At 37.8% G+C, this 72089-nt stretch overlaps 3 protein-coding genes, 1 long non-coding RNA gene and 5 pseudogenes across 10 annotated transcripts; 3 read left to right on the forward strand and 6 right to left on the reverse strand.

Annotated features, from left to right (window-relative positions):
* The first annotated feature begins 9183 nt into the window (after positions 1 to 9183).
* Positions 9184 to 12259, forward strand: LOC125219892 (serine/threonine-protein kinase PBL34-like). Its single transcript, XM_048121985.2, has 6 exons — positions 9184 to 9923; positions 10334 to 10668; positions 10772 to 10907; positions 11095 to 11231; positions 11314 to 11437; positions 11549 to 12259. The coding sequence occupies exons 1-6, from the start codon at positions 9740 to 9742 to the stop codon at positions 12073 to 12075; spliced, it is 1443 nt and encodes a 480-aa protein (XP_047977942.1). The 5' UTR covers positions 9184 to 9739; the 3' UTR covers positions 12076 to 12259.
* Positions 12260 to 12459: 200 nt separating this feature from the next.
* On the reverse strand, positions 12460 to 14524 carry LOC125219894 (mitochondrial outer membrane protein porin of 36 kDa-like). Its single transcript, XM_048121986.2, has 6 exons — positions 14405 to 14524; positions 14245 to 14312; positions 13663 to 13773; positions 13414 to 13500; positions 13121 to 13329; positions 12460 to 12976 (listed from the first exon to the last, which is right to left on the reverse strand). The coding sequence occupies exons 1-6, from the start codon at positions 14457 to 14459 to the stop codon at positions 12670 to 12672; spliced, it is 837 nt and encodes a 278-aa protein (XP_047977943.1). The 5' UTR covers positions 14460 to 14524; the 3' UTR covers positions 12460 to 12669.
* A 391-nt stretch (positions 14525 to 14915) lies between these two features.
* LOC148934298 (putative disease resistance protein At1g50180) lies at positions 14916 to 15488 on the reverse strand (annotated as a pseudogene).
* A 1495-nt stretch (positions 15489 to 16983) lies between these two features.
* Positions 16984 to 17751, reverse strand: LOC148934299 (disease resistance protein RPP13-like; annotated as a pseudogene).
* A 14542-nt stretch (positions 17752 to 32293) lies between these two features.
* On the reverse strand, positions 32294 to 33709 carry LOC125218543 (scopoletin glucosyltransferase-like; annotated as a pseudogene).
* A 3392-nt stretch (positions 33710 to 37101) lies between these two features.
* Positions 37102 to 37811, reverse strand: LOC148934300 (binding partner of ACD11 1 pseudogene; annotated as a pseudogene). The gene is made up of 2 exons (XR_016134393.1): positions 37760 to 37811; positions 37102 to 37680 (listed from the first exon to the last, which is right to left on the reverse strand). The product of XR_016134393.1 is annotated as a binding partner of ACD11 1 pseudogene (transcript).
* A 14357-nt stretch (positions 37812 to 52168) lies between these two features.
* LOC125219512 (binding partner of ACD11 1-like) lies at positions 52169 to 54315 on the reverse strand. Of its 3 annotated transcripts, none has more exons than XM_048121509.2 (6): positions 54184 to 54315; positions 53997 to 54040; positions 53432 to 53563; positions 53099 to 53174; positions 52827 to 52940; positions 52169 to 52744 (listed from the first exon to the last, which is right to left on the reverse strand). In XM_048121509.2, exons 3-6 carry the CDS (start codon positions 53545 to 53547, stop codon positions 52307 to 52309), a joined length of 744 nt encoding a protein of 247 aa, XP_047977466.1. In that variant the 5' UTR covers positions 53548 to 53563; positions 53997 to 54040; positions 54184 to 54315; the 3' UTR covers positions 52169 to 52306. The 3 variants fall into 3 exon arrangements, with proteins under 3 accessions (XP_047977466.1, XP_047977465.1, XP_088914752.1); XM_048121508.2 differs by having other exon boundaries at positions 52169 to 52747; XM_089058626.1 differs by having other exon boundaries at positions 52169 to 52747; positions 53997 to 54095; positions 54184 to 54242.
* Positions 54316 to 58053: 3738 nt separating this feature from the next.
* Positions 58054 to 61702, forward strand: LOC125185343 (uncharacterized). Of its 2 annotated transcripts, XR_007170109.2 has the most exons (6): positions 58054 to 58418; positions 59717 to 59837; positions 60217 to 60296; positions 60617 to 60695; positions 60787 to 61161; positions 61534 to 61702. It is a non-coding gene; the product is annotated as an uncharacterized LOC125185343 (long non-coding RNA). The 2 variants fall into 2 exon arrangements; XR_016134895.1 differs by lacking the exon at positions 60217 to 60296.
* A 5185-nt stretch (positions 61703 to 66887) lies between these two features.
* Positions 66888 to 72074, forward strand: LOC125223027 (F-box/kelch-repeat protein SKIP11 pseudogene; annotated as a pseudogene). Of its 2 annotated transcripts, XR_007176656.2 has the most exons (3): positions 66888 to 67143; positions 67901 to 69425; positions 71213 to 72074. The product of XR_007176656.2 is annotated as an F-box/kelch-repeat protein SKIP11 pseudogene, transcript variant X1 (transcript). The 2 variants fall into 2 exon arrangements; XR_016136990.1 differs by lacking the exon at positions 71213 to 72074 and having other exon boundaries at positions 67901 to 69669.
* Positions 72075 to 72089: the final 15 nt, after the last annotated feature.

Below are 72089 nucleotides of genomic sequence, written 5' to 3' on the forward strand. Positions count from 1 at the left end.
TAAAGTGTTTAATTGGGGAAAGAGAAGGTGAGTGTAAGTATTAAAGTAGAGAGATAAAGAAATATGGATATTTTAATAGGAGTGAGAAAAAGTGGTTGTGTGTATTAATTGGAGAGAGAAAGTTACCAAAAAAGGAAATGTGTCATCTTAGTTGGGACAAACTAAAAAGGAAACGTGTCATATTAAGCGGGACGGAGGGAGTAGTTTATTACTTCATTCTGTTAGTTTATTACTTCATTCAGTCATGATGTTACTTCATTCCATTAGTTTATTACTTCATAATGCGTTATGACATAATTATCTTTCAGTTGGGTGTAGGGTTATTACTTCATTCCGTTAGTTTATCACTTCATTCAATCATGTTATTACTTCATTCTATTAGTTTAGTACTTCATTCCGTTAGTTTATTACTTCATTCAGTCATGCTATTACTTCATTCCGTTAGTTTATTACTTCATTCAGTTATGTTATTACTTCATTTCATTAGTTTACTACTTCATTTCATTAGTTTATTACTTCATTTTATTACTTCATAATGTGTTATGACATAATTATCTTTCAGTTGAAGTAAATTCAGTATATAATGAATGCGAAAAATTACTTCATAACATACATTCATTTAGTTCATTATGTAGTGAATATAGTTCATTATTTACTCCAGCATGTTTTTATCGAATAAAAAAAAATTCTAAAAAAAAAATTAAAAAAAAATTAAAAAAAAAATTTAAAAAAGAATTTTAAAAAAAAATTTAAAAAAAATTAAAAAAAATAAAAAAAAATAAAAATTTTTTATAAATTTTTAAAAAAAATTTAAAAAATAAATTAAAAAAGTTTATATTTAATAAAATATTAAATAAAATCTAAATTAATCATAACCATAAGATTAAGAAAAATTAGTGGCCCAAATTTGGTCTCTAGTTCGGTCTTTAAGAAGGGTTCGACATTGATCACAACATTATATATATATATATATATATATATATGGATGTGATCATATGATAACTTATATTTATGGTGATAACCTAATAACCCTCATTTTATGGACGAAAAATATCATTTTATGTAACAGAATATCATTTTATGGAATAAAAGTATCATTTTATGCATGCTGAAAAAATATCATTTTATCGTGTATAAATATCATTTTTAGTAAAAATGATACTTTTGACCCATAAAATGATAGGGTTATTAGGTTATCACATAAATATGAGTTATGATATGATCGCACCCCTATATATATATATAGGGATGTACTAAGATGACAACCCTCTTTATTGTAACACCATACCACCATTTTAGGCCATTGGATCTGAAAATCGTGTGCTTGTCATGCTGCCACGTGTAAAAACACGGAGGGGTAAAATAGGAAATTTCTAATTTTACGTTACCAGATTGCAGTGATGTTCATTGAATATTGCAGTCTTACCACAACAATATTGCAGTTTACCACGACTGCAATATCTAATACAGTAGACTGCAAACCCGTGTTTTTTCACGAAACTTAATCCTAGGCGTCCATAAATGAGATCTAACGGGCTATATTGGTGGTATGGTGTTATCCTATCTATAGTGGCACCATAGTGCACCCCTATATATATATATATATATATATATATATATATATATATATATATATATAGGGAGATGATCAAAATAAGAATGCATTTAAATCCAGAAATGCAGCCCAAATCTTGGCCCTAGAATTAGATGATCTAATGGTCAATAATTAACCCAAAACACGGAAGGTCATAATTAAGTAGTTTTAGGTCATATTATAAGATTTGGGTTTATGTCATGTTAAGATCAATTTAGGTCATGCTTTGTTAGCATGACCTAAAAATAAACTAACTATGACCTACAAATGCCCTACGTATGACCGAGTTCTGCGTTTTTGTATTTAAATCTGGTCTTTATAGATCAAAACCCTATATATATATATATATATATATATATATATAGGGGAGCACTAGGGTGTCCCCTTATTTAGCGTCACAACGTACATCCAATCTGGTGCTGCCATGTGGCACAAAACATGCAATATTTTAAACACAAAAATGCAATCTAGTTGTATATGCATTTTCGCAGATTGCATTTTAGTTGTATGTAAATTGCATTTTATAGTGTTGAGTTTTGCATTTTCACATAAATTGCATTTTTTATCGTAGAAGGACCCGTTTATACGTATGAAATATATTTCCACAATTATTATATAATGGTTTTCCATAATGTACGATTTTGGTTTTGTAATGTAGGAATACCTCCTGTAATGAGGTAATAGTTTTACGTGTAGTTATATTTGTGCCGGAAGTTTATACCTTCCCCCTAGGGTTTAGTAGTCCAAGGGACTAGGTTGTAGTACAAATTCAGTGACACAACTTTGATAAAGGCCGGGAGTTAGTTCCATTCCCGTAGGATTTTATTATCCGTAGGGCTAGGGTCTAGTTCCATATAATTCACAAATTGATTTTAATGTAAGAAAAATTGCTTTTAATGTACTTGTCAGTTTCAAAGTAAATTAGAATCGTATTACATCCCAAATGCCGGAAAGTAACACCTTTCCCCTAGGGTTTAGTAGTCCAAGGGGCTCGGTTGTAGTACTAGGTTCATTGACACAACTTTCACAAAAGGGCGTGAGTTAGTCCCATTCCCGTAGGGTTAAATTATCCATAAGGCTAGGCTCTAGTTCCCGCATTTTCCGTATTTGATTCTAACAAACGAAATATTGCGTTTAATGTATTTTGGTGTTGTCAAGTAATGTATACTTTTGGTACATATATTTTTTTGGTACATATGTTTTTTTTTGAACGCTCTGATTTAATGTCTTCATTATTCCATTTTTTATATACATTATTGTCTATTAGCTACTACATTATTCAACATAATGGTGACTTTATATCTGTTTTCTTTAAGAAGGAATATCAAACTATTACAGTCGCATTTGTTCACTACAAATTTAGATGTATTCATTATAGAATCAATTATGCCTCAACAATGTTTCTATTTCCCTCAATTCTGCCTCAGTAATGTATCTATTTCCCTCAAACAATGTAATTTTAATTTAAAATTAGAAATCGTTTATGTATGATTTTTTGTAGTTTTGTTACATTACTAATGGAACGAAGTTTATATTTTACCATTCCCTTATCATTTGATTAATGTACATATTTCCCTTCAAATAACGAAATATTAGGGAACACAAAAAGTGTACTGTATCTGGTTTAATATAGTAACACTATTACTCGTGAACGAAGTTTACATTAATCTATAATAGAGTCGTGTTTAACTTAGTTCTGAAAACAAAAAGTACCAAAAGTATTACCAGTACAAGTTTTCAAAAGCGACCACATCACTAATATAAAACAACAAACCAATCTTTGGTTCCCACAAATAAAGTCTAACATTCAGGGTACTCATTTCAAATTATAATTTTGAACATACTTTTCCAGAAGCATTCACTGCGTTCACTATTTTTCGGGGCTTGAGCATCTTCCTTGGCTTCACGAACTTTGTTTGAGCATCTACGTCAGCTTCACCAACTTTGTTGCACAACTCCTCAAGTACAAGTGTTGTCCTTCTTGCTTCACCTAGGTTTTACCACATCATCGTCCTACATGATTTCAAGCATTTCTTGTCGCAGCCGGTGTGCTAATGCAATGAGCATGTCATCGTCAAAGTCATCATCAAAATCAATTGTGGTCCTCTTTGTACCTATTTAAAAACGTATACATTGATTAGTTTAAATGATACATTAATAATAAACACATTATTATATTATTAAAAATATGAAACTATAATGTAACACATCAATGTGAATTAGTGTAAATATACGCAAGGCCTACTGTAACCACAGACGGCAAATAATATAACTTAACAAATGTATTACCGTAACATAGCATAGTTTAACACAATAAATAAGCTTATCAGTTTAAAATAATGTAAACATTTTCTTAAATAATGTATCAAATCCTAATGTAAGCAAATATTGTAATCTTAAGAAGCTATAATGTAACTCAACAAATGTATTAATGTAACAGAGCATACTACAACACATAATAATGTAGCACATTAGTAGATAATAATTTTAAAAATCTTCCTAAATAATGTATCTCAACCTAATGTACAAACATATATATTGATGTAGCAAATCAGTGGAATAATGTATACAGAAATCAGAAATCATATATAAATGCAAGATGTAACCAAATAATGTAGCATTTAGTAGATTAATGTACAAGCACAGCTAAAAAAACAAATAATGTAAGAGGCATAGTTAAATGATGTAGACGATATAGAGACATGTCAGAAGCCATGTTAATGTCGTGGAGAAAACAAGTTAATGTACCTCTTGAATGGTACAATGTAAAAATAGATCAGGTGTATAAACCAGTTAATCTACCTCTTTAAAACAAGTTAATGTACTACTTTAAACACCGCATTGTTTATGAACAAATAGATCAAATGCAAACTGTGTAGACAAGCAGATAATGCACTATATTAGTGAAATAATGTAAGCCGAAGAGTTAGATGATGTAGCAGTTGTGGAGATATGTTGTTGGAAACCATTGACGGTAAACAAAATGAACATTACGGGCTGGAAAAACTAGTGATTCAAACATATACAACCAAATAATCAACTATATTTCGAAAAACAAAAAAAAATGAAACCCAGAAAAAAAATTCAAATATTTACTAAAAAACACTGAAAATCACAGATTCAAATATCCCAAACAACATAAACTTCCATCACCACGGAAACCCTACGTCTGTGGTTGATTTCGCGAATTAATAACCGAAACTCTGCTCAATCGACTAACCTTGTTCGCGTTCGTCTTCAAATGGGCAAAACAGTAAACCGTTTGATTCAATCGACACACCAACTCGACCACATACACTTCGCGGCTTCGATTTGTAGCAACTCTTTCGGCGGCGTCTTCAATTGTTGAAGATTAGGGCTTTGACGAGATTTGGGTGGAAGAATGGGGATGGAAGGGTTTTTGATGAGAGAGAATTTGGGGAGACACAATTGTGATTTGATGGGGAGAGAGAGGGATACAAATCGACAGTTTTAATTAAATGGCAGAAATTATGGACATGCAGTTTAAAACCGATACTTGAGTTTGTGTCTTTCCCATTTTACCCATGTAATGTAGCAAAAATATGTATTAATGTAGGACGGATGTTTTAAATCATAACCATCCAAATCATTAATCCAAGGGCTGATATTAGTGTTAAGTTTAAGACTAAGGGGGTGTAAGGACCTTAATGCACCCTTATATATATATATATTGTGGTTAAAGAATATGCCGGATATTTCTGTGACGTGAAATTAAATGTGAAATTTTTATACGCTGAGTTGTGGCTCATATAAACCACTAATATTTTTCAGGCAAAGATATCGATGATGTTTTGGTTGATATGAGTTTTAGAAACTTCACGTGTTATCAGGGTTGGCGGCTGATGCATTTTATCAACCTTCTCGTCCTCATCATTTTGCATGTAGACCAATGTATAACATATAGAGTGGTGAGAGAGTTTCAATATTGTTCAAAATGTTTTGAAATATGAAATAGATAAATGTTGATTTCTGGGTTTATTTTATATGGGTGTTTTACGATTTCACATCTAGATTAATTGCTTAAAAAATTCATATTTATATAATTATATGAATATACGTCAAAGGGATTGGTTGGGGTGTGATAATTATAATCTTATTTCATGCCATTAAAATGAGATTATATTATTTAACATCACCTATAAAATTAAGAAGATAAAACTTAATTATGTAGTCTATTATAATTACTAAACAATAAAAAACAATTACTACTATAAAATAACGAAGATAATACTTAAATATATATAAAGATATAATCAATTAATGGACCCACATTTTATAATACAATGTGAGTGGAAAAAGGTGAATGGAATGTGGGGCCTATTACCATCTATGGAATATTCTAACCGGACTCCTAAAGTGGGACATCCAAAAGTAGTAGACCGGGACTCCTAAAATGGGATGGAAGGAGTAATAAACTAATTGAATGAAGTAATAGCATGAAGTAATAAGTTCATTACTATTGCTTGACGTTTAACACAATTAACATTGTATTTCAATAAAATATCATATTTACTTTATTACTAACGTTCATTTGGTTCATTACTACCGCTTTACGTTTAACACAAAAATTTGTTGTATCATTAATGTACTACTCCCTCCGTCCCACGTTACTTGAGTCACTTCTTTTTCGCACTCGTTTTGAAAAAATAATAATAAATAGTTAAAGTGGAGATAAAATTAAGTAAGAAAGAGAATAATACAATTAAGAGTCTTAAGTATATTATTCTCTTTCTTACTTTACTTTATCTCCACTTTAACTATTTATTATTATTTTTTCAAAATGAGTGCGAAAAAGAAGTGACTCAAGTAACGTGGGATGGTGTAAGTATTTCAATAACATGTCAAAATTACTTCATAACATACTTCATGTAGTTCATTATTTTGTGAATATAGTCATTATTTACTCAGACAAGTTTTTATTGAATAAAAAAAATTAAAAAATTAAAATAAAATAAAATTTATTGAATTAAATATATTAAATTAATTGTAAATTAATTCTAACCACAAGATTAATAAAATGGAGGGCCCTAATTTGATCTCTAGTTCGGTCCTCAAGACTGGATTTGTGAATAATGAGACTCTGATTATATATACTCATATATGGGAATTGTAAAAGTTTCCTTAAAACATCATATTATACCATTATAAGCATTTGATCATGTATGCTATATATTTCCATTTTGCAAAATAATACTAGTGGAGCATACCACGTCATATTGTCACGTGGTATATCTAGACTTCTCCGCATATGACCCTAGCTCAGTGTTCCATATTTTCGTACACTAGTTTTCCACTTGCGTATATGACCATACGCGGTCCATATAATATGGAGTATATATTAGCTATAGCCTATATGTAGTATGTTCAATATAAAATCAATAAGTTAGATAAAGTTGACTAATACACATTTAAGAATACACAGATCTATTTATTACTTAATTTTATGGAAGGATAGTTAAAAATTCTCAAAACATAATAAATAGGTCTGAAAAAGGTGAAAAAATGAGTTTATAGGTTTGGAGAATAAAATGTTTTGAGATATTTTTTTTTGGTAGAGGGAATGAGGTTATATTTAACTAATTGTCTCCGATATTCTCCGTATTCCTATTATATTCTTAAACTGATACTCACTTAACATGGAAACTAGTAGGAGTAATAAAAAACAGTAAATCTAGACCATCTATTTTATGATCCAAATATTTAGATTGGTTTTCAGTTCTAACTTCAAGAGAGTTCTTAGTAGAACCAAATGACTACGAGAAAAGACAAATGCTCTTTTAAACGCGAAAGAGGTAAATAGGCAAAATTAAAACCAAAGTGCAATGAAGAAATCCAAAAACATAAACATTTCATTCATACATTATAAAAAAGAAGGTGAAAAAGAGACAAAAATATTAACTATTAGTATTTCATTTGTTTAACATGAATAAAACAAGTTTTGCTCGTTTCTCTGGGCAGGCTCCGATTTGCTTTACTATTAATCTTAATTCTACATAAAGCAAGATGTTTCTGAACATGCATCCATATTTTCTAATTTTTAACTGTTCATCAAAATTAGTCTTTTAGACTAAAAATAGAATGTAACTTTTTTTTTTTTATCTCTCTCCTTCGTATCAAACTATATTTTCTTTTTCTTTTATTTTTTTCCTACTTATCTATTTTTTCTCTCTCACACTAATATAAATATATTACTTTCTCTCTCTATTTAACATACAAAACAACATCTCTTAAGAGCACTCCCAATGGCGACGGCGAAAATCCGGCGATTTTTCGCCGGATATCGCCGACTTATAGCCGGCCATTGGGAGGAGTTCGGCGATTTTTCGGCGAAATTCCTACCGATTTTACGCCAACTCCCGAAAATTCGCCGGATTATCGCCGGATTATCGCCGACCACTGTGGGCGATAATCCGGCGATAAAAATAGTTTTTTTTTTTTTTTTTTTTTTTTTTTTAATTTCCCCCCCTATAAATACACACCTTCTCTTCATTCTCTCCCCATCCTCATCCCTTTTCTCTCTTCATTCTCTCCTCATCCTCATCCCTTTTCTCTCTTCATTTATTTTCTCTCTCTCCATCTATATTTAATGAATTCTGAATCATCTTCTCATTCTCGGTCCGACGAGGAGATATCTCATTCTTCTTCCGAAGAGGAGGTATGCGTGCATCATCATGCATAACATGATCATCGAGGATGAACACGAAGGCGTCCCCAACGACACCAGTGTTGCATCATCGAGTCACGGTGTCTCAACCGAGTCCGAGTCCGCCCGCCGGGGTGTACCGTACAACGAACATGAACGGTTCAAGGCGTTCATGGACATACACCAAAAGGAGGCCCATCGAGCACTACAACACGATATGATCGAAGAATTGTGGGCAAATAGAAACCGCGCCCACCGCCCTTGAATTTTTTTACTTTGAATTTTTTTTTCCGTTCCTGTACTATTTTTTTTTTAATTTTCGTCGTTGTAATTTTTTACTCGTGTTTAATACAACGAACTTTATTACTATTATTTGTCTTGTCTTATAAATTAGCTAGCTTTATTATATACAAAAATAAAACAATTAAATTAGTAATGATGTAAAAATGAAATGTTGAGTTAGGGAGAAATAAGGGAGAAATAAGGGAGAAACTATTGGAGCAGTTGGCTAAAAGTTGGCTAAAAATTGGGGATAAATTTTGGTGCTGATGTGGCGCTGATGTGGCAGGAGTTAGGGAGAAATAAGGGAGTTTTTAGCCCGACCATTGGGAGTGTTCTAAAATCACGTGTCATTTCTCAAGTGTGCTATCTGTTATGGGACGGAAGAAGTATATTTTTTCAAATTTATATTAAGATTGTGTCATTCACAAATGAGATTTTTTTTTTTTTTAAATAATTATTTTTCGTTTTGTTTTCGTACATGAATAATTATTACACACATCACACAAATAGAAGACATTTTCCAATTGGAGAACTAAATTTCTTATTCATTCTGCTATTGAATATGAAACAGTCACCATAAATTTAGTGACAGCTGATATACTTTTACCTTTTTATTCTCAAGAGGAGACAATTCTGGGTAGTGGTGGCACTATTTATTTTTTAATTTTTTCTATTTTCCTTTTTCAAGTGATATGATAATCACTAATTATTTGACTATTTCCATTTGATTCCAGCTTTGCTTGTTGCACAGTGCAACTGCAACCTTTTTTTTCAAGCATGTGATCTGCAATCTCTGAGCTCTTCGTACCTCTTCTCTCAGTGAGATTTTCAGCCAATACTTTCAACCAGACTTTCACTTATTCGCCAAAATTTGGGTTTGAATTTGATAGGAAAAGATAGTTTCTTGGAGGTGTGAGAAATATTCTGGTAATATTTTGTGGTGTTTGGCCCTAGCTGATTTTGTCCCCTGAATACTAATTCTTTTTGGGGGATTTTAATAAGAGGAAAACTCGACTATTGGAGATTTGGGTTTCTTGAAGAGAGATTAAAAAAGTGATCTTTGACTTATTTTCTGAGATGGGTATGGTTTGTTTGAGGTGATTCTGTGGGATTTGGATGATTATTTGAGTGGTGTTCAAAGAGGAGGTGGGAAGTTGGGAAATCTTGGAAGCTTTTGATGATTTTTGCTTGGGTGGAAGATGGGGTTAGCTGATGATGGCTTAAAGGTTGAATCTTGGGGTGTTGATAAATCTAAGGGGAGGAAGAAGAGAGATGATGATGCTGCGGAGGAGACTGGTTGTTGGATTAAATTGAGGTTTATTGGTAGCTGTATTTCTTCAAGATCTAAAGTTGATAACTCTCTTAGTGGCATCACCCCTCATGGTAAAATTCCCCCATTTTGTGTTAATCTTATTATAACATGGTTCTAGTTTAATCCATTTTTATCTTCTTGTTTCATGTCTGTTTAGTTGATTTGGTGGTCCTGAGGGGATTGTGCTAAAAATATCCACAAGAATTGATCATTATCTGTTAGTTGGTAGTTTGATGTGAATCTTTGTGTGAAGGTAGGAGTAGGTATATGAGATTTTGTTAGCAACAATGTAGGTGCAGTGAGAAAGCATGATAAGAACATTGATGAATGGATGATTGGAGCAGAGAAAATATCTGTCTGAGCTTTAAAATGTTTCAATCTTCTTGTGTTAGCTTAATCAAGCTATTCATTTTAGGCTTATTATGATGGTGCTGTTTGTGTTTTACTTATCAAGCACTTCTTCATTTGCCAATTTGAGCAGAAAGTAAATCTACAAACGGGACAAGTAAAGATCAGCCGGTTGCCCCGGTAGTCCCATCCACCACAACTAGCAATGCTGAAAGCAATTCTTCCAGCAGCAAACTCGAAGAAGAACTCAAAGTTTCTTCTCGGCTGCGCAAGTTCACGTTTATAGACCTCAAGTTGGCAACTAGGAATTTCAGACCAGAATCTCTCCTTGGCGAGGGGGGTTTTGGTTGTGTATTCAAGGGGTGGATCGAAGAGAATGGCACAGCTCCTGTTAAACCTGGGACGGGACTCACAGTCGCCGTCAAAACCCTTAATCATGATGGACTTCAGGGTCATAAAGAATGGCTGGTTTGATGCTTTGCCAATTTCGCTCTTTGTTCTTCTTTCAGTACTAGTGTTGTTTGTTTGTTGTATACGTCCGATGATTCCGACTTGCTATTTTGTTTGGCAGGCTGAAGTGAACTTTTTAGGTGATCTCGTTCATCCTAATTTGGTTAAATTAATAGGCTACTGTATCGAAGATGACCAGAGGCTGCTCGTCTATGAGTTCATGCCCAGAGGAAGCTTGGAGAACCACCTTTTCAGAAGTATAACCCCGGTCTTCTTTTGGTTTCTTGTTCCTTACTTCGTTTACATCCAAGTTTTGTCGTTACTTCTGTAGTCTGTGTTTGCGCGTTTTATATACCTAATAGTAGTTTGTTATTTCTTGCTGGTAGGCGTCATTGTCGATTATTCTTCAATATATAACGCATATACGACTATTGTTGATTGTAGGGTCGTTGCCACTTCCGTGGTCGATCAGGATGAAAATAGCTCTAGGGGCTGCTAAAGGGCTCGCGTTTCTCCATGAGGAGGCAGAAAGACCAGTGATATATCGTGATTTCAAGACATCTAACATCTTGCTTGATGCTGTAAGTTTAACCTTTGGTCTCCACGTGTATCATTGCTAGATTTTGAGATTTTTCATTTGACGGCCCTATCGCATTCTTAAAGGAATACAACTCCAAACTCTCCGATTTCGGACTTGCTAAAGATGCCCCCGATGAAGGAAAAACTCACGTGTCTACACGAGTGATGGGAACATACGGTTATGCAGCCCCCGAATACGTCATGACTGGTAAATGTACCTTCATTTCTCATTGCCTTCTGATTCAAGCTATCTAGCGTAGATGGTTTATATTTGTCTGATCAATTCGATTATGATCATCTCGTCTCCGATTCCACGCAGGACATCTTACATCAAAAAGTGACGTATACAGCTTTGGCGTCGTCCTACTCGAAGTGGTCACGGGCCGGAGATCAATGGACAAGAACCGTCCGAACGGGGAGCACAACCTCGTGGAATGGGCCCGTCCCCATCTAGGCGACCGGAAACGCTTTTACCGTTTGATAGATCCTCGCCTCGAAGGCCATTTCTCCATCAAAGGCGCTCAAAAGGCTGCCCAGTTGGCGGCCCGTTGCCTTAGCCGTGACCCCAAAGCCCGGCCCTTGATGAGTGAGGTGGTCGAAGCCCTAAAGCCCCTCCCAAACCTCAAGGACATGGCGAGCTCGTCGTACTACTTCCAGACGATGCAGGCCGACCGGGTCAGCGCCAACGCCAATGGGAAGAACAACGGGCTGAGAACGCAGGGATCGTTCTCGAGAAACGGGCAGCTGCAGCAGCACCCGAGAAGCCTCTCGATACCAAACGGGTCCCATGCCTCACCTTACCACCAGTATGCTCATAACTCACCGAAACCAAACGGTAAACCATAGCTAGTTTGTGTTGTTGAAGGTGAAAAAAAAGGAATTCGTGTTGTGGTAAGGGTAAAAACGAGATATTTAGTGTTGTAGATAGTCTCTTGTAAGTGGGGGCTTCGATCATAATTTGCCCTAATCTTTCCAACGCTCCCACATGTTTCTGATTGATTTTCTAATTCATTTTTCCATTGAGTTGGGATGATTTCTTGTCAAAAATGACCACTTTTATATCGCATTGCAAGAATATCAACACTTTAATTAAATACCAAACCCAATAAAGTAGAAGGCAATAGGCAAATTGGAATCAAGAAACCGTGAAATATTAGTACTAGCTAAATAAACACCACATGGTTCGTAAATTTCATTTCAAATTGAAAAGTATTGCTATCATCACATCAATTAGCATAACTTAACCTTAAATATTGCTTTTGAAATAGTTATGAATGGATAAGATTGATGAAATTAAATAAGAAATGGTAATGTAGATTACAACTTCCAAAAAGAATTATTAACAATTTATCATAATCAATAGACGACCATCACTTTTATTGCTAGCTCTGTTTTAACTCCAAAAGATAAGCTGCCGCCAATAATTTACTTGTGAATTTTTCAGGGTCTGATGGCCACAGCCAGCCCAATCTTGGCACTCTTCTCTATAGCTCTGGTGTCGACCTCGCCGGAGATGGTAACGAGGGATTTCGGGCGCCACTCGTGCTGCAGAAGCGCGCTCGCCTTGCCGTAGTTATTCACTCGAGCCTTCACCCCAGTTGTAAGATCCATCATATGATGCGCCCCGAACGTAAGGGTGTTCTCATTACTCGAGAAACCGTGAGTGAACTCCGCTCCTGCTGTGGTGTTCGTCAGCGGGCTGACCATGTGGAAGTAGGACGCTGTGACGCTCTGGCCCTTGTCGTTCCTGTCCAAAAAGGGGTGAATCCCAACAAACATGGTAATCGAATAAACACTAAAACTCGTGCAAGGCAATTGGACAGACAGCCAAGCTCATATCCAATGCTATCTTTATATACACGAAAAATTGAGATGAGAACTGAAGACTCACACCATCAAGGATGCAATTAGGTCAGTAGCGATGAGACTGATTCCAGCGTTCAATTTGGTGAAATTCCCGGTAGCAGTGTCGAAAGAAATGTCAGTGCCAACTGTGGCCTGGTGATTTCCGGCCACACCAGAGAAGTTGACAGTCGGTTTAGCAGTAAACCCGAGGCTCGTGCTGATTCCAGCATACTCGTGTAGATATTGAAGCTCCACCTGTCATCACAAGTTACCAACGACCCGGAATATAGTCCTGCAGTTCACTCTCAAACAACACAACAAAATTGAAGCAGCACAGACCTTGCCGGACTTTTGATCTGGAGCGACAAAGCTAAAGATCGCCTTCACCCCTGGAGCAGGCTCGTCTACAGTGACAGTTGTGAACACCTGCAACATTAATAACGACAGATAAATGATCTGCATAATCAAGGTTGTTTTAACCTGCAGTAGGACAGTTGATCATCTGTTTCTAGGCCTTCTTTTACACACCAATGCTATGATTAGCTATAACCATTCATCACCAAGAAAAAAAAAATCAAAACAACTAACATTGGAGCTGGTATCCACTTTCACATCGGTCGTGATGTTCTTGTTCCTTAGAACGGTGCTAATATCAGCTACAAACAAATCACCCTTCTGAATCCCAGACGAGGTAATGGCCTGTACGGAAAATACAAGTGCAACAATCAGATCCATGCGCGAATAACCAAACGACGCAATTTTGTGCAAGTGGCACAACAAAGAAACAAGTGAAACAAGAGTCTCATATCATCCTATCCAGAAAACTTAATTGCATATCAGAAGATAAAAATTGTCTCAATCTATAAAAAAACAAAAACAAGAGAAACATTGAAGTGCGGATTAAACAAAACAAGTACTACATCATACACAGTTGCAAGTGCAAACACTATATCATTGAATTATTTACACATCACATAAACATAAAACAAAGCCAATTGCATAGATAACAATCCACCGTTAACATGTTTAGTCTGGATAAAAAAAGCAATTAGGGGAAAATTTAAGCACAAACACAAAAAGATTCTAAATTCCAACAGCTAAAAAGAGTTTCATTATTCGATTGCATGCAATTCAATCGAGATACAATTTTTTGATTTATAAGAATCTAACCACTCCATTTGAAGTCAAAGTACTGAGAGTGAACTTCCGATCGCCCTGGTAATCCCTGTAAAGAAGATCTGAAAAAATCGACGAAAATTGGGTAAATTACATGGCATAGAGAGAGCAAAAGGTTGAAAAATGCAAAAGGAAATAAATAAAAAGAACTCGCCTCTGGCTTTCTTGCCAATGTCGGAGTAGAGGCCAGGACCCTTCACGTAAACCATTTTCTTCTTGTTTTGTTGGGAAAGAGAAAGATGAGTGTTTTTGATGGAGAGCTACTTTGCAAATTTCTGATCCTAATTTGTTGCGTCAAATTATGCTGTTTAGAGCTAAAATTATATTGATTGATTTTTTGATAAAAACCAATTTTCCAATTGGGAAGCTTCAATTTTTTGGTCATAGTCTACTACTAATTTTTTTTGTATAATTCAATTTTGATTTGATCTAATTAATCGTATAAAATATATTGTAGGGGTAATAAATACATCACTTATACAAAATGTTACACCTTTGTTTCATATTTATACAAATTGTAAGAGTAAATACATCACTTATACACAATGTTACACCTTTGTTTTATATTAATACAAAAAGTTTGAAGTTTACATGACTCATACAAAAGGTTTCATTCGTGTTTCATTTTAATACAATCCATCATGTGTTTAAATATTGTTAACTTTTTACCTATGCAACGTACAAATCATAAAATTTTTAACTTGACCATCGATGGTGAGATCCTGAATTTGAAGAATGAAGCATGTTTCGATTAATCAACTCATTCAAATAACCTCTTCCAATATGCTCAATACATCTACTACATTTCTCTTTGATCAACTTTGTGCATGCTATATGCTTATTAACTTATTTGAAGGGATAATAAAGTCTTCCTTGAAAAAGGCTAGACATAAAAAAGCATGATTTCAGTTGAGGACATAAATTTTGATAACTCAACCCCAAAATATTTGGTATGTTTTTGACGGGATATTGGAATCTATTTGATCGAGAACTACTTGCCATTCTTTTGCCATTCTTGAGGAACAAACCACAAGCAAGCCTCCTATCACACTAATTGCTAATGGCAAACCATCAAATTTTCCCAAGATTTGTCGGTCTATACTCTCTAATTCTTCTGGACATGTGCCATTGGTGTTGTTTATAAATGCCTTCTTCAAGAACAATTTCCAACTTTTCTCGAGGTCTAGAAGTTTCATCTCAAGCACATATTCATCATGCTCTGTATTAATCTTGTTGCGGGTTGTATAATTAATTTACATATTTTATCTGTAAGGACATAAACAATGTTTTAGAAGCACTGTAATTCTGGATACATCTAGAATTACGTGGAAAGCCGTATTCGATGATAGTCTATATCGTCATTTGAGCAATTAGTGATCATTGTATTGAAAAAAAAATTAATTTTCTATAATTGTCACTAAAATATACTCCATATATCGTATCAACCAATTAACATATCAAACAATTACTACAATATTTAAATCTAAATATTACTACCTCCGTCCTTAAAAATTTATCACATTTTACTTTTTTCTTTTTACTATTTTTGTAGTGTACCCCACATTACACTAACTCATTCTCACTCATAATTTGTAGAGTATAAAACTAATACCCCCTACGTCCCACAATAAAAGTCACATTTAATGTAGATACGAGTTTTAAGAAATTTAAAGAATAGTGGATTGAAAAAGTTAGTCGAATAATTAAGTCCATTTTTTTTTATATTGGTTTTATAATAAAATGTAAGTGAAGTGAGTTTAGTGGAATGTGGAGACCTACTTACCATTATGGTAAAAATGAAATGTGACTCTTGTTGTAGAACGAACCTAAATGGCAAAATGTGACTCTTATTGTGGGACGGATGAAGTATTTAAACGTAGAACTCACATTCCACTAACTTTTCAACCCACTTTCCATTATAGTATTTCTTAAAACTCGTGTCCGGTCAAAATGTGAGAAAATTTAAGGGACGGGGGGTGTACTACATTTATTAATACATCAACACATAGAGTTTGTTTATAGTTATAATATATTATACTCCATCCGTCCCATAAAACTATGATAATTTGGGATGGCATGGAAATTAATACACGATTGATAAAGTAAGAGTGATATGAATGGTAGCTAAAAGTAGTGGTAGTCGATGGTGAGACTCATATTAATATTAATGTTTAATTGTGGACGGTATGAAAATTCTCATATTTTTATGGGACGAATGGAAAAAAAAAATGCTCATATTTTTATTGGATAGAAAAGAGTAACATGATTAAAAATATATATATATAGTTTTTGGTATTTTCGATTTTTATATTTCTGAATCGTACCAAATAAAAAATTCAAAATTTGCTTCAAATTTAAACCGAACCAAATTTTAAATTTCAGTTTGGTTTTGGATCGGAATCGAGTTTTTGATTAAAATACTGATCCAATAGGTCTTTGTGTCATGATCAAACAATTGAGTTTTTCCAATTAAAAATAGCATGATATTTTCACAAGTTTTCATATGCAAACCGGACCAAACCAAATATCGATTCACTACTGAATCGATCGAACAGATCGGTCGAGCCCAATTTTAATGCATTCAGTCTTCTGGTACAAACTAGGGCGGCTGGGGTCTGAACAGCCACCGAAGAAGGTACCGGAGCCTGGCCGGTGAAGGTCACCGGCGGTTACAGCATGTTGAGAGAGATAGAGAGATAACAGAGAAGGATAGATTTCATTTCATTAAGCATAAAATGTCAATTGTGATTACAGACCCTATTTATTGGGGATAAGCTGCCAGCTCAGCTAACTAATCAGCTAACTAATTGACAGCTCAATTAACTCATTATTCACTAATCTTCTTAACCACTTAACCTCTCTTCTTCTTCACTCCTTTTCCCGTATCATCTTCACGAGAGAAAACTTCATAAAATGATTGGACTTTCTTAATGAATATAAATAATCCCAATGTTGTTGCTTCCACACGTCGTCTATAACTATGAAATAATTTGTTCCCTCAAGTTGTTTGTGAAGCATTTCTTGAAGGTTTTGTAGGAGATACATCTTGTGCTTCATCGACTTCTCCAATATCTGGATTTCATCAAGCAGTTCCTTTTTCTCCTCCCCCGATCTACACAGCTGGAAAATTAGCTGCTTGATCGTCTCTTGTGGCGTAAATTCACTCGACACCACAACCCAACCACGCCGATTGAACGGACCAGCAACGATGTTAGAGTGGTTGAATATCTCACGAGCAAGTGTCGATTTCCCAATGCCACCCATGCCTTGTATCTTCTTCTTATCCAGAATCGAATCTCGCAGCACCTTCTACAAAGCATCTTCGATGCCGACCAGGTTTTCGTCTTTTTCCCAAGGACACAACCGCCGCCGCAATTCAACTTGCGACATCTCAGCCTCTTCCACAATCTGTATCCCATACCTATTGCGGCTTTTGTCAATCGCGTCAAGCCTAGAGCGGATCGACTCGATCTCATCCCCAATTTTGCCGAGATAGTACATGCGCTTTGGGAAGCTAGAGCATAGCATCTCTCCATTTGGCAATGAGTCTATTTTTTCCATTTTAATCGGTCCGTGAATAGATACTCCCTCAGTCCAACCATAAGCGAGTCACTCTCCATTTTGGAATGTCACCATAAGTGAGTACTCCCTCCGTCCCAAGGAAGATGACCCCTTTCTTGGGCGGCACGAGATTTTATGCAAATTTATTTTGTGTGTTGAGAGGAGAGAGTAAAGTAAGAGAGAATGAATAAAGTAGAGATAAATGTGTTTCCATTTTAAGTAATGGGTCATCTTAGTTGAGACAAACTAAAAAGGAAAGTGAGTCATCTTCAATGGGACGGAGGGAGTACTATTTACCTATTTAGCAAAAACTAATTTTTCTTTATCTTACTACCTTCGTCCACCAAAATTTGTCCCATTTTTCCATTTCCGTCCGTTCCCCAAAATTTGTCCCATTTCACTTTTAACATTTTTCCACTAACTCATTCCTACTCACATTTTATTATAAAACTAATATATAAAAGTAGGATCCACAGTCCACTAACTTTTTCAACTTACTTTCCATTACATTTCTTAAAACCCGTGTCGGGTCAAAGTGAGACAAATTTTGGTGGACGGAGGTAGTACCTTATTTTCCCACATACTTTACTCTCTCCACTTTAATTTTTTAAATATAAATTCCTTTTTTTTTTGTTTGACCACATGTGTACTGAACCTGCCTTTGACGGAATTCGACTAATCCTACTCGATCGGGCTTGCGGATTAAGGTCGAAAGTCTCTCAGCGGGTGGCCAGATTTTCCTTTAATCACATATTCAAAAGAAGTGTCTCATTTATGACAAAATAGAGAGAGTATTATAGTATTTCATACTTCTATATAGATAAATAGACTACATATTTCACAAATTGATTTATTTCTCATTTCATTATAAATTTAATATTATATATATATGACTTATATTTTACCAACTTTTTAAATTAATAATTTTTGTAAGTATGTGTCAAAAAGGAATTCGTAATCATGAACAGAAGCATATAATTTATCTAGGGCTAGTCCATAATTTGTTGTTTAATAATTTTTTTAGTTAAGATGATATATTTCTTAGTCAACACGTGATTTTAACGGATGGAGGGATTTCCAATTTCGATAAATCCCGATAGAGGCCTGGTCCCTTCACGTAAACCATTTTCTTCTTGTTTGTTCGAAAAGAGAGAGAAATGAGTGTTTTTGAGGGAGAGCTGCTTTCCAATTTCTGATCCAAAGACTCGCCGAGTTCAAGACTAGCGAATCCAAAGACTCGCCGGAATACGCATGGACTCCAGAGGATTGGCAATGACTCCCTGTGTTTCCAACTCTTGCAAACCCAACGACTCACTCAAAAGCAAGGGACTCTGTCGGGATTTTGAAAGGATATTTGTGAATACTCCATCCATCCATGATTAATTGCCAAGAACTGACTCGGCTCGTGCTTTAAGAAATGTAACAGAAAATATGAAAAATGCTAGTGAAATGTGGATTCTAGTTTTATGTACAACAATATTAGTTTTCTAATAAAATGTACTCCCTCCATCCAGGCTAAGATGACACATTTCTTGGCCGGCATAGGATTTTAGGAGTTATTGGTTAAAATGTTTAATTGGAAAGAGAAAAGGTAGGTGTAGATATTAAAATAGAGAGAGTAAGAAATATGAATATTTTAATAAGAGTGAGAAAAAGTGGTTGAGTGTATTAACTGGAGAGAGAAAGTTTCTAAAAAACGAAATGTGTCATCTTAGTTGGGACAAACTAAAAAGGAAAACGTGACATCTTAAACGGGACGGAGGGAGTAGTTATTTAGCGAAATAATTTGAAAATATTTAGGTGACTAATAATCCCAAATGAAACCTTCTAGTCAAAATTTCACTAATCCACTGTTGACAGTCAGTTTTTAAAACTGATGGAACTGTAAGAGTGTCCACAGTGGAGCCGCCCCGGCGGCCCATTACTGGACGAGGGGAGCCGGGGCAGGGGAGGGGGTGCGGCTGCATGCGCGATGTGGAAGGGACGATGGAGGAGGTTCTGCGGCGACCTCCGGCGAGTAAATATTTTTTTATTTTTTATCTCTTTATTATTTTCTATAAATAAACTCATTCCTCATTATTTTTTTTCATTCCATTCCAATCTCCAATCTAAAATTTCACCAAATCCACTCTCTTAAAATGGCTGACGACGACTATCGACACGTGTTGGATGAGGCATTAGACGCGGTGGTTAAAGAGGTGGAACGGGAAGTCTAGGAGGATGCGGAGCATGTGGCGGCGGCGGCGGTCCGTGGTCCGATCCATCGTCGGCGGTATATCCAGCGTGACCATGCCGGGGCTAACCAGCGGCTAATACTTTGACGAAAACCCACGTTATCCGCCAGAGCTTTTCCGTTGGCGTCTCAGAATGTCTCAATGGCTCTCCCTCCATATATCGACGTATTTGGCGGGGCGGTATGGTGTTTCACCCTCCAACGTGATGCCAGCGGCCAGATTGGACCGGTTGCAATTAGGCAGCTTGCCTGTGCCGGACCGGTGAAGGGGTTGGCAGCGGAATCGTACATCAAATAAATGAGATAAAAATTGCGATCTATTTAACAGATTATTTAGACAAAATCTATTCGTGTAATTTTCACATGTGTCATGCTCATAACTTGAATTAAACATGCTTTAAGTATAATTGAAACCTAAAACATACTTTTCTACGGAGTAGGAATAATACCTTGATGAGTCTCCAAAGAATCGACGATAGCGCGCTACTTCTCCTCGTGAAGATGTCAAGTACTAGACCATGGATGTTTTGGCTGGTTCCCGAATTGTATTCCGATATCAATGTGGGCTGATCTCACCGGAATACTAGGACTTCAATAAATAAGACAGAAAAATTCAATCTCACGGAGGAGAGCTGAAGAAAAAAATCGTCCTCTTCTATATGGAGAGAGGGACGAAAATTTTGTGTAGAAAATAAAGTATATTTTCTGTCTCATTTATTCTCCTATTTATATTAAGTTCATATTGAGCCCAAAAGGGATCTATGGAAGGTTTTAGATCTGACCTCCCCCAATTAGTTTTTTACTAATTAAATTGAACCTCAATTTAATATAACCTTAAATTGAAATATTACGAGCAGCCACTACAGAAGTAATATTGCACTGCCCATCCAAATCCTAAATTATAAGTTATCCGGATTTCTATGTTGTTGTTCATTTCTAGCGCTTAAGATATAAATATCCATTAATTATAATTAATGTCTGTTGTAGACTTAATTACATAACATCTTATTAATTCCAAGAATGGACTTAGCATGAAACGCTCATTTATTATTCATAGAGTATCAAACTCCAACTAGCTAGGTTCTGAATAATAAAACCTTGTTTCGTGCTCATCTTGAGAACATTATCAAATGAGACTCACCTCGCACACGATTCAACATAATATCAATCCTAGCACCACTAGATATTAATCACCACTGCGCAATATATCGGGATTATTGAGTTGTGAAAAACCCTCACCATTTGATAAATCAAAGTAGTGCATGATTAATATTGTATGCTCAATGCTAACGTAGATTGATTAAGAAGTAAACATTTATCAAGACCTCGTTGATAAGGACAATTTCATGCATCGGTTATGTAACACCGTCCTCACGGAGGGCGAAGGACAATTGTTATTTTAGTTTCTGTTTTCGTGGTTTTTGAGCCGAGACTTCATCGTTTGAAGCTCAGCGTCTTTTGATTCTGTGTTGAACATCTAAATATTGCTGTTATGAAGTTTGTGTTTCGTTTTAGTTCATTTTGATGTTGATTGGTGTTGTTTACTTGTTTTGGATGCTTTTCACATTTGACTTGTTGGATCAGAGTTGATTTGTGGTTTAATTGTTGATGATCGGAGTTGATTTGTTGAATCGGAGTAGAAGGAGATGGGTTTAATCGTTGTTGAGTTCGGATTGCTTAGACCCGGAGTGGATTAAGCGTTCGACGTACGATCTGAATAGGGTGGTGAATTTCTGCATGGTTATGGATATTTTATTACTGTTCTCTTTGTTTGCTTGGTCTAGTAGCTGTAGATCTGTTTAATTTCCAGTTAATTTCAATTTCCGACGTCCGATCTGGTGTGCTCTGTTTTAATCTGCTCTGTTACTCTGTTTATTTCATGTTTCATGCTTATTCCGTTGAAAGATATGAAGATCGTTGTTAGTTAGAGTCACAAGTTTCGCCACTGTAGCTTTTCAGCCGTACCTTTCTGTTTTAGGAAAATGGTCTCCATTGCATGTTTTTATTCTGTTTAGTTGTTTTAGGAAGTCTGTTTACCAGGTCTAGTAAGTTTAGTTGATAAGTTCTAAATTCTGCTTTATCTCTGTTTATTGATGAATGTGTGTGTTGTCTTTTCTGTTTCTTAGGTCTAGCTGTTAGAATAGGTAAATCTGTTGTTCCCAAGTCTAGTAGTTTTGTTTCTCAACTCATAGTTGCGCGGCAGCAACCAACCCTTTTCCAAGTCCTCTAGATTCCGACTCGCATCATGTCATTCTCTGTGGGATCGATCATTTGCTTACCTATACTAGCCATTAGTGTAACGGGTTGAGGTTTTTGAGAGTTGTCTGAGAGTGAGTCCAATGACCAGAGTCTTTCCGGTTTATGATCTCCTAGACCCTGTGATCTAGTGAATCCTCTTGACCTGAAGATTGTGAAATACTTGATATGTACTGTGCTCTAAGTATGACATCACTAATCTTTCCGTAGATAGCATAAAGACTTGTCTCGGTGTTAGATCCGTTCAGTGCTCTACCACACCAATGTCATTTTATTTCAGTAAGGCTTAGAAATATGCGGACTGACATTGCAACCTTTCACGATAGGTAGTCTAGGCCTGTCTAGGTTGTGAAATTCTCTTTTTCTTTGTTCAGAACTAACTGTGCTACCTTAAAGTGAACGACGTCCACAACCGGTCTACTAAAACAAAGACTTAGACTTTGTTAAGTTTCTTATACATTAAAATATACAATAAACATCCATTAAATGTAAAACATAACAACATTATAACAAAAATAATATGTTTTATTCATTGAAAAATAAAATAATAGTTTTTACAGTATTCAATCACTCGAAAGGTGATTTCTGGTATACAAACTCTAACAATCTCCCACTTATACTCAAAAAGCTTTCGAGTATACAAATAATTGTGTAGTACGTCTAATTTCTCCCACTTATACTAAAAGCGAGTTGATCTCTTGAGTGAGTCGAACTCCCATCCCTTCAACATGGCTCTCGAACGGTTTCACCGCTAGTGCCTTCGTAAAAGGATCTGCTAGGTTGTTCTCTGATGCAATCTTGACTACTTGTATGTCTCCTCTCTGCACAATATCTGTTATGATATGATACTTCTTCTCTATATGTTTGCTCGCTTTATGAGCTCGTGGTTCTTTCGAGTTTGCCATAGCACCAGAATTGTCACAATAAATGGTGATGCTCTTGGGCAAATTCCTAACCACACCTAAGTACAAAAGGAAATTTTTCAGCCATACAACTTCCTTTGCAGCCTCCGAAGCGGCACATATTCGGCTTCCATGGTAGATTCCGCAATGCATTTCTACTTTACACTCTTACATATTACTGCACCACCTCCTAAGGTGAACACATATCCAGAAGTAGATTTTCTTGAGTCCTGATCAGCTTGAAAGTCTGAGTCATTATATCCCAAATGACAGAGCTCGGCTGCATAGTAAACTAGAACGTAGTCCTTAGTCCTTTTTAGGTACTTGAGTATGTTCTTTACGACAGTCCAATGTCTTTGGCCCTGATTTAACTGATATCTTGCAACCATGCCAACAACAAAGCAAATATCAGGCATTATACAAAGCATATCATACATGAGACTACCAACTGCCGATGCATATGGTATCCTTCTCATCTCTTCTATCTCAGACGGTGTCTTGGGACACATCTCTTGAGATAGATGGACGCCATGTCTAAAAGGTAAGAAACCTTTCTTGTCATCTTGCATGCTAAAACGACTAAGTACAGTGTCGATGTAAGGTTCTTGAGATAAGCACAACGTTATCTTTTCACGGTTGCGAAGAACCTTGATGCCGAGAATGTGTCCCGCATCTCCCATATCTTTCATCTCGAACTGGTTTTGACAACCATATTCGTACTGATGACAACATCTTTTTATTGTTTCCAATTAGAAGAATATCATCTACATATAAAACTAAGAACACCACATTTCCCTTATCAATCTTCTTATACACGCAGCTTTCATTTGGGCATTTTTTCGAATCCAAACTTGTGAATAGTTTGATCAAAACACTGGTTCCATGATCTAGACGTTTTCTTGATACTATAAATGGCATTCTTAAGCTTCCAAACCATGTGTTCCTTGCCCTTCACGGCATATCCTTCGGGTTGTTCCATGTAGATGGTCTCCTCAAGACTACCGTTCAAGAACACAGTCTTAACGTCCATCTGCCACACATCTCAATCCATGTAGGCTGCAATAGACAGAAGTATACCAGATTCGATTTGATTATGGCTACCGGGGAGAAGGTCTCGTTGTAGTCGACACCTTCCTTTTGGGTATACCCCTTAGCCACTAGTCTTGCCTTAAGACTTTGACTCGTCCATCGGGTCCACGTTTACGTTTGTATATCCAATTGCTCCCAATGGAAGTACAACCTTCGGGTAGGACGGAAAAATCATAGATGTCTTTGTCTATCATCGATTGTAGTTCCGAATTCATTGCTTTCACCCATTCGCAATGATCGACATCTGCATGCGCATCTGCAAAATTTCAGGGATCCAATATACTACTGTCTGAAGAATGATCCATAGATTCTGTCAAACCAATGTATCTATCGGGTTCATGTGAAACCCTCCTACTGCAACGCGGCACTATAATATTTGGAGTAGAAGTTGAAATTATAAGAATTGTTTGTACACTTGATACTTGTTCTTGGTTAATGGAATTGTGACAGAATTTAGCTCGTCAAGAGCCACTTCACTGTGTGATCTATGATTTATTACAAAGTCCTCCTCTAGGAATGTCGCGTGAGTGCTCACAATAACTTTCTTATTTCGGAGACTATAGAATTCATAAGCTTTCGATCCTCTAGGGTAACCTATAAACAAACATACCTCCGTCCTAGATTCTAGCTTAGTTGGATCCTTTTCCAATACTTGAGCCGGACCATACCTTGAGATATTCTAGATTAGGCTTGCGCCCAGTCAACAACTCATAGGGAGTAGGTAGGTACAGATTTTGATGGTAAATTGTCTAATATATGGCTCGAAGAAAGCAAGGCATGTCCCCAAAACGAAATTGGTAACTATGCATAACTCATCATCGATCGAACCATGTTTAACAAGGTCCTATACCTTCTTTCAGCTTCGCCATTCTACTGGGCGTGCCCGGCGCAGTCAATTGTGATTCAATTTTCGCTATTGATAAGTATTCCAAAAACTCGGCACTTAGGTATTCGCCTCTGCGATCAGATTGTAGGTTTTTGATACTCTTGCCATGATACGTCTCTACATAAGCCTTAAACTCCTTGAACTTGTCAAAGGATTCAGACTTGTAGCGCATCAAATACACGTATCCAATTTTTGAAAAGTCATCAATAAAGGTGATGAAGTATCGAAAACCGCCTTTTGCCTCGGTTGACATTGGTCCACACACATCAGTATGAATGAGCTCAAGTACTCCCTTGGCCCCATTACCTTTTTCCCTAAAAGGTCTCTTAGTCATCTTGCCTTCTAAGCAGGATTCGCACGTTGGGAACGACACCTTCTCTAGACCTTTAATAAGGTCTTGGTCCACAAGAAAATGAATCCTTCTTTCTTTGGCATGACCAAGTCTAAGGTGCCTAGGTACGTTTCGTTCATTGAATTTGAAGGTTCTTTCCTTTTCCTTGAAATTTTTGATATTGTATTAAGTTTTGATTTACGTTCATTAAATTTTGTAGAAGTGATTGTGTACAGATTGTTTTCCATGATACCACGACAAATATAAGAACCATCTTTCTTAATAACGCAATTGTCATTAAAAGAAATCGAATATCCATCAAAAACCAATTTAGAAATTGAAATTTAATTTCTTCTAAAAGAAGCTATCAACAAAACATTCTTCAAAATAAAAAATCTACCACTACTAAAACGTAAATAAATGTCTCCCACTGCAACGGCTATCACTTTAGTAGCATCGCCCAGATGAACCTCAATCTCACCATCATAGAGCCGCCTTGTCACCTGCATTAAGTTAGGATCAAAACAAATATGATCAGTAGCTCCAGTGTCAATAACCCAAGTATGAGTAGATGTTGAAGCCAAACATGACTCAACCACTAAAGCTTGGTGCATACCTGTAGCCTTGCTCTTTTTAGAACAGTCTGGCTTCCAATGCCTTTTTTTGTCCACACTTGAAGCACTTTCCTTTTTGCTTCTTATTTTCCTTACTCTTCTTTCCTTTAGCACCCTTAGCAGCAACCTGGTTCGTCACTTTCTTCTTTTTTACGCCAGGCCTAGGGCCAGAGGAATGATGTGTCGAACTAACCATCGCTGCCTTAGCTTGGATCATTAGATCCTCGGCCGACTGAAGTTCAGTCAACAATTCGGCCAAGGTTTAGTTCCTCTTGTTCATCTCAAAGTTGAGTTTGAACTACTGAAAGCAAGGGGTAGACTCTTAAGGATGAGATAGTCACTTGGGACTCGGGATCAATCGTCCCTCCCAAAACCTCAATTTGATTGAGGTGGCTCATCATCTCGAGGACATGGTCCCGCACATATGTGCCTTCCTTCATAGTCTTCTCCATGATACTCCGAATGGCTTGAGACTTAGCTACTCGATTCTTAGTACCAAAAAGATTCGTGAGATTTTGCATGATTCCAGCAGCGGTCGCCATGGCAGCATGCTGATGTCTAAGAACTGTTGACATGAAGGCCAATATATAACACTTATTCATCTCATTTGTCTTATGCCACCGCATATGTGCATCTCCTAGTGCCTGTGAGGCATTAGCCGCTGGCACCGAAGGCTGTGGAGTAGTGAGCACAAACTTGTACTCATTTGCTGTGAGAACGATGTCCAAATTTTGTTTCCATTCTATGTAATTTTTTCCCTCGAGTTTGTTTTCTTTGAGTATTGCAGAAAGAGGATTAAGTGACATTCTGACAGATTAAAATTAACATTTTTACTAGTCACAACACCGACGAATAGTCCAGAGACCACATAATGGCATGGCCGCCTAATGTTGCCTAAGCAAGACCACCAGATTTAGCATTATTGAGTTTCAATTCTACAACACACTCCCATAACAATGCTCATGTACTGATAATAAAATCAAGTTATCTCATAAATTTTGTTTGAACATCTGAATTTTGCAGTTTCTTAGGATTATTGTCCCACATAATGGGTGACGATAATATTAGAAACCACTTTCTAGTTCATACTATTTACATTTGATAAGTCCGCCCTTATAAACTCGCTATTTCATAGGATTATTATCCCCACATAATGGGTTGCGATAATATTAGAAACCAGCTTCATAAATTGGCAGACCAATCGATGGAGACCATATACAAACAAAGTTTGTAATTATAGCTTAGATATTTTGGTTATGGTTTTTCATTAATTATCCTAAGCCTTAAGGCAGTAAAGACTTGATTAAATTCTGTTGGTATTTAATTCGCTAGATAGTTAAAACTTTTATAATCTTTAGTATCTTATTTAAGGAAATTATGTTAACATACTAAAATTCAATTCTTATTCATGTCTTCCATAAGATGTATCTAAAATAAATTGAATTATTTATATCTTGGAAAGACATGAAAAATTAAATTTAAATTAATTCCTTATTAGAGATTAGGAAGAGAATAATTATATTATTTAATGTATTCCTACATATCTATCCTAATTAGGATTCTAGATATACAATATTTAGGAAACTATTAAATTATTATTGTCAATTTCATCTAAGAATAAACAAAATATATTTATTTCCATAGATATAGTCAATAATTAAAATATTCCTCAAATATAAGGAAATCTTCCCATAAATATATTTTAATGATTTCTTTTAATTTCAAGAATTAAAAATCATTAAAATAATATTGTCATCGTTATCTCGTTGATTGAGGTTCGCACGAATCAACGACGATGAAAAATACACCGGCGAAGTGCTCGCCGGAACAGCGTAATGCCGTTCAGCTTCCGGCCATCAGACGCGTCATGCACGGCTGATCTTGGCTCCCTTTCGTGATAAAAAACCGTCACAATGCACCTTAAATCTCCACCGTCCAGCCGCACAACAGTCGTTGCGCCGTTCCGAGGCGGTCTGCTCCTCCGCCGTCAAACTGTTGTCGACTAGCAGCGACCACACGAGGTGGTGCTGCTCTCGGCCGATCGTCGCACAACATGGAACGTGATTAGGGTTAGGGTTCCGCCTAGGGTTAGGGTTTTCTGGTGGCTTCGCTAACTGCACCCTCCGTCAATCGCAGCTCCGGGAATCGCTTGAGGTGTCCCGGTCTCGACCGGTGGCATGCACGAGCCCTTGCTCGTTTGCGCATCGCCCCATGATCGCATACCTCTTACTCCCACTGTCGTGACATAGTTGTCGGTGTAGGATAGGGTTATGTGGTCTCTCCGGCGACGTGCGCAACCCCTTGCTCATTTGCGTGTCGCCGTTTGATCGCATCCCTTTACTCCCACTATTTCGACATCCCCATCTTGAATATACGTAGCGCGATCCGTCTCGGCGCAAGTGCTGACGGATCGCATGTCTCGAATATTCAAACAATTCAAGTTCTTTGATTCGATAGTTCCTGGGTTCATCATGCAAACAAAATAACAACTAAAAACATGAACATGCTTCGAAAATCAAATAATATATGCATACATGAATTTTGCGAAATTTAAATCCAATAATCAGAGCCGAAGACTAGTTGTGATACCAATTGAAGGGATTGGCAGCAGAAGCGTGCATCAAATAAATCAGATAAAAATTGCGATCTATTTAGCAGATTATTTAGACAAAATCTATTCGCGTAATTTTCACATGTATCATGCTCATAACTTGAAATAAACATGCTTAAAGTATAATCGAAACCTAAAACGTGCTTTTCTACGGAGTATGAATAATACCTTGATGATTTTCCAAAGAATCGACGATAGCTCGCTACTTCTCCTTGTGAAAATGTCGAGTACTAGACCACGGATCTTCTGGCTGGTTCCCGAACTATATTCCGATATCTGTGTGGGCTGATCTCACCAAGATACTAGGATTTGAATAAATAGGACAGAAAAATTCAATCCCACGGAGGAGAGCTGAAGAGAAAAACCGTACTCTTCTATATGGAGAGGGGACAAAAATTTTGTGTAGAAAATAAAGTATATTTTCTGTCTCATTTATTCTCCCATTTATATTAAGTTCATATTAGGCCCAGACAGGGATCTATGGAAGGGTTTGGGTATGGCCTCCCCCAATTAGCTTTGTACTAATTAAATTGAACCTCAATTTAATATAAGCTTAAATTGGAATATTACGAGCAGCCACTACATAAGTAATATTGCACTGCCCATCCAAATCCTAAATTATAAGTAATCTGGGTTTCTGTGTTGTTTTTCATTTCCCGCGCTTAAGATATAAATGTCCATCAATTAATTAATGTCTGCTATAGACTTAATTAAATAACATCTTATTAATTCCAAGAGTGGACATAGCATGAAACGCTTATTTATTATTCATAGAGTAATCAAACTCCAACTAGTTAGGTTCCGAATAATAAAACTTTGTTTTACGCTCCTCTTGAGGACATTATCAAATGCGACTCACCTAGCGCACGATTCAACATAATAGCAATTCTAGCACCGCTAGATTTTAATCACCACTACCCAAGCAAAAAAACCGCATCATTTGATAAGTCAAAGTAGTGCATAATCAATAACGTATACTCAATGCTGACATACATTTATTAAAAAGTAAACATTTATCAAGACTTCGTCTTTCAGTAAATAGCATAAAGACTTGTCTCGGTGTTAGATACGTTTAGTGCTCTACCACACCAATGTCATCTTATTTCAGTAAGTCTTAGAAATATGCGGACTGACATAGCAACCTTTCACGATAGGTAGTCTAGGCCTATCTGGGTTGTGAATTCTTTTCCATTGTTCAGAACTGACCGTGTCACCTTAAAGTGAACGACGCCCACAACCGGTCTACTAAAACAAAGACTTAGACTTTGTTAAGTTTCTTATACCTTTAACTATGCAATAAACATCCATTAAATGTAAAACATAACAATATTACGACAAAAATAATCTGTTTTATTCCTTGGGAAATAAAATAAGAATTTTTACAGTATTCAATCACTCGAAAGGTGATTTCTAGTATACAAATTCTAACAATCAGTTGTCATGTTCGACGAATACCTACATATGAGTGAGACTACTAGCCTGGAGGTTCCGAGAAAGTTTTGTAGGGGCATCAGGGCCATCTTCGGTGCAGAGTATCTACGAAAGCCAACCGCCGCCGACTGCCAGATACTGCTAGATATGCACGGGAGGGTACACGGTTTTCCAGGGATGATGGGTAGCATCAATTGCATGCACTGGGAATGGGGAAGTGCCCGTTGGTGTGGAAAGGGAAGTTCAGTATCGGCTTCAAAAGTAAACACCCGTCGATGATCCTGGAAGGCGTGGCTGACTACTGGTTGCGGATCTGGCATGTGTATTTCGGTGTTGCAGGGTCTAACAACGACGTCAACATTCTGCAGTCGTCGCCCCTCTTCAATGAGCAGTGCCCAGGCGAGGGCCCGGAAATCAGCTATGTGGCCAACGACGGGTAGTACAACATGGCCTACTATTTGGCAGATGGGATTTACCCGCGTTGGCCCGTATTTGTAAAGACGATCTGACATCCAGTTTAGGGGTGTAAATTCGGGTACCTGCGAGTACCCAAACCCAAAAATTCGGGTACCCGAACCCGAAATCTAAAAAATATCATACCCAATACCCGACCCGTATGTGAATTCGGGTACCCTAATACCCGATGCGGGTACCCGAACCCAACTAATCGGGTACCCATAAACCCGGAATTATTATATTTAATTATTCTTTTATATAAATTAAATTGTGATGAGAATAGAAATTATTAAAAGTAACGCAATACTTATACTATATATTGACTATAATTCTATATTATATAAAACAAACGTAGACATTAGACAAATAGACACTACTTAATTTTTTAAAATAATTTTTTTTTAGTATAATTTGAAACATAAAAGAAATTAAAATAATTTTTTAAGACGTTAAATGAACATGTAAATAAAATGGAGAAAGAATAACTAATTAACTATATATTTTCAAAAGATAACAAGTAAGAACATAAACAATGCAACATGAACCGAACACGAATGTAAAGAAGTATTAAATCTACATGTGATTAAATAAAAGTACCCCAGATTTACCCTACGGGCCATAGGCCCGATACTAAATAAAAATATTTATCACAAATACATAATTAACCGGGTATTAGTCGGGTACCCTAATACGGGTTTCGGGTACCCTAAACCCGAAAAATCCTAACATTAACTACCCAAACCCGTACCCGAACCCATAATTTCGGGTTTCGGGTACCCAAAACCCGTCGGGTATTGGGACTGGGTCGAGAATACCCTAAACCCGCGGATTAAATTTTCAGGCCTAATCCAGTTGGTCCGAAGAAAGCCTACTTCGCATAACGTCAAGAGGGTGCGAGGAAGGATGTTGAGCGACCTTTTGGTGTGCTCCAAGCGCGATGGGGCATTATACGGTGCCACAACATGAGTTTGGCACCAAGACGATGTCGCTGATATCATGTATGCATGTATCATATTGCATAACATGTTAATAGATGATGAAGGACCGGCTGCAGAACGTTGGGCATCGGACGATAGTGCTAGTTCAATTCTCTGTGTTGTCACCGTGTCCCTGCAAATGGGTGTATCGCGTAGTAATGAATACTTGCTCCAAGCTTTCACCGATATGCGCAGGAAAAATGAACATCTCCATCTCCAAGCCAATATGGTGGAAGAGCTCTGGGGCACGTAGAGGAGCGGGCACATCATGATATGAGCGTTGTCGGTGTTGTTTTAAGTATTTTTAGATAATTTTCGTTGTATAATTTTCCAATATTTATAATACAACGAAGATTTGGTTTCATAATTTTTTTTAATAAATGATTTTTTTTTAGTTATTTTTCGTCCGATAATTTTTATTCTAGTCCAATTAAAATATACCAACAATTAATAAAATAATGTGAATTGTGGTTGTGGCGTGGTTGTTATTGGTCTAGAAGTGTTTTTGTGGCTGTGGCGGGGCTGTTCCACGCCACTGTGGACACTCTAAAAAAAGGACCGATCTGATGACGATTCTATATATTTAGGAGTTGATTTTTAAAAAGTGAATGTTCAGTGAGACTATAGTCTTTAATATATAAAATGTAATATTTTTTTCTCAATAGAACAAAAGTTAAAACACAAAAGGAGTCCAAATTAATTTGTGTCTTGTTTGGTGGGAGCAACATAGTTGCACAATTCCTCGACGAGAGCATTCAAGCTATTGTAAGAAGATCCACCTTCGTCAACAGCCTTGGTCGCCATTACCTTATAACTCTGAGCTCTTCTTCTCATCTCAGCCGCTCCTCCGCCCGCCATAACCTCTTCCACCGCCCTTGCCACTGCATCCCGCTCCACTCCCTCGCTCTCCCTAAGCATCCACCTCTTATTCCCAACAGAAACCCCAGTCCCCAAAACCTCCGTCACCAGCTTCTCATTGTAAAACTGCTCCGCATTGACCGGCCACGTCACCATTGGCATGCCGGCGCAAATCCCTTCCAGAGTCGAGTTCCACCCACAGTGCGTCACAAAGGCCCCCACTGCCGCATGATTGAGAATCATGAGCTGAGGGGCCCACCCCCTTATGATCAGCCCTTTGCTCCCCACTCTCTCCTCAAACCCTAGAGGCACCAAATCCTCCTCATCTTTTCCATTTTTCCTCATAACCCAAATAAAATCTCGCCCGGACGCCTCCAGCCCCGCCGCGGTCTCGGTCAGCTACGCTCGGCTGAAGCTGGCGATGCTGCCTGCGCAAACGTAGACGATGGAGCTGGGCTTCTTCGAGTCGAGCCAAGCCATGCACTCGTGCTCGTCAATAGCTGATTCAGTTCCTCTCTTCTGATTCTTGCTGCTGGTGTTGCATAGAAGAAGTGGGCCTATTGCCCATGCCTTCCTCCCGATAACATTCTTGTAGTGATCGGAATAAGCATATTCAAGGTCCAGGAAGCTATTCACAACCTCTCCGTACGTCTTCTCCCAAGACTCATTCATTTTGTCAAACATTTCGGAGAAGCAATTCTTCCCATTTTCTCGCAAACGGAATGGAGAAATCTGCGATTTTAGGAACTCGATTCGGTGAGGAAGGCCGGGCACGAGAAACGCCTCGGTCGCATTGACGACGCTGTTGTACGGTCTGTGGAAATCGATCTGTTCCCACACGCAGCGAGAGAAGAAGCTGGTGCCGTAGAAGACGAGGCGCGGGATTTGGAATATGGCGGCGGAGTCGGCCGTCCAGGGGAGGAACATGTCGGAGATGAGGCAGTCGGGGCGGAGGTGGCGGAGGATCTCCTTGATGGGGGCCTGAAGCAGCTCGGTGGCGCGGAGGAAGGCGGGGATGCCGATGTCGGGAGTGATTTGGTCGAAGGAGGCGATGTGTGGAGGCAAAGAGGAGGCGGGTGGAGGGAATGGGGTGAGGGAGAGGCCGATGGGGTGGTGGATGGGGGCGGAGAAGTATGGGGTGGCGATTATGGTGGTCTTGAGGCCTCTGGAGTGGAAGAGCTTCGCCATTTCGAGCATGGGGATGGTGTGGCCGTGGGCCATGAATGGGATGAGGACGATGTGTAGCTCTTTCATTTTGCACTTACAATGAATTTGAGGCGATGTGTAACGACCCACCAATCTAGGGTATAATAAATGCAGCGATCGTTAACTAAACGGACTTAAATGCATCAAAGATCATAGGCTAGGGTTCCATTTGAAAAGGGATTTTTTACTAAAGCATTTAATGAACAATTTAATAGGAAAAGAATAATGCCTTAGCAAGAAATCCAACAAAAGGCTATCACCAATAATGCTCAAAAATAGCAACAGTTCCAAAATATTCTCAAGTGTTCCATATCCAAAATATACCCACGAAATAAAAGTATTCATCCCAACAAAAGATCATAAGTTTTCATAAAAATAGCGGAAGCGACCAAGAAAGAAGTGAGGCTATGTATGAGGACACAACGACACCTTAAGTACCAACAGATCATCTTATTATTCTCTACTCAACACCGCCGCCCGCTCGTTTCCACTCAACCTGCACATAAGGAAAACACATGCAGGGCTGAGTACGATAATCATACTCAATTGGCTCATTGCCGAAAACAGTTTTATCACAAATATAGTTATTATCATGCCATTTTCAAGTGTCCGTCGGGGTTTTAACTTTAGAAAGACCCGAGGCACCAAAATATCTTCTTTCTCAAATATCACGGTCGCGCAACCATTTTTCTCATAGACGTTTACCATATCCTCATTCTACATGACAAGGAATGCGGCCGCAATCCAGGTCACTAGACCGGCCAACCCGTACGCTGACTCTCGGTCTAACATTGGTGTACACTAACCTAAGTAGAGTTTGCGGCTCTACAAGGATCCGAATTCGATTATAACAATAGTGGCATAGCCACGAGGGATAGGCACGACAAAACAAATCAAGGCATGATAACACATCTTTCATTCTCATCAATATCAGTTTAGGACAATGCCCTTATTTTAAAAGAAAGCCCACCTCGTAGGTTTAGCTCGATAGAATTCTCTTCTCCTCGTTTATCACGCTGAGAGCGCGAAGTATCACCTTTAAATTAGGCGTATCACAAATCAGATTCAATCATTGATTTCAAATCATGCATGTCTCTCATATTTCCCTTTTTCCCATCGATTATTTTCAAAATCATCAATCATAATCAAGGTATGATTAGCATATCATTTTTATTCAAATAACAACTCCAAAATCACCATTAAATCGTGTCACGCATGAGTGTTCCACACACACAACATACGCACACGATCATCACACTTGTGCACGCCGACCGAGGCGTGCACACACACACACACACACACGGTCAAAAACACACACACAACCATGCATCCCAAATTTCATCACTTTATTTCCCCTTCACTCATCTAAATGCATGTGGACTCAAGAATACCGATTAATCGGTAGAAGAAGAGGAGATCAATAATTAAAGTACCTTTTCCAAAAGAACGAACGGTAGAAACAAGGAATTAGTCTTGATTCTTCAATAATCTCTTGAATTTCACTTGAATTCTTCTCAATTGATGAAGAAATCTTGAAGAAAACTTGAAGAAAACTTGGAGAATGTGGGAGAGAAGATTTCGAAATTTTTGGGAGTGGGAGGCGCCGGTTTTGTGATCTCTAGGGTTAGGGTTTCTCTCCTATTTATAGAGTCACAAATAATAATATCCCAATAATTAATTAAATAAAAGATTTGGGAGAGATATGGAGAGATTTGAGGAGTAGTTGGCGTTGAAGCCGTTGAGACTTAGGAGAAATTCGAAAATTTAGGCTTATTTATTTAGCCTATAATTTAATTCAAATATTTCACGGAGTAGAATAATATATCACGGAGCAAGAAAATAATAATATTCCTCCCCAATTAATAGCCAAAAGTGGCGTGTATTTTGATTCTCAAAAGGGATTTGAATTTCAAATCCTAATTTAATTAGGATATGCAATATCTTCTTAGATTTGGCAAGATATGGTAGGATATTTTGGTTTATTTATATTTATTCATGGAATAGAATAAATAAGGGATCAATAAAATAATAAATAATTCCTCCCTCCTTTCTAGATGAGATTTTCGAAAATCTCATGAATATCAAAGGTGACAAATTTCGAAAATTCCATGTAGGAATTATAGAGTATTTGGACTTTGGATTTAATTTGGATAATTATCCCAAGCAATAATTAAATCCAAGAATAATATTATATCTTCTCCAATAAAGATAGTGGCCGAAAATCCACATGATTTAAATAAATGCTCCTATTATTTTTCTCACTCATCCCTTAGAAAATAATTCACCCAAATTATATTTCTCCGCATCAAATATTCACATATTCAGATCAATCATCTCTTCACTTCCACTCCATTTTCTCAACGTATTGACCTTTCAACGGCCACGTCACATTTTTCCCATCTTTGACTATTCAATAGCCACGTCAACATTTCAACAAGTTGACTATTCAACTCAATCTCAAATCTCATACGCAATTAGGTCACAAAGACACTATGCAATTAATTACTCATCAAATAATCCACATATGATAGCATTTAAGACATTTAATGCAAAAATTTTATAACCCGAAAATTAGGGTTTGAAAAAGTGGGGCGTTACACGATGATACTCTAGCGAGGTTGGGTTATTTATGTGGTGAGAGGGAGACTCCTTCCTTCATTTTCCATTAGAAATTCACATTTAATTTGGCATGAAAGTGAATTAAAAAGGGATGGTTATTTTAAAACATAATTTCTCTATGCTATAATATCCTTATGTTATTTTTGCCAAAAACTATGGCAAAAATAACATAAGGAATTAAGGATATTACGTAACTATGGCAAAATAACATAAGGATATTATGGCTCAATAAGTCGCAATATAAAATGTAATTATGGAAAAATAACATAATATAATACGGCATAAAGATATTATGACGCAAAATCACCACCCTTTGATATATAAGGATTTCATTCGCTTTGATATGTAAGGATTTCATAATCTTTTATGGCGTTTATCCCCTATTATAAGAATCTTTTCTAATCAAACTATATAATATCCACAGATAGCAATATAAAAGAAGAAAATAATGTCAAATTTTAAAAGTATTAAAAATCCATGCGTAGAACATACTACAGTTTACTACTATTTCACATGATTTGAATTGTCTTTATTTATAATGGTTCAAAGCAAAGTGTTTTGAAAGTAGAATCCTTTAATTTGTAGTATTAAAAAAGATGCCCTTAATAATATAAGTGGCAAAAAGTTTTTGAGCCAATTTGAACAGAGTGATAAAATTGACCTAATTGTTATAAAAAGAATATTAACAACAAAACATATTTGTAAAGGAAACTTTAATTTTATATTGGAAACTAAAATTAAACACATATTCATATGAGAAATTGAGAATTCGTGCCAATGTTATGCACCATTTATCTGTAATATTATTAATTTGATGTTGGTAGTTGGAAATGTATATATATTCATATAATCATTTTGATGTAGTTCGTGAAAATATACTACTCCTATAAAATTGAAATGGAAGTACTAATAGAAATAGTGCTTGTAAAACAAGTTCTCTCACTGTTTATACAGAATCTTCACTGGCTATCTTTGCCAACACCGCGATTGCCAAGATCTCCAGCAACCTGAGAGGCTCTGTTCAGAGCACCGGACAACCAGAGAGCTCCCTTAGAGAAGTAACTCGAGCTAACCACCGCGTTTGCAGCTGAAGCTGCAGTCTTCTGCGTCACAGACACAGCTGATCTCGTTGTACCTGAAATGTGATACCTTTGATCCACAGATTTGGCTGTTTGAATCCCGTAAGTTATCTTATCAGTCAACCCGATTCCATTGCTAAGCCGTGAAACCTTCGCTATTGCAGCTGCCGGTACTTGATGGGATTCTGCATATGCTTTAGCTCTCACCACTGCGTCTTTTCCGAGTACAAATCCTTTGGCGGCCATTGCTTTTGCAGTGTCTTGGGCAGAATAGACGGCTTTTCCAGCAGATGGCGCAGCCTCGTGTCTCTCAGAACGCTGCTGAAATGAGGATACTCAATAGTTACAGATATAAGACGAACTAAGAAGAGACATGGTGAAGTGAAGGGAATGTGTTTACGCTAAGATTAACATCGTCTTCAATCTTCCATGAAGAGTGATTGTGAACATTATAATCGCACCATAAGGTGGAAAACAGTTGGAAGATAATGGGACAAGCAAGTATATTCTTGCGATAAGGATAGAGAAGAGTGAAGACGGCTTCATTGCCATGTAATAGAATGAAAGGTGCGAATTCCCCATTAATTTTCAAAAACGATCCCAAAAGGTCTTGGTACAATGAATGAAAAGAGCGATTCAATCGCGGAAGGAAAATAACAACAAAATAGAAGTTTCTGAACTCAAAACAAAACGTGGGGAAAAGGGAAAGCAAAACTCCTATTCAGGCACTAGACATCTCTGCCCTCGTCCTCTTCGGGTTCTCCCGACTCTCCGACACTCTCCGCGTTCGAACTCTCTCCTCTCTCGAACGATCCTAACTCCTCGTCCTTCCTCTCGTTGCTTAGGGGTGACGGAATCGAAGCAAGCATCTCTTCGGTCTCTCTTATAATTGCTCGAGGGGCTGATACGCGCATCCTAAGGGTTCTTTTACGGGGAACGCGAGAAACGTGTGGCTCCTTGTCATCGCGATACTTCATTCGACGTGCTGCTCCTGGCGAGTACCTTTGCGTTGGCGGATGAAGTGGAGGTCCATCAACGGCGGTAGACATGGCCGGAAGTAGAACTCCCATTAGGCCGACGAAATCTCCTCGAGGCGTGTATTTGGGAGGGCTAAACCAAATGTAGGATACCGAGGCTTGAGCGGTCCACTCGCTCCAAGGGGAAGGTAGTATATGGATAAGTCGCATGATTCCCTCGTGATGGGTAGTCCCGTACGCGTAGGCGTCAAGCCAATGACCATAGAAGTCGGTGACGAAGTTCAGAAGGAACTGCTCTCCGTCCCATTCCATCTCTCTAAAGCGTTCTACCGGGAAGTTCCTATTCTTAGCATAACGATGTCACATGAGGGCGTGATAGGGTTGGACCATCTACAAAAGGGGAAAAGGAACAAGTCAGCACCGTCTCAAAAGGTGGAAAAGAAAGGAAAGTGTGTGATCTCAAACGGTGCTGCGAAAGTGTATAAAAGTCCAAAGGGTGATGGTTCAAAGCGTAGCGTCGCGTCAAAGTTCTCGTCCCTAAAACAACTACTCGTGCGTTTTCTGTTCGCGTTTCGTCGGATCTTCACATACACTAACGGCCTTATACTAGTCCTTCTACGTTCCTAGTGTAGGTACAAGCGTTGTGATCGTATAGCTAAGTCATGCTAGTTTCCAAAAGTCCAAGTCTAAGCATCGCAACGTTTCAACATGCTTTCACGTAATCACATTCGTATTTCAAAATTCTTACAAGTTCTCACACAACACTTTCAATAATTCATCATTCAAGAAGCATCGCTTCGCATTCATAATATTTCTAGCACATAAGGCATGCTTTTCACAAGTTCTCATATTTCACCAATCGTCGTTCAAGAAGCATCGCTTCTCATTCACAATATTTCCAAAAGCATCAAGTTTCACGCACAAGTCACAAAATATCGAGTACCTCTTTCTTTGCGGTTGAACGAGACGAGTTGCGGTGTTGAGCCCTTCGCATTTAGTTCATTTACAAAAAGATTTCAAAGACAACCTAAAGTTCGAAAAGAAGAAAGACTCTTGGGTACAGAGCGGAAAGAACTGAGGCTCTGATACCAACTGTAACAGCCCGCCCTCCTAGGGTGCAATAAACGCGGCGGCTGCTACCCAAAAACCGACTCAAAAGAAGTAAACATAGGCTAGGGTTTCATTTAAAGAGTACTGACCAAAGAAATGAAGGAATATCAGAGTATTTAATGCAACAACTTAACCTAGAAACTTAAATAGGTAAACAAAAGGGAGTTTTATAAATGACGATCAAAACTTAAGAGAATGGCATAGGTTTCAAGATAACGTCACGAGAAAAGTGTAAGGCCTCAAAAACGAAGAAGAGTGCCAATCAACCAAATCAATATCAGAGTATTAAAACTTAGCGGAAAACGACCAAGAGAAAAAGCATAGCTATGTATGGAGACACAACTACACTTAGAGTTCAACATGTCCATTAATTAATTTAGCTGCTCAACACCCGCCACCGTTCGTCATCATTCAACCTGCACATAGGAAAAACACATGCAGGGCTGAGTATTTTGAAATACTCAGTGAGCTCGTTGCCAAAACATTTTATTCAAAAGTTATGCCACCCTTATCAAGTGAACTCGAGTTTTAAGCAGTTAAGAGAAATATCACGAGTATCACAAAATATTTTCATAGACTGGCCAGTCAAAATAACTCCCCATTTTCTCATCAAATTCCACAATCACATATCACAATCTTTCCATGGTGCGACGAAAGCGTGGCCACGCTTTTCGCCCACGAGACCGGCCGACTAGCTAGGACGGCTCCCGATCCCCTCGTGTACACATCCTGGTAGGGTTTGCGGCCCATACTCAGACCCGAATTCGTATATCATATCCATAGCCCTATAGCCCAATGGAGCGAACTCACAAACTAGGCATCAGGCACACAATCTCACAATAAAACAAACATAGGCATGGCATAACAGTTAAACCACCCTTATAGCTCCGATAATTATCTTTGACAAAAATAAAAGAGAGTTTTTGAGAGTAAAGCCCACCTCGACTGCTTAGATTTCAAGTAGTTTCGCTTTTCCGTTATCTGGCTTCGCAACCGAGGTTTCACCTTTAAATTCACATAGGCACATATTCACAAATTAGGTTCAATTATAACTCTTAACTTATGCATGTCTCGTTACTTCCCTCTTTCCCATCGATTCACCTAAATCTTCATAACTTATAAATTTCAAGTCACACTCATCATAAATTACTAATTTCAAGTCACGCTTAGCATACATATATTTCTTAGCATCTCAACCCTAGATCTATCATCATATATCATACAAAAGTATTTAGCCATCAAGCACACACTACACAACACACACTTCAACATACACTCACACGCATAACACACACACACGGCACACACACCTCGCACACTCTCGGCACACACACACACACACACACACATGTGTTCCCATATCCCTTCTTATCCCTTTTTCACTCGATTAATATGCATGAAGGTTCAAGAACACCGATTAAATCGGTTGGAAGAAAAGAAAAGAAGGGTAGAAGAAGAACAACATAACTCTTAAGCAAAAATACCTTTTTAGAGAAAATCAATCGGTAGAAACAAAGTAGGGACTTGGTTCTTCAATATCCTCGGATTAAACTTCGATTTCTTCTCAAAAGATGAAGGATTTGTGGAGTAAAGTGGAAGAAAATTGAGAGAGCATATGGGGATGAGGGGGCCGAAAATTATGGGGGCTAGGGTTTGGGGTTTTGGTTCTTATTTATAGAGTCCAATGAGATCTTAAGGTAATAAGAATAGAATATTTGGTAAGATCTTTTGCCTTATAAATAAATAGAATAAAATAATATTGTGGAGTAGGGAAGAAGAATTAACAAAAATAGAGTATGGTAATATTCCTAATTTTCGAAAATATGGCTAGGGGATTATTCATGGTTTTGTTTTTGGTATTTTTCCATATAGAATAAAATATCATGGAGCAAAATAAAAATAAGGAAAATCCTCCATGAAACAAGGTAGGGGCCAATTTCTAGCCTTTTAAATAAGGCATGGATTTCTTGAATATTGACTAAAACAAAGTAAGGCAAGATCTCTTGAAGTATGGAAAGATTTGGTAGAATAATTAAATTCTAGGTATGGAAGGATTAACTAAAATAAAATAATTCTTTCCTTCCCATAATTAAGTGATTTTCGAAAATCACTAAGGTAACAAGGGGGCTCGATTTTTACATCTCTAAACAAGGAAATAATTGGCTCTTGGAATTTAATTTGGATAAATATCCCAAGGATTAAATAAATTCGGGAAGAATAGAAATTCTCTCTCCAAGGGGTCTAGGGTTCGAAAATCACAAGAATTAGGGTGATAAGTATTTATGGCAATTTTCTCTAATATTCTCACTCACCCATAAACAATTAAATTACCACATAAGTCACACAAATAAATAAATCACATGCCACATCATTAAGTCAAATAGTTTGACTTTTCAAGCTTTCACACAAACCCTAAACTTAATTCGACCATATCACCTCGTGAAATAACTGCATTCTCGATGCCACGTCATCAACAATAAATTCTAGGGCTCAAAAATTAGGGTTCTAAAATCCGGGATGTTACAATTTTTCTCACTCATCCCTTAGAAAATAATTCACCCAAATTATATTTCTCCGCATCAAATATTCACATATTCAGATCAATCATCTCCTCACTTCCACTCCATTTTCTCAACGTATTGACCTTTCAACGGCCACGTCACATTTTTCCCATCTTTGACTATTCAATAGCCACGTCAACATTTCAACAAGTTGACTATTCAACTCAATCTCAAATCTCATACGCAATTAGGTCACAAAGACACTATGCAATTAATTACTCATCAAATCATCCACATATGATAGCATTTAAGGCATTTAATGCAAAAATTTTATAACCCGAAAATTAGGGTTTGAAAAAGTGGGGCGTTACATTCCACCAACCTTAAAAGAAATTTCGTCCCGAAATTTGGTACCTCATGGAAAAAGTTCCGGGTACAGTTCCTTCATCTTGTCCTCAAGCTCCCACGTGGCTTCTTCATAATCGTGGTTCCTCCATAGCACTTTCACGCTAGCAATGGATTTATTTCTCAAATTCTGAACCTTCCAGTCCAAGATCATTTGGGGTCTCTCTTCATAGCTCAAGTCGGAATTCAACTCGACTTCTTCGTAGTGAATCACGTGCTTCGGATCGAACACATATTTTCGCAACTGCGATACGTGAAAGACGTTGTGCACGTTTGCAAGACTTGGCGGTAGCGCCAATCGATAGGCCACGGGTCCTATTCCTTCTAGAATTTCGTAAGGCCCGATAAAACGTGGTTTTAATTTTCCTTTAACACCAAAACGTGTTATCCCTTTCGACGGGGACACTTTGAGAAAGACTTTATCACCGGCTTGGAATTGTAAGTCGGTCCGTCGGACGTCAGCGTATGACTTTTGTCTGTCCTGAGCTTCCTTTATTCTAGCACGAATTTGTCGAACGACTTCTATCATTTCCTCGACTGCATCGGGTCCTAGCACCCGTCGCTCGCCAACTTCATCCCAGTAGAGCGGCGATCTACATTTTCTTCCGTATAAGGCTTCATAAGGCGCCATGTTGATTGTTGCTTGGAAGCTGTTATTGTATGCAAATTCAATCAACGATAGTACGGTCTCCCAACTTCCGCCTCGGTCGAGCACTACGGCTCTCAACATATCCTCGAGAGTTTGGATCGTCCTCTCGGATTGCCCATCAGATTGCGGGTGAAATGCCGTGCTGAAATTCAGTTGCGTTCCCAACTCGCGCTGTAGACTAATCCAAAATTTCGATGTGAACTTCGGGTCACGATCGGACGTAATTGTCACTGGGACTCCGTGCAATCGCACGATCTCCTTTATGTAGATCCGAGCTAGCTTGCTCGATCCATGGGTTACCGGAATCGGTATGAAATGCGCACTCTTGGTAAGTCGGTCTATAATCACCCAAATTGCGGTGTTCCCACTTAGGGTCTTTGGCAAGGCCGTCACAAAATCCATGGCGATGTGCTCCCATTTCCACTCGGGTATCTCCAGCGGTTGTAAATTTCCATGCGGTCGTTGATGTAATGCCTTCACCTGTTGGCAGGCTAAGCAACGTTCCACAAATGACACGATATCTTTCTTCATGCCATTCCACCAAAAGGACTTTTTCAAGTCTTGGTACATCTTCGTACTTCCAGGATGAGCAGTGTACGGAGTTTCATGAGCTTCACTCATGATCTCGCTCTTGAGCTCCTCGTTGTTTGGCACACACAACCTTCCTTCAAAGGTGAGGGCGTTGTCGGACTCCTCACTAAATTTTCCGGATTCTCCGGTTCTCACTTCAACTCGGATTTCCTCTAGTTCCTTATCCATCCGTTGCGCTGCAACGATTCTCGTTTTCAGATCTGATTTAACCACTAAAGTGGCAATTCGCTCTTCCACTGTTTCGGGTGCTCTTATCACTTCTAATCGCATTTTGCTAAATTCTCGTATCAAGCTTTCTTCTTCCGTTAGGAAAGTAGCCATTTGCGATTGATCTCTACGGCTCAAAGCATCTGCCACGACATTTGCTTTGCCGGGGTGGTAGTTGATACCACAATCATAATCTTTCACTAGTTCGAGCCATCTTCGCTATCGCATATTCAAGTCTCTCTGCTCGAAGAAATACTTTAAGCTCTTGTGGTCCGTAAAGATTTCACATCTCACTCCGTAGAGATGATGCCTCCAAATCTTTAGGGCATGTACCACTGCTGCTAACTCCAAATCGTGCGTTGGGTAATTCAACTCATGTGGTCTTAATTGTCGTGACGCGTAAGCGATCACTTTATTATTTTGCATCAACACGCATCCTAGTCCAACCTTCGAAGCATCGGTGTAGACTACGTAGTTCGTTCCAGACTCGGGCACAGCTAACACTGGCGCGGTTGTCAATTTCTCCTTCAAGAGTTGAAAGCTTGCTTCACACTCTGGGGTCCAATTCACCTTGACTCCTTTCTTGAGTTGTTGCGTCATTGGTCTCGCTATCTTGGAGAATCCTTCAATAAATCTTCGGTAGTATCCTGCCAATCCTAGGAAACTTCGAATTTCGTTTGGTGTTGAAGGCGACTTCCATCGCTGTACCGCCTCAACCTTGGCGGGATCCACTCGGATTCCTTCTGCCGACACAATGTGTCCTAGAAAATTCACTTCCTTTAGCCAAAATTCACACTTGCTGAATTTGGCGTACAACTTCTCGGTCCTCAACGTCTCCAACGTGATTCGTAGGTGCTTCTCATGCTCTTTCTCGTTCTTTGAGTAGACTAGCACGTCATCTATAAAGACTAAAACGAATTTATCCAAGTACGGATGGAATATTCGATTCATTAAGTCCATGAACACCGCTGGGGCATTCGTTAGTCCAAACGGCATCACCACAAACTCGTAGTGGCCATATCTTGTGCGAAACACAGTCTTGGGTATATCCTCCCTTCGAACTCGTAGTTGGTGATACCCGGACCTCAAGTCCATCTTTGAAAAGACTCCTGCTCCTCGCAGTTGATCAAACAAGTCATCTATCCTCGGCAGTGGATACTTGTTCTTAAGAGTCAACTTGTTTAGCTCCCTATAATCGATGCACATCCTCATCGATCCGTCCTTCTTTTTCACGAATAGTACTGGTGCGCCCCATGGCGAAACACTAGGTCTAATGAAACCTAAGTCCATAAGCTCCTGGAGTTGTATCTTTAACTCCTCCAACTCCTTTGGCGCCATTCTATATGGTGCCTTGGATACGGGTGCAGCTCCCGGTTCAAGGTCAATCGTGAACTCCAATTGTCGATCTGGCGGTGGTCCTGGTAACACTTCGGGAAAAACGTCGGGAAATTCTTTCACAACAGCAACATCTTCCATCCTCTCCTCGTTCTTCTCCTCTCCATGGAGGTAGACAAGATAGGCAATTCGCCCTTTTTTTATCATTGCAGTCGCCTGCAGCGCGGATATGATGGCGGTTCGCCGGTTCATCGCGATTCCGTGGTATATGGTGGGTTCGCTTCCCGGAGCTTGTAGAGATATTTGCCTCTCCTTACAACGAATCGTCGCAAAGTTCGTTGTCAACCAGTCCATTCCCAAGATTATATCGATATCCTCCATTTTTATGACTCGCAAGTCATGAGCAACTATCCTAAATTCTCCCATAACAATTTCTATGTTCGAGCACGTTCTAGATATTTCTATCATTCCTCCTACTGGTGAGGACACCATCATTCTACGTTCAGATTCGCTTGTAGGCAAGCTCAAAGTATGCACACATAGTTCAGATATAAACGAGTGCGACGCGCCCGTATCAAACAACACAACAACAGGGGTGTTGAGAATTTCGCCCATACCTGTCAAATTCCCTTTCTCGCGATCCTCTTGCTCTTTCTTCGGCTTCTTTTGTTCCAGCGCGAACGCTCTAGCTTGGGGAGGAAGTCTGGGGCGTTGAGGTTGTGGTTGTCGCGATGATGAGTCGCGATTCCCTCCAGATTCATTCTGCGGTGCCCTAGCTGGCTGACGGGATCCCTGATCGTTCTGCCTTGATCCCGATCCTCTTTTGTTATTTGGACACTCCCTAGAGAAGTGACCGTTTCCTCCGCAAGTGTAGCACTTGATCGCATTCTGGTATCGGCATTCTCCGAAATGATACTTAGAGCACACATTGCATTGTGGTGCCCTAGGTCGGTAGTCTCCTCTCTGGCTAGACGTATGCTGCCCTCCTCCGTGCTGGGATCGATGTTGACTCGACTGGTGTCGCTTTCCATCGTGCAAATTTCTATGCTCATCCCACTTCCGTTTCTCTCTAGAGTAGTGCGGTGGGGGTAACGATGAAGTAGCGATCTCCTTAGCTTTCTCCTTAGGCATTGCTGCCTCAATATCCAACGCGAGTGCTAAAGCTTTAGCGTATGTGAGTCTCCCTCGACTGGCCAACGACATCTTTATCTCGGACCTTAGTCCCTCGCGGAACTTGTCCGACAGCTTCTCGTCCGTGTCGACTTGATCAGGGGCGTATCGGGTCATGCTGTTGAGCGCTCGATCATACTCTGTCACCGTCATGCGTCCTTGAGTCAGATTGTTGAACTCGGATGCCTTCGCTTTCCGGTAGCTTTTCGGCACATACTTGTTGTATAGTTCGGTCTTGAAATCGTCCCACGTCATTGCTTCCACTTGACCTTGTGTCAAGGTCTTTATTCTTGTATCCCACCAAAAGTCGGCTGCCTCGGTTAGCTGATGAGTAACGCAACTCATCCGTTCCCTATCATTGCATCCCAAGATTGCGAAGATACGTTCTATCGCACGGATCCAAGATTCAGCTTTGGCCGGTTCTCCAAGTCCATCGAACACGGGCGGTTTCTGTTCCAAGAACAGCTTCACTACTTCCCTATTAACCGGGGGTGGGGGAGGCGGTGGTGTCGGAATCGACTGCGTCACACTCTCCTCACTTGAAGGTGGAGGTGTCGGTTGACGGTTATGGCGTCTTGGCGGCATTCTGATTTATCAACACAAGAATTATTCCCATGATTCTAGCAATAGTCACGTGGTATAGTTGAAATAACAAGGTTCATGGGTCAATTTGTTTTTAGAGTATATGGCCAAGCACAAGATATCAAAAGTTCGTCACATAGACGGATTGCAAAGAATAGCATCAATCAACATTGTTACCAACAATCGGCTGCGTCAAGGTTATCAAAGATCAATGTTTCCATATCATCAAGGCAATAGCACTAAAGAAGCAGTTGTACAATTTCAAGTGGCGGGTACAGGGCGTCATGAGGTATTCAAAAATATGGTATTACGGTAAGAGGCATGATGTGATGTCATAGTGATAGATAATTTGTAACATGTACGAAAGACAATCCATTGAATCCAAAAATAATATCTCCCCATGGCAATAAAAAAAAAACGTTGCCTCAAAGAGGTCTTAGTATCAAGTGCAGAAAACGAAAGAGTAGCAAAAACATAAGGTAGAAAACCAAGCCAATCAATCCAAAACATGGGGGAAGCCAAAACAAATATTCCACGACTATCACTCCTAGTCGATGTCGTTCATATCCTCCTCGGGGTCATCATCCTCATCCATCTCCAAAGCGGGTCCTTCCTCGTCCGGTCCCTCATTCTCGCCATATTCACCAACATCCGGGGGCGGCGGTGTTATCGCACGCATATCCTCCACGTTTCCATGGATAACCAAAGGGTTAGCCGCGTTAGCCTTAAGCCTTGGCCTATTAGGGACACGATCAACATGCGGCTCCTTATCGCGACAATACCTCCATCGGCGAGCTTGGCCTGGCGGATACTTGTGCGCTGGGGGACTAAGCGGCGGTCCATCCCTCGCAGCTGCCATGGCTGGGAGTAGCACTCCAATCAAGCCGATTATATCGCCTCGAGGCTTGTACTCCGGCGGACTGAACCACGTATATGGCAATGCAGCTTGGGCAGTCCATTCGCTCCAAGGACTCGGCAGAGTGTGGATCAATCTCGAGATCCCCGCGTGATGGGTAACTCCTCCATACGCGTATGCATCCATCCAACGATCGTAGAATTCGGTGACGTAGGTTAAGAGAAAGGACTTTCCATCCCACTCAAACTCTTGGTAGGTTTCGACAGGGAAAACCTTGTTCTTTGCGTAACGATCGCGCATCGGTGCGTAATAATGATTAAGCATCTACAAAAGAAATCTCAGCATCAGAACAAGGATCGAAGAAATTATCAATAGTATATAAGATTTCAACTGATGCTGAGAGTACGATAGATATATATATATATATGTATGCGTCGAACGACGGAGGTGTGAAGATAATATCATATCAAGAAATAACGGAATTCTCTTTCCGTGCCAAAAGGTGTGTATATATATATTTTTTCGCGTTTCAACGCTTCGCAATTCGTTCTCATAAGTCGATCGCCTCGTATTCGGCGTCTGGTGCCTCCAAGTTCGATATTATCACAAAATTTTCATTCACGACACGACTTACAACTATGTATAACAGCGTGCTCAAGTTCATTCTCATAGATGTCGTTCATCACATATCACGCAAATCACAATCACATAGAATTTCATAGAGTTTTATTGTTCAACTCGTAACAGTATCAACATATAATCACTTGCATAACAACATTTATTTCGCATAATCACATTTTGCAAATTTCACATGCAAGCATAATCATCACATTTTTTTCCAAATATGTATCAACAATCTCCCATTCGCTTCAACTTCCCATAATTCATAATTCAAATCAATATTCAAGAGATACTTGTTACCTCATTCATCGTGGTTGAGCGGAGACGAGTTGCGGTGTTGAGTCTTCGACGATTATCCATTAATCATTTTATACAACTTTCAAATTTTTAATTCAACAAGACTCTTGGGTCCAGAGCGAAAAGAACCTCGCTCTGATACCAACTGTAACGACCCGCCCATCTAGGGTATAATAAATGCGGCGATCGTTAACTAAACGGACTTAAATGCATCAAAGATCATAGGCTAGGGTTCCATTTGAAAAGGGATTTTTACTAAAGCATTTAATGAACAATTTAATAGGAAAAGAATAATGCCTTAGCAAGAAATCCAACAAAAGGCTATCACCAATAATGCTCAAAAATAGCAACAGTTCCAAAATATTCTCAAGTGTTCCATATCCAAAATATACCCACGAAATAAAAGTATTCATCCAAACAAAAGATCATAAGTTTTCATAAAAATAGCGGAAGCGACCAAGAAAGAAGTGAGGCTATGTATGAGGACACAACGACACCTTAAGTACCAACAGATCATCTTATTATTCTCTACTCAACACCGCCGCCCGCTCGTTTCCACTCAACCTGCACATAAGGAAAACACATGCAGGGCTGAGTACGATAATCATACTCAATGGGCTCATTGCCGAAAACAGTTTTATCACAAATATAGTTATTATCATGCCATTTTCAAGTGTCCGTCGGGGTTTTAACTTTAGAAAGACCCGAGGCACCAAAATATCTTCTTTCTCAAATATCACGGTCGCGCAACCATTTTTCTCATAGACGTTTACCATATCCTCATTCTACATGACAAGGAATGCGGCCGCAATCCAGGTCACTAGACCGGCCAACCCGTACGCTGACTCTCGGTCTAACATTGGTGTACACTAACCCAAGTAGAGTTTGCGGCTCTACAAGGATCCGAATTCGATTATAACAATAGTGGCATAGCCACGAGGGATAGGCACGACAAAACAAATCAAGGCATGATAACACATCTTTCATTCTCATCAATATCAGTTTAGGACAATGTCCTTATTTTAAAAGAAAGCCCACCTCGTAGGTTTAGCTCGATAGAATTCTCTTCTCCTCGTTTATCACGCTGAGAGCGCGAAGTATCACCTTTAAATTAGGCGTATCACAAATCAGATTCAATCATTGATTTCAAATCATGCATGTCTCTCATATTTCCCTTTTTCCCATCGATTATTTTCAAAATCATCAATCATAATCAAGGTATGATTAGCATATCATTTTTATTCAAATAACAACTCCAAAATCACCATTAAATCGTGTCACGCATGAGTGTTCCACACACACAACATACGCACACGATCATCACACTTGTGCACGCCGACCGAGGCGTGCACACACACACACACACACACGGTCAAAAACACACACACAACCATGCATCCCAAATTTCATCACTTTATTTCCCCTTCACTCATCTAAATGCATGTGGACTCAAGAATACCGATTAATCGGTAGAAGAAGAGGAGATCAATAATTAAAGTACCTTTTCCAAAAGAACGAACGGTAGAAACAAGGAATTAGTCTTGATTCTTCAATAATCTCTTGAATTTCACTTGAATTCTTCTCAATTGATGAAGAAATCTTGAAGAAAACTTGAAGAAAACTTGGAGAATGTGGGAGAGAAGATTTCGAAATTTTTGGGAGTGGGAGGCGCCGGTTTTGTGATCTCTAGGGTTAGGGTTTCTCTCCTATTTATAGAGTCACAAATAATAATATCCCAATAATTAATTAAATAAAAGATTTGGGAGAGATATGGAGAGATTTGAGGAGTAGTTGGCGTTGAAGCCGTTGAGACTTAGGAGAAATTCGAAAATTTAGGCTTATTTATTTAGCCTATAATTTAATTCAAATATTTCACGGAGTAGAATAATATATCACGGAGCAAGAAAATAATAATATTCCTCCCCAATTAATAGCCAAAAGTGGCGTGTATTTTGATTCTCAAAAGGGATTTGAATTTCAAATCCTAATTTAATTAGGATATGCAATATCTTCTTAGATTTGGCAAGATATGGTAGGATATTTTGGTTTATTTATATTTATTCATGGAATAGAATAAATAAGGGATCAATAAAATAATAAATAATTCCTCCCTCCTTTCTAGATGAGATTTTCGAAAATCTCATGAATATCAAAGGTGACAAATTTCGAAAATTCCATGTAGGAATTATAGAGTATTTGGACTTTGGATTTAATTTGGATAATTATCCCAAGCAATAATTAAATCCAAGAATAATATTATATCTTCTCCAATAAAGATAGTGGCCGAAAATCCACATGATTTAAATAAATGCTCCTATTATTTTTCTCACTCATCCCTTAGAAAATAATTCACCCAAATTATATTTCTCCGCATCAAATATTCACATATTCAGATCAATCATCTCTTCACTTCCACTCCATTTTCTCAACGTATTGACCTTTCAACGGCCACGTCACATTTTTCCCATCTTTGACTATTCAATAGCCACGTCAACATTTCAACAAGTTGACTATTCAACTCAATCTCAAATCTCATACGCAATTAGGTCACAAAGACACTATGCAATTAATTACTCATCAAATAATCCACATATGATAGCATTTAAGACATTTAATGCAAAAATTTTATAACCCGAAAATTAGGGTTTGAAAAAGTGGGGCGTTACACGATGATACTCTAGCGAGGTTGGGTTATTTATGTGGTGAGAGGGAGACTCCTTCCTTCATTTTCCATTAGAAATTCACATTTAATTTGGCATGAAAGTGAATTAAAAAGGGATGGTTATTTTAAAACATAATTTCTCTATGCTATAATATCCTTATGTTATTTTTGCCAAAAACTATGGCAAAAATAACATAAGGAATTAAGGATATTACGTAACTATGGCAAAATAACATAAGGATATTATGGCTCAATAAGTCGCAATATAAAATGTAATTATGGAAAAATAACATAATATAATACGGCATAAAGATATTATGACGCAAAATCACCACCCTTTGATATATAAGGATTTCATTCGCTTTGATATGTAAGGATTTCATAATCTTTTATGGCGTTTATCCCCTATTATAAGAATCTTTTCTAATCAAACTATATAATATCCACAGATAGCAATATAAAAGAAGAAAATAATGTCAAATTTTAAAAGTATTAAAAATCCATGCGTAGAACATACTACAGTTTACTACTATTTCACATGATTTGAATTGTCTTTATTTATAATGGTTCAAAGCAAAGTGTTTTGAAAGTAGAATCCTTTAATTTGTAGTATTAAAAAAGATGCCCTTAATAATATAAGTGGCAAAAAGTTTTTGAGCCAATTTGAACAGAGTGATAAAATTGACCTAATTGTTATAAAAAGAATATTAACAACAAAACATATTTGTAAAGGAAACTTTAATTTTATATTGGAAACTAAAATTAAACACATATTCATATGAGAAATTGAGAATTCGTGCCAATGTTATGCACCATTTATCTGTAATATTATTAATTTGATGTTGGTAGTTGGAAATGTATATATATTCATATAATCATTTTGATGTAGTTCGTGAAAATATACTACTCCTATAAAATTGAAATGGAAGTACTAATAGAAATAGTGCTTGTAAAACAAGTTCTCTCACTGTTTATACAGAATCTTCACTGGCTATCTTTGCCAACACCGCGATTGCCAAGATCTCCAGCAACCTGAGAGGCTCTGTTCAGAGCACCGGACAACCAGAGAGCTCCCTTAGAGAAGTAACTCGAGCTAACCACCGCGTTTGCAGCTGAAGCTGCAGTCTTCTGCGTCACAGACACAGCTGATCTCGTTGTACCTGAAATGTGATACCTTTGATCCACAGATTTGGCTGTTTGAATCCCGTAAGTTATCTTATCAGTCAACCCGATTCCATTGCTAAGCCGTGAAACCTTCGCTATTGCAGCTGCCGGTACTTGATGGGATTCTGCATATGCTTTAGCTCTCACCACTGCGTCTTTTCCGAGTACAAATCCTTTGGCGGCCATTGCTTTTGCAGTGTCTTGGGCAGAATAGACGGCTTTTCCAGCAGATGGCGCAGCCTCGTGTCTCTCAGAACGCTGCTGAAATGAGGATACTCAATAGTTACAGATATAAGACGAACTAAGAAGAGACATGGTGAAGTGAAGGGAATGTGTTTACGCTAAGATTAACATCGTCTTCAATCTTCCATGAAGAGTGATTGTGAACATTATAATCGACGCCACAATGTCCCCATTGTACTATGCGTACAGGTTGATCCAAGATTGTGTCTCCCTAACAAAAATAGAAACTTTTGAACTTCATTATTACACGAAATAAATTTTCATCAGTTTTTAAGACGAGATAACAGGCCTTAGATCTCAACACTCAATGCCTTATCCGACTTTTTTATTAACTAGGTGTAAAATAAAGTTTTCATAAACTCAACTCACACTGAGAAGAACAGCAGTTTCCACAGCATGCGGATTTTTGAAAGTCACATAGGTGACACATTCAGAGTCACCGGTTCTGTGAAAGAAAAAGAAAATATGAAACTGTATCAACAAAAAACACAAAATGATCATTACAGCAAGCTCTAGTAGTAACAACTCCATAGAATTCTGGTAATTTACCTCATAATAGCTTTCACCCTCTTAGTTAAATTTTTTTTTTCTCGAATATACGTACTAAGTCATGTTTTAAGATGCGAGATTCTGACTTTTTTATAAAAGATGAGATATCTGAAAACTGATCAAATCTAATCAGTACCACTACATGGAGAGTACCTGACAAATTCAACATGTTGAATTGCGCCACAGAAGGTGAGAAAATCACGAACATCTTTCTCCGTTGCATTAGGAGATAGGTTTGTGATTTCTACTGCATAACCTCTCGTCTTCATTTCTGAACCGAGTAATCTTCAAACAGACAAACAGGTTGATCATTCAACTAATACACTTGAAGAAACATACTACCAGAAATTAATTGCACAAAAGAACTAAAGAGGGATTTAACAACATGAAAGAACTTCGACTTTCGGTTGAGATCTGCTTGATTTATAACTATGCATCAAAGGTGTGTATAGACTTGCTAGAAAATTTGAAGAAAATATTCTCCCTTAATATAAACAACAGCTAAAAAATATTTGTGGCTAACTAAATTCATGCGCAAAATCAGCCATAATCAATGTTACAATCAAAGATAAATAGTAAGACGACAGAAACTGAGTAAAATACTAGCAAAAATTCAGTAAACGTTGCGCTTAAATTCTGAAGAGAATACACAATAATCAGCCAAAACGAGAAATTTTCAACAATTGAACTAATATTACGTTAACAGCTGAGGCATTACCGTAAAATTGATTACGAGCGCCTCACGAGCAAGCAGCTGGAACCCTAAGAAGAAGAAGAAGAAACAATTGAAGTAATAGGTAAGAAATAGGGCTGATTCCTGAGCAAAAAGATGAAGAAGAGAGCAATCATTTAGCAAAATTCGATGAAAGATTTAGCTCAAGACCGAAACATTTTTCGGGGCGTACCTAATTTTAGTTAGAAATGGGAAACCAGAGATAGAAATTGGGTTTGATTGAAGAAGAAGCTTCGCGTTGAAGAACACCGTTAAAGTTTTAAGAGTTTTAATTTCGTAATAATTTATACAGAGCTATTGACCGCCATGATTGCACTTAATTTGGATTTCGTCCTTGAAAATCTTCGAATTTTCACTCTGATCCCGTCCCATTTTCAATGTCCCATTTTATTATTCCACTATAGTACTCCTTACGTCCTGGATAATTTATCTCACTTTGATCGGGCACAGATTTTAAGAAATATAATGAAAAGTGAGTAGAAAAAGTTAGGTTCCAACTTTTATATACTCCCTCCGTCCCAAGGAAGATGACCCCTTCCTTGGGCGGCACGGGATTTTATGCAGTTATATTTTGTGTGGTAAGAGGAGAGAGTAAAGTAGGAGAAAGGGAATAAAGTAGAGATAAAGGTGTTTCCATTTTAAATAATGGGTCATCTTGATTGGGACAAACCAAAAAGGAAAGTGGGTCATCTTCAATGGGACGGGGGGGTATTAGTTTTATAATGAAATATAAGAAGGAATGAGTTAGTGGAATATGAGATCCACTACCAAAAATGGTAAAAAGTGAAATGAGAAAAATTATGTGGGACGGATAGAAACAGAAAATGGGACAAATTATATGGGACGGAGGGAGTTATAATTTTCGTTTTCATACCCTATATAATTTCTTAAAAATAGATTCTTTTGGAACGATATGAATTTTAATAGTATAAAATTAATAAAGTGTGACATAAAATGACAAAAAAGGTACTCTATTCGTCCTTAATAAATAGATAAACTTGTAAATGATAATGGTTTTAATGTACAATTCAATAAGGAAAAATAAGAGAGAAAGAGGGAAAAAATAGTAGAAGTAGCGTTAATAGATTAGGAATCCACAATAAAATGACGTGTAGAGTTCGATAACCAAATCAACTTCTTGTCAGGGGAGTCACTTCCAAACTAGGCAACCTAAAAAGCCAATCGAATGAGATACAATAGATTTATAGGCAACGGGGACTCATTTTCAAAGTTTTGATTCAAGAGCCTCTCTATCCTCGTGTCATGCCGGTAATTCTTGTCCTTAAGAGCATCCACAATGGGACGGATTATAGCCCGCTCTAAGCGATGCCCTATGCACCGCTACGTCAGCATTTTATCCTCTGTCCATTCCACTTGCAGTGGGACGGAGCCCTAAGCGACGCCCTAAGCATTTTATCTATTATTTGAATATTTAAATACTTCAAAATTTGGAAAATAAACTTCATTTCATTAAAATTAAAACATTACAATACGAAATAAAAAAAACCACAAATTCTCAACGGCGGTTGCGGTTCCAAACTTCTTCAATCATGTCGGTCATGAGCTGAGTATGGTCTTGTTGGCTGTGCATTGAGCTCTGTCGCTGTAGAACCTCACCGAAGCCCATCGGTAATCCTCGCGTGACAGGCGGGGTCGCCGTGCTGGAGCTAGGTCTGGCTTCATCATCCACCCAATCGGTGACATGTCCAACTTCTTGTTCGACTATCATGTTATGCATGATGATGCACGCATACATGACGTCGGCGATGACTTCCTTGTACCAGAAACGCGCCGAACCTTTCACGATTGCCCACCGCGATTGGAGCACCCCAAAAGCCCACTCCACATCCTTCTGCGCGGACTCCTGCTTTGCCGCAAACAAGACTCTCCTCTCACCAATTGGGCAGCTGATCGTTTTCAAAAAAACAGGCCACCTTGGGTATATGCCATCGGCCAAGTAGTACCCCATATGATGTCTACAGCCGTTGGCAGTGAACTCGATGGCCGGTTCGCGACCCCTGCACTGATCCGCGAAGAGGGTGGACGAGTTGAGGAAGTTGATGTCGTTGTTCGACCCGACTACACCGAAGTAGGCATGCCAGATCCAGAGGCGTTGGTCAGCGACGGCTTCCAGGATCATCGTAGGGTGGCTGCCCTTGTAGCCGCTGGTAAATTGGCCTCTCCATGCCGTCGGGCAGTTCTTCCACTGCCAGTGCATACAGTCGATGCTCCCTAGAATCCCAGGGAAGCCGTGCACCGTCTCGTGCATCCTCATCAGCCTCTGACAATCATCAGCAGTCGGGCGTCGCAAATATGTGTCGCCAAAAGCGTCCACAACTAACTTACAAAAAGTCTTGAGACATTCGCGGCCAGTTGTCTCCCCGACGTAAAGGTACTCGTCGAACATATCTTGTTGTTGTGCCGTAGGCCAACTGGCGGATCGCAACCGTGCACTGTCTGCAACGGCATAAGTCCGGGTCTGCCGATCTCGTCTTTCCGATACTGGAAGTACTCATCACGTCCCTCCAACATGTGCACAATGTGGAGAAAAAGATCTCGGCTCATTCTAAAACGGCGGTGAAAAACATTCGGGCCCCACCTTGGATTCTCGGAAAAATAATCAGCGAACAGACGTTCGTGGGCTACATCGTGCTCACGCGGGACATACGTCCGACGTCGTATCGGGCGAGGGACCCGCGCCGCCGCCGCTCCTCCGCCGCTGCCTGCTCCCGCTGCATTTGTGCCAAGCATTCCGCCGCGACTTCATTAACGGCATCGAACAAGGATCGAGTCAAGGCCCGTCTGCAGCCATTCGATGTACTCAAATCGTAGTCGCCGGGATTCATTTTTGAGGAGATGAGAGAGAATAATTGAAGAGATGTGAAATTGGAGTGTGTGAAATGGGTTGGAATTGTGGTGTTTAAATAAGAAAAAAAATTGAAAAAATATCAAAAAAAAAAACGCGTTCGCATCGTCCGTGGCATCGTCCGCGATGCCACAGTGGCGGACGATGCGACGGACGATGAGCATCGTCCGCGCTTCGTCCACGGACGATGGTTAACTCATCGTCCGCGATGCCACAGTGGCGGACGATGCATCGTCCGTCGCATCGTCCGCCCCACTGCGCATGCTCTAAAAACGATGGAAGATGGTGTATGTGTGTTAATTGCAGGTTCAGTAATAAGATCACTATCTAACATAGTCATCAATATCTATTTCTTTATGATTGATGATGGAGATGAATGAACCACTACTCCCTCCGTTTCGCTATAGTTGAGGCGGAACTTTTGGGCACGAAGTTTAAGAAATGAATGTTGGGTGTGTTAAAAAAATAGATAAAAAAAGTAAGAGAGAGGAAAATGTAGAAAGAATAAAGTATAAAGTGAATAAAGTAGAGAGAATAAAGTAAGAGAGAGTAAAGTAAGAAAGAGAAAAAAGTTATCAAATATGAAGAAACTTCCCGAAACGGTAAAATGACTCAACTATGGCGAAACGGATGGAGTACTTTTTTTAAAACCAAATTTAGACTTTATGACTGGATGATTGTGTCTTTTGGTTGACCAACGATCCACCAACTTTTATGAAGTTAATGAACCATGTGCTTAGATCTTTCATAGGGAATTTTGTTGTGATATATTTTGATGATATTCTCTTTATTTCATAAACATTGATGATCATGCATTACATATTAGGGATGTCCTGGTTTTGAGAAAACATCAATTATATGCTAAAATACCTAAGTGCACATTTTGTGGTGAAAAAGTTGTTTTTAATGGGTTTGTTTTCAAATAACATCAAATACTGTTAAATAAAATTCCATTTGTGATTTAGAATTAAGTGAGATTTTGGCTAATTTATAAGAACTCAAAAATGTGATTTTTTGAATTAGTAGAAATGAGAAACAAATAATACTAATATTTATTTATTCATGATTTGGAAAACAATTTACGCACCCACACCAATACAATATCATAAATCACTAAATAAATACAGTATAATATCAACATTCTATCTAAAATTATAGAAGAGGAAATATAAAATTTTAAAAAAAGGAAGAGAAGATCATCTTCTCCACCAATACACCACCTCCTTTCCAATCACACCCTTCGCCCGTTCTTGAAGCCAAATTCTACAGGTAGCACATGATCAAAAAATTATATCAAGTTTCCTCTTTTATCATCCGCCGATTGAAGGATTTAACCGAACGACCTTCAACCGCTGACGTCTGCTGCGACAAAAACGATGGCGACCAAACGGTGCAGATCGGAGTTCAAAGGAGGAAACTTGCTACAACACTTCTTGATCAACCAAAAAAACCATTAAACCAAGCAAATCAAAAACAAATCTGGAGCCGGATCAAGCTCACGAACGACAACCAAAGAAAATTCGAAGAATACTTCTTCCAAGGTAAAAATCGATTTGAAACTACAAAGATTAGAATTGCTAAATTGTTCAAAGTTTCTGAATTTATCTACTTCAACATAAACTTCAAAAATTTAAATTGTTATGATCTGCATGTGTAAATTATAGATTGAAATTGCGAAATCATGAATACACATAACTCAAAAATGAAAACTTAAATAGCAGATTCGAATCCAGAAGTGAGTGAAAGCAAAGGACCAAATATCAAATTTTTGAAAGACAAGCCTTTAAATTTTAATGTTTATTAGAAATTTAATTTGGGTAAAGGTGGTAACCGTCATGTATTCCACAAGTACATTTAGGGAACAACACATCATGAAAGGATTGCTAAAGATTAAATACAATATCCAAACAAAATGGATAATGTAAGGTATAGATGGCTTACCTCATTGATTATTTGAGCTTTCATAAAGAATATAACTCTTCCTTTATAGTAGAAGATCTCTTAGTTTCTTCATTTGCTTAAATTGAAAATATATATCTGCAAAATGAGAAGAAAATTGCTTAGTTGGTTGTAGAATTAAAAACATAGTGTTCTAAAAGTGCAGGTCAATCAATTTACATATTCTTGTCTGACTATAGTATGAGAGTATGGTTTCATCTAAATAGAATACATCTTGCATATAATTTTTCTTAAAATATGATGGTATGATAAGATTTTGTTGGTTTATTATGCTTTGTGTTCATTTAGTGGATTAAGAGATGTTCAGATTAGAATGAGTGTTAAAGCTTAAATTCTTGTTGATTTCATGTGCCTCAATACTAATGTGCCTGGACTAAGAAACTAAAAAAAAGCAAACCTCAAAACAAAAACAAAGACTTAAAAAATCATTCATTAAACCGAACAATATGGAGACTTTTGATATTTCATAACTTTGATTAACACTTGCTAGAAAAACCATTCATTAAAGACCAAAATAAGTTAAGGTATTAGTTTTATCTGACCAACGTCAAGTTCATTATTATATACGTAAAACCATTATAAGCCATATATTTAGCTAAGTCATACCCTTACACCAACATTTGAGAAGCCTCTGCTTTAATTGAGCATTTTTTGTAACATGTATAATGCCAACATTTGAAAAAAATTAGAAAAACTTAATACACAGTCAGCTTCTCATTTCCCACCAAAAAGGATAAAATTGTCTTTTCACCAAACTAACACTTTAAATTAGTAAGATAAAGGTAAAATCCGCTTCTTGATTCATTTTAAACGATTTGTAATTGACTTAGATTTCAGATATGTTCTCATAAAACACTCATTGTTTTCTACACGATAGCAGATCTGTTCTCATCTGTACAATAGCAGATATGAGGCAACAAAATGAAGGGAAACGGGGCCGATGAAAGCGGTGGAATGTTATATGGGTTTGTAAACTAACAGACGGACGTAAACTGCAAAAGGTAACTTAAATCCTTTTCCCAACCATAGATCAATGATTTTTCTACATCAAACTTTCACATATTTGAGGAAAAATTCAAAAGCATTCATACTTACAACCCCTGACTCAAAACTTCACAGACATAAATCAATTGTTTTTTCAGAGCATGTTTAAAAATTAAACATAGCAGGCTTCAAAGATTGTAAATAATCATATCTGTGTCAAATTCTAATCAAAATAGAGAACTTATTGCAATATTTTCTATGTTTGATCCACACTAATAAGATTATTGATTCTTTACACGTGACAAAATGAGCGAACAAAATTTCCAAAATAAGAGGAAGAAAATACAAAAGGTAAATAGAGACAAAAAGATTAACATAGAGATTGCAATAGTGCAGATGAGTGATTCATCCATGAGAGTCTCTTCAAGTCTACACTTGAAGATAGAAGAAGTGCAGAAAACGTTGCACATTAAAAGGTAACACATCCAAAGATATTTCACAAATCCTGTGCAGTAACTATCTTAATGCCCTTTCTATATCAGATTACATAATAAATAGGTGATATTTATCAATTTGGATTTCAAAGTTAATTAGTCGAAAAGAACAAGACGAAACTTCTCAATCAAATTCCTTGGAAATGTTGCTTGAATTCTCACACTCTGAAATGTTAGATAAAGTAGGTGCATTAAAACATGGCAGATTTCCAGATTTATAGAAACAGATAGATAGATACTAAATTGTACGTCTCGATCATGAAGCACACAATCTAAGCTAATGATTTCCTCCTTATTCCCAGGCACTGCAACATCAAAGACACTGATGCAACGCACTCTATCACAGAAGAAGTAATCGAAGGGTGCAAATTATCAATCAAGGTGCAACACTGAGGCATTGTTGAGTTCTTTTAATATCTCTTTCAACATAAACAAATTCAAAGATTAAACAACAACTAAAACAATGTTGCAGATTGCAGAGAAGTAGAAGGAATGAGATGAAGAAAATTGATCAAAGGGGTACAGAGGGATGGAATAAGATATGGAAAAGCAATTGAAAGAAGGTTACCAATGAGTTTGATGATTTCGATTCAGAGAGGAAGTAAGTGATAGTGAGAGTGTTAATATAGGGGGGTATTTATAGGATTCCCATCTTTAGCATGCTGGTTAGAAAGATGCATCTTCCCCATAAAAACATAACATTGGAACCTGCTGAAAAGATGAAGCACGGGTGTTAACTCAATTTCTCTCTCTCTTGGAACCTGCTGGAAATATGAATCTCTCTCTCTTAATTACTAACATATCAACAATTTTTTTTTGCAGATATAAATTGCATAATGTTTCCAAGGTAAGATGATACTACTAATATTTAGTGGGTTGTACCCTTTTCTCCAAATTACTATACAAAGTGGATTTCTTATTTGTTCTGCAAAAATCTTTATCTTATGCTTGTTTTATTTAGAAAAAAGTGTGACAGCCTATCAAATGTTTGCATTGCCAAATGAAAATTTACGTGGGCTGATAACTGAATTAGGGGATATTCATTATTTTTGGTAGATATAATATGTCATACATACTGAATGAATATTTTACTTAATTCAAATAAGCTTATATTTTATAGGTTGTCACACTTTTTTCTAGGCTTGTTTGTAGATTCTTTATGCTTAGTCATGAAAGTAATTTTAAATATAATTACTAATATATCAATAATTATTTTCAGGGATAAAGAGCATTGGAAATTGATTAATGGATCAGCAGCTTTGAAAGAATAAAATAGATATACATGTTGTAATAGAGTAAATTTCTTTAGTAAAGACCGCAAACCTAACAAATATAGGCTCCCTCTCCCATAAATTATGTTTTGATACATACAAAAAATTATTAATTAGCAGGAGTGGTTTTTTAGTATTTAACTAGTATCACGCCGTCTGTACTATGCACAGATTAATATATTTTTAAAATAATAATTTTAAATTTTAAATTAATTAAACAAAATTAGAATCAATATTAACAATGAACAATATAAGTAACAACTTTAGTTATATGAGAATCAAAATCCTATACAAATCAACATTGCAGCATAATAAATTCGAGACGAATCACATAATATATTGTTTAAACATTAAATCATGGAGTAGGAAGACAAAAATCTATCACAATAAAGAATTAAACTCATCATTTTTAAAACTTCTTTATACACTATATTAACTTTAAAATTAAAATCAACCTCATCATTATAAACTAAAACCTTCAATTTTCACACTCTTCAACAAAACTCATAGGTAAAATAACTCGTTTGTCATCTTTAAAGTTTGTCATCTATAAGTTGTCCGCCCCACTTAAAACTACAATAAAATAAGGAAAAAATCTACAATTGCATATTTATTTGACAGTACGTACTCCAATGGATCCACAAATCAAGTAAAAAAAAATCTACAACCAGCAGATTTCAGACCTCAATTCCTTAGCACGTTGGTAGTTGGGACACCAACGTCAACGATGATGACGACCCCATCTGTCTTACTGAAGTCGTGAGTTCGCATAAAATATACCTATAACAACAAAAATAAAATATTATCAATATTTCTCAATTGATTTATTGGGGCTGAATTTGGAGGGAAAGCAATTGTTATTTATTTATTCATTAATGGAGTTGGATTTGAAGTAAATGGTAAAGAAAATGAAGAAGACGTGAGAATGCTGACCAGATTTATTTATTTAGCTTTTAATCTAACGTTTATAACCTCCCACTCACTCCATATAGACTTTTATAATTCAACATTTTTAATTTAATATAATTTTTTAAATTAAATAGCAAATAAATTCTCTAAAACTCCTCCAAAACTCTCCTTTTATATATTGTATAGATTAGCTGCCTCCTCTATCTCTCTCTCTTGTCTCGGTCTCTCCCCCTCTAATATCTCCAAATTGAGCCAGCTGGATTTACCAAAAGTACCCTCTCACATACTGCAATTTTTCTACGTTCGCGCATATAAGATTCTACAAAAATTACTCAGATACATAGTATAATTTTCTCTTCCATCGTTGCAACTCTTTTTAATATTGTTGGAATGTGTCCGGTCAAAGAACTTTGACCAATAATAACTTTGGCGAGTTATTTAATTTTGTTTAATTAAATGACATAGCGTCGATCTACGTTCGGATTATATGATCATAGTATATTCATTTTCTCAAATCCGATTATTGGTGAGTGAGAAATAATGAATTAAAGTTGGGCACAAATGCGAGCTAATTTAATAAGCTATGAGATTAGTTAAGAGAGTTAATTATCTCATATTGGATGTGACAACCTTATTAAACTAGTACTCCCTCCGTCCCGCTTAAGATGAAACATTTTCCTTTTAAGTTTGTTCCAACTAAGATGACACATTTCTTTTTTTGGAAACTTTCTCTCTCCAATAAATACATACAACCACTTTTTCTCACTCCTATTAAATATATTCATCTTTCTCTCTCTATTTTAATACTTACACCCATTTTTTCTCTTTCTAATTAAACACTTTAACCAATAACTCCTAAAATCTTGTGCCGCCAAGAAATGTATCATCTTAACCGGGACGGAGGGAGTAGTATTTAATAAGAAGAATTATTACGTGTAATAATTATAGTGGACTAAGATGGGTTATGTGGCCTACACCCACACCGCCGTCGCCCGCCCTGCCTTGGCCGCGAGCCTCGAGTGCTCGTGTTCGTGTCCTTGGATCTTGGCAATTGGTCTTTGGATGGTATTTGGGCCGGGTGCTCGAACTTGACCTGAGGCTAGTCTAATTCTTTTTAGACCATCAATGTTTCCACGTCAGCGAGCTAAATGGGATGACACCTCGTCAGTATGACGCAGCGAAACCAACGTGACTGACATGTGATAAAGTCCACGTCGTGAACGAACCTACACGCGCAGCTTGTCCGGATACGTCCGTCTAGGATCAACATCTCCAGCTCTTGTAACGCCCGTCGGTTACAGCCTTCCAATGATGACAACCATCAAGGCTATGTTGACCCCTACAGTGGACTCAACCTATAAATAGGCTAGCCACTCCATGCATATCGCACACCAATTCACAAACATACACAACAGCATAAGCTCTCTCCCTCTCATGCATTGTCTTTCTGCCGAAGTTCTGCCCTCACCTCCATCCAGTTCGCCGGAGCTTTGCTTATAGCAGTGCTGCTTTATCAAAGACGAAATTTGTTTTATCTTTCGGGATGACACACCAATCTGAGAGCACTACCTAGGCGTATCTCGTCTTGCAAAAAGAGGCCTCCTCGACTCGGCTTATTTCCACTTTTAAGGTTTATTGTTTCGTTTTTTGTTATTATAATTTCGTTTCGGTTTTCATTATGTATTTCTTCTTTTGAGTTGTATTACGCCCAATTTATCTCTTGTAATCGAGAAACCAACAAATATCAGATCAATTTCGAAGAAGAAAGAACAATTAACGAAAACTTTATTAATAATCCTATTATTGAATAATCAGTTAGTGCAATTTTTTGTTTGCTATAATCATATTTGAAAATTGAAGTAAACTCCTTACAACTTACGATAAAAAAAGATATCATATTAGCAGTTTCGGGTTAAAAAATCTAAATTTTATTACCAGATGTCTGATTAAATCGACTATGTTAACTGTAGTAAAATTACATGGAGGGAATTTTTTTTTAGTCCACGAACTTTGTCAAGGTATAAGTTTTGATCTGTAACATTTGAAAATCTTTTATGAGATCCATAAACTTCGATTTAATATCATTTGATCTACTTTTTATTGTTTCAAACCTTTTTTGACGAAAATACCCTTAAAACCATAAAGGATATTTTAGTTTATTTACTATATCTTCTTCATTAAAATATTAAAAGAACATTCTTTTTGGTCCGTGAACTTTGCGAAAATATCATTTTATTTGTTTGATCTTTAATTCCTTGAGAAAGTGGGCTTTCTATGGTAAAATTGTTCTCGGAGAGATCAAGGTAATATAGCGAGGTTGTTGTTTCCGATGATCAGTGGGATTCCATCGCAGAATCTGTTGTTGTTCAGGTTTAAAACAGAAAGATTTAGAAGTTTTTGAATTGAATCTGGAATAAAGCCATCAAGATTGTTCTTCTCAAGATTCATCATCTTTTAAGACGACAAACTGTCAATTTCATCAATGCTTCCTTCAAATTTGTTGTGATTCAAATCCAACTCCTCGAGAAAAACTAATACCGTTAAAGAATTGAAGATTTTCCAGAAAGAGAATTGTGATCAAGAGGTAAGGATTTAATCTTAGCAGCAGAGCTTCGTGAATCATGGAGAGAGGAAGTGAGATTATTGTGTTGAAGAGTGAGAGATGATGAGTGAGAAATGCTTACAGGATCGAACAGAGAAGGAATTAAAACTGGGACCTAAAATGATACTCCCTCCGTCCACGAATAAGAGTCCCATGTTTTCATTTTGGTCCGTCCACGAATAAGAGTCTCGGTTCATAATTACCATAAATGGTAAAGAGACTCCGCATTCCACTAACTCATTCCACTCACATATCATTTAAAACTAATATATACAAGTGGAACCCATATTCCACTAACTTTCTTCCACCCACTTTTCTTAACATTTCTTAAAACTCGCGCCATTTAGAAATGAGACTCTTAATCGTGGACAGAGGGAGTATTTTGGTAAAGTTCGTGAACCGAAAAGATGTGCTGCCAATATTTTAATAAAAATAGAATAAATAGACAGAGTTGCCCTTTATGGCCTTAAGGTTATTTTCACCCAAATTTTTTTTTAAATAGTGAAAGTAGCTCAAATGATATTAAATCGTTGTTCATGTACCTCAGAATATATTTTCAAACGTTACGGACCAAAATTGATACCTTGACAAAGTTCGCATACCAAATTAGGGACACTTTCCTTTTAGCCCGTCTCATACATATGGCATTTCCATTCATGGAAATTTGTCCCCAACTCATTACCCATATATATCAATTTATTTACAACAGTATAAGGCCCACCATTAATTACTAATAATAACAAGGGTCTCACTATCTACTACTCCCTCCGTCCCGCTTAAGATGACATGTTTTCCTTTTTAGTTTGTCCCAATTAAGATGACACATTTCCTTTTTTGGTAACTTTCTCTTTCCAATTAATACACTCAACCACTTTTTCTCACTCCTATTAAAATATCCATCTTTCTTTATCTCTCTACTTTAATACTTACACCCACCTTCTCTCTCTCCAATTAAACACTTTAACCAATAACTCCTAAAACCCCGTGCCGGCTAAGCAATGTGTCATCTTAGCCGGGACGGAGGGAGTGCAATCATTCTTCTCATCTCTCTTGCTTTACCAACTAGGCATGAATCTTCATGCCGTCCCAAATATTATTATTTTTATACTCCTTCCGTTCCATAGTAGTGGATGTGTTTCTTTCGGCACGTGATTTAAGAAAAAATATGCTAAGTAAGTTAAGTTAAAAAAGAATAAAGTAGGAAATGAAAAAAGATAGAGAGGTGAAAAGAGAATAAAGTAAGAAAGAGTGAAGTAGATGAGAAAAAAGTGTTGATTTTTACTTAAAAAGAAATGACTACACTATTTTGAAACGAATCAAAATGGCAAAATGACTTCACTGTACTATAGAACGGTGGGTGGGTTTGGCACGTGATTTAAGAAAAATTATGCTAAGTAAGTTAAGTAAAAAAAGAATAAAGTAGGAAATGAAAAAAATAGAGAGATGAAAAGAGAATAAAGTAAGAAAGAGTGAAATAGATGAGAAAAAAGTGTTGATTTTTACTTAAAAAGAAATGACTACACTATTTTGAAACGAATCAAAATGGCAAAATGACTTCACTGTACTATAGAATGGTGGGTGGGTTCGGCACGTGATTTAAGAAAAATTATGCTAAGTAAGTTAAGTAAAAAAAGAATAAAGTAGGAAATGAAAAAAATAGAAAGATGAAAAAAGAATAAAGTAAGAAATAGTGAAATAGATGAGAAAAAAGTGTTGATTTTTATTTAAAAAGAAATGACTACACTATTTTGAAACGAATCAAAATGGCAAAATGACTTCAATGTGCTGGGGGCGGTAGAGAGGAGACATATAGAGAGAGAAGGGGAGGTTGGTCTCCCCAGAGCCAAAGCCCAGCCCAAAGCCTTTGTTTGATTTTTTGCAGTGAGAATTCAAAGGATTTTTCGCAACAAGATGGCCAAGAATTCAACTGAAGTTACTCTTCACACACAACATACAGGTGAAGAAAGCAAAATAAAGAGAAAGAAAGAATTGAAGAAAAACACATACGAGCTAATAGAGTTATTCTCTCTACTCATCCAATAAAAAGGTAAGCTCTCTCTCCCTCTCTCTGATCTCTCTGATGATATCTGTTGTTTTCAATTGTTATTACTATTTGGCTTTATTGTGAGCTGTGATGTTTTAGGCAGTGGTGACAATTTTCATCCCTTTTTTTTCTTGGACTGTTTGATAGATCTAATTTTGATGGGAGGGGAACCAATGCAAGATTGAAAGCTTTTTGTTTTGCTTTATGCAAATTTGGGAAGTGGATATTGGCTGATCTGATTTTTCAGATCTAATCTACAATGGTTTACGGGTTTCTGCAATTGATCAAAGATCGAATCTTTATGATGTTCTTCAACCCGGGCTGTTTTCATTTCGAGTTATTATTCTGTTTCATTATGGATTAAAATTCAGAATTGAATATTTATGGTGTTCTTCAATCTGGGCCTTTTTCATTCTTGAGTAATTTTTCTGTTTCATTATGCATTTAGATAGTTATGTTGTTGCTTTATAAGAAAAGATCAGTTTTCTCTTCGTGTGTGTGGAATTGAGTAGCTTTTCTTAGGATTGTTATTGAATATGGTTTATTGAAGAACAGTTATATTCCCTCCTGAGTCATCCCGTTTCTTGAACAATACTATTTGTCGAAAATTGAATTTAGGAATTTGAAGAGATGAATGGAACAGAATTATGGCAAATGTTTCTTCTTAGATTTTTGTATGTAATTAATTGATCTCTCTGTATAAATTGGATTCTTGATTCAATTTCTGATCAGGGATGTATTGTTTCTGATTTTTTGACAGTGGAGTGTTTTTTAGTCTAAGAAAAGAAAGAAAGGAAAAAAGGAAGAGTGGATTTGCATCATCTTAGTGAGGAAATTGCTACTCCTTTTGGGGGTTTGCATCTAAAGATATGCTGGAAGACCGGGCTTGTTGGGTGTCGAGGGACTATTCACGTAGTTGTGAGCGAAAAGGCAGGTGGCCTTACGTGAATTTGGGGTTGGAGAATGCCGGTATTCTGCAGATGAAGCGGCCATTAGAGGGTATAAATAGAGGTGAAGATATTGAAATTTGTGTCAGAAAGGTGCCTAAGCGACCCGTTGATCAAATGGATACCGTTTCTCCAATCGGTGGCATAGTAAATGCGGCCTTGGCCCAATCCGCCATGCAGTCTAGGAGTAGGCGGCACGCGGGTGAAAATTCTAATACGACTTCGTTAATTGGTGGCATTGGTTGCGACCTCTCCATTAGTTGTCTGATCAAGTGCTCTAGAGCTGATTATGGGGCGATTGCATCCTTGAATCGGAGCTTCCAGTCTCTTATTAGGACCGGGGAGCTGTACAGATTGAGACGGCAAAATAAGGTGGCCGAGCATTGGGTCTACCTGTCGTGCCAACTGTTGGAATGGGAGGCGTTCGACCCTAGCCGTCGCAGGTGGATGCGCTTGCCAAGAATGAACCCTGACGATTGTTTCGTGTTTGCAGATAAGGAATCCCTCGCGGTTGGAACTGAGCTTCTTGTTTTTGGTAGGGATCTCATGTCCCACGTGATTTACCGTTACAGCTTGCTAACCAACACATGGACTAAGGGGATGAGGATGAATGCGCCCCGGTGTTTGTTCGGGTCTGCAAGCCTCGGGGAGATCGCCATCTTGGCCGGCGGTTGTGACTTAAACGGCAGCATTCTTAGCTCGGTAGAGCTCTACAACTCCGAGTCGGGGACATGGACGACACTCCCGAGCATGAAAAAATCAAGGAAGATGTGCTCCGCCGTGTTCCTCGACGGGAAATTTTACGTCGTCGGAGGGATTGGAGGGGCCGACAACGTGCTTCTCACGTGCGGAGAGGAGTACAACTTGGATACTCAAACTTGGACTGAAATACCTAACATGTCCCCGGTGCGTACTGGTGCAGCACGGGACAACGAGCCACCTGCTACATCCGAGGCACCCCCGTTGATCGCTGTCGTAAATAATCAGCTATACGCTGCGGACTATGCGGATATGGAGATTCGGAGCTACGAGAAAGATAACAGGGTGTGGGTGATGGTAGGGAGGTTGCCCGAACGCGCTGATTCAATGTACGGCTGGGGTTTGGCGTTTAGGGCATGCGGTGATCGGCTCATGGTTATTGGGGGGCCTCGTAATGCCGGTGAAGGATTCATCGAGGTCAATTCGTGGGTCCCGAGCGAAGGTCCGCCGCAGTGGCATTTGCTTGATAGAAAGAGGTCTGGCAATTTTGTGTATAATTGTGCTGTGATGGGCTGCTGATTGGTTACAACAAACTCCTACCGGTTCCTGCAGAACGGCATTGCATCCATGGCTAATGGGGTAATTTATCAAAAAGTTTAAATTTTTATCTTTTTTTATTTTTTTATGTTGAATGGGGAGAGATTGAATTGAATTGAATGTTTTCCTTGAATAGTCCTTGATTACAGTTTTTCTTCATCGTTTTTTCCATTTTGTTAGAATTTTTTCCTTTGTATGATCTTCTCCCATCAAATAACATGACTGTTCATACTAGGTTTCACATATATCAAAAGAGAACGGAAACAATATGTGCTAGATTTTTCTATATGTCTTCCTATGTCTATTCTTGTAGCTATATAGAAGTTCTCTGCGATTCTCTCTTTTTTTCTCTTCTCGTGTTTGATCGAACTTTTCCATTTTGGACAGCATCATCGAATAACTTGTCTCGAATTTGCTTTTACCTATCCTATTTCTATATGTGAGACATCTATGTGATCAAATGCTGGTACATTGTTACAATTGGTGATATTTTGGATACTTCCTTCTTGGTATGATGGAATGGAATGAAGGCAGGAATGACAATTTCTTGGCATTTTCATTCCATTCCCTGGTTCATTCCATTATACCTAGCAAATGAATAAAATGGAATTAGGAAACATTGTTCCATTCCACCATTCCGTTCCATCATACCAAGAAGGGCATTAGAGGGGTAGGGCTAGATTTGCGATGACCATGGACACAATTTGGGAAGTAGCTATGCTTATGACCCCCTAAAGGAGCAATGTTTCCAAATGTGATTAACTGGTTAAAGATTTAAGGGTGTTTCATACTTTGCCTTTGGACCTTTATTTTGTTTTGCTTTTCATGATGAATGCATTGTTGCTATATATGTTCAGACACTCGTTCCTTGAGGTTTTGACATGTTCTTGCAATCGTGTTGTGCATCTTTTTTATTGTGTTTCATGGAAAGATACCCATTGGATTCAAGTTGGGGATTGTGGTTTGTTGGTGATGTCTTAACTGCAGAAATGATACTCTCTCCGTCCCACTGTAAGTGAGATTTCTTTTGGACACGGGCATTAAGAAAATGAAATATATTGAGTTAAAATGGAGAGAGTAAAGTATGAGAGAGGAAAAAGTAAGAGAGATAAAGAGAAAGTAAGAGACATGGAATAAAGTAAGAGATAGTTGAAATTTTGTTTTTAGCTAAAAAATAAATTGATCACTTGTGGTGGGACAACTCAAAATAGAATGTTGATCACTTGTGGTTGGACGGAGGGAGTATATTTTTTAAAAAAAAACTATAATTAGCATGCATTACAGTTGCAGGTGGTGGAGTATAATCACCTATTGAGGGCAAGGCTATGACATATATATGAAATATTTCCATCTTTATTTTAGATAGAATATAGCAGCATATTTTAGGGATAAGATTCATGAAAACTGGAGTATGCATTTGGATTCTGTGTTTATCTTAGTTTTGGCATTGGATTGTTGGTTTTGTAGGCTTATCTCTAAGCAACAATGTTCTTATATCTAAACATGACATGTGATGTTTCCCTTGTTATATGTTTGTAACTGTTGGAAAGAAATCATGGAATTAAGGTGATTGATTGAAATCATGGAAGTATAAATGGATATTTTCTGTTTTTTAGTGTGAGAAGGGCCTGCTTTTGTTATAGATTAAGTGTATTTATTGTTGATTAAGACATCCACTATCAAAATAATGAAGAAAGTACCAGAGAAGTGTAGTATTAATACTAAACTTAATACAATTAATTGGAGGTTAAACTATATATACAATGAATGAATACAATATAAAATTTGTCTTTGGGTCAATCTAATAATATGTATCCTGTTTTAAACAGTGTGCAGATATTTGCATCAATCATTTGTGGAGAAGAGAGATGGCGTGAATAAGAAGAAAACTTCATTTATGTATAGTAATTAGTATATATGTATTGTGTGTTATGAAATCATTTAATTCATAATTAGTGCGGAAGAATGGTGGGTGAAGTAATAGAAAGGAAACTCTACGATTCAACATCAAAGGGGGATGTAACAACACTTGTACACCTACTTCAAGAAGATCCATATCTTGTTCACGGAGTCTCATTTCCTTGTTCAAGAAATCTTCTACACATAGCGGCAATGCATGGACAAACAGCTATTGTTGATGAAGTGTTGAAGCTTAATCCGAGGTTAGCGCAGATTTCAGACACCCAAAAGTCGTCGCCTCTTCACATTGCAGCAGAAGAAGGGCACATCGAGATATGCCAAAAGTTGTTATCAGTATCCCCCGAGGCTTGCTGGTGGCGAGACTGTCATGATATGAACCCTCTTCATGTTACAGTCATGAAAGGCCATGTTGAGATCGTACTTCTTCTTCTTCAAGTGTCTATTTCTCCTGCGATGGAGAAGCTGCGTTGGGGAGAGACCGTGTTACACTTGTGTGTAAAACACGGCCAGCATACAGTGTTGAAGGTTTTGGTGGAGAGGCTGGGAACGGAGCTTGTGTATGCAGCTGATGAGAATGGGGAGACAATAGTGCATTTTGCTGTGAGGTGCAATCAACTTGAGGTAAGCACCAACTCCATCTTATGTGAGGTGCAATCAACTTGAGGTAAGCACCAACTCCATCTTATGATCTTATCCCCTCCGGTCCTCATTAAATGTCCAATATTTTTTTATTTGGATGATCCTCAATAAATGTTCCATTCACTTTTACAATTTTGGTAGTGGACC

Source organism: Salvia hispanica, chromosome 1, assembly GCF_029641045.1.
Source record: "Salvia hispanica isolate PSC_SH4W2 chromosome 1, Shi_PSC_v1, whole genome shotgun sequence".
NCBI lineage: Eukaryota > Viridiplantae > Streptophyta > Magnoliopsida > Lamiales > Lamiaceae > Salvia > Salvia hispanica.

Excerpts from the sequence above, each read along its gene's own strand:
- LOC125219892 (XM_048121985.2), top strand. The coding sequence starts at position 9,740 with ATGGGGTTAGCTGATGATGGCTTAAAGGTTGAATCTTGGGGTGTTGAT. Across the intron at positions 9,924-10,333 it reads TAGTGGCATCACCCCTCATG|AAAGTAAATCTACAAACGGG; the intron begins GTAAAATTCCCC and ends CAATTTGAGCAG. Across the intron at positions 11,438-11,548 it reads CCCCGAATACGTCATGACTG|GACATCTTACATCAAAAAGT; the intron begins GTAAATGTACCT and ends GATTCCACGCAG.
- LOC125219894 (XM_048121986.2), bottom strand. The coding sequence starts at position 14,459 with ATGGTTTACGTGAAGGGTCCTGGCCTCTACTCCGACATTGGCAAGAAA. Across the intron at positions 14,313-14,404 it reads CATTGGCAAGAAAGCCAGAG|ATCTTCTTTACAGGGATTAC; the intron begins GCGAGTTCTTTT and ends CGATTTTTTCAG. Across the intron at positions 13,774-14,244 it reads CTTTGACTTCAAATGGAGTG|GCCATTACCTCGTCTGGGAT; the intron begins GTTAGATTCTTA and ends TTTTCCGTACAG.
- LOC125219512 (XM_048121508.2), bottom strand. The coding sequence starts at position 53,547 with ATGAAGACGAGAGGTTATGCAGTAGAAATCACAAACCTATCTCCTAAT. Across the intron at positions 52,941-53,098 it reads AAACTGCTGTTCTTCTCAGT|GGAGACACAATCTTGGATCA; the intron begins GTGAGTTGAGTT and ends TATTTTTGTTAG. Across the intron at positions 52,748-52,826 it reads AAGACGATGTTAATCTTAGC|CAGCGTTCTGAGAGACACGA; the intron begins GTAAACACATTC and ends TCCTCATTTCAG.